The following is a 72,089-nucleotide window of genomic DNA, read 5'->3' as shown; positions in this document are numbered from 1 at the left end:
TTTTGCGCCAGTAACTGAAAAAGTTAGTAGCGCAAGTGCCACCAGTGGAAAAGGTTAGTGTACAGCCCTGTGTGAAAAGGTCAAATCTTTGAAGCCTTAGAGCTATCAAGGTAAATCAACATTCAGATATGCGTATCTTCAACTATTTTCAGATTTCAATGTATGACACATTTTGAAAGCTAGTTACAATCTGTACTTTCACAATATGCAAAAGACGGTCGGAGATGTTGACTGACAACCGACCATTTTCACCTGAGCGTGTCACATATTTTACACAAGATGAGCAAACTATAACATCAAACAAATATGTAAAAAATATAATAATGGCTAAAAGCAATACTGTTGCTGTTGCCAAAGCTGGGCAACTGTGTGAATGCATAAGTTAAAATGTCTATACTGTAGATATCACTGCCCCATAATTAAGGCATGACTAGACCTGACTAAATAACAATAGTGTATTCCATTAAGTGAATGTGTTCCTTAGTCAGTCTGTATTTTTATGGTGTGCAAGACTGTTTAGCCTGTTTAGCCAATACTCTGTCTTACCCCTACACCTTACCCCTAGCCCTTAGTTTACCCCTAGCCCTTGTGTCTCGAAACTGAGGGGTAAGGGCTACACAACCCTATGAAATGAGACACAACTTGGTTACGGTTACGTATGTCGACGTCTCCAAAGCAAGTAGTGTTATGCACTGATATAAAAAAAAAAAAAAAAAATCAGAGAAATGTGGGACTGTTGTGCAAATCAGCAATGAAACGTTAGCGTAGCAAACTAGCGATTTTTAAAAACTTCTGTTTCAATTAAAAACATGGTTGCAAATACATATGTACGTGACTGTGTATAGCACAAAACAAGACTGTAATAATTTTTTTATCAATTATTCAAGCCGAAAATATTACATTTATGGGACTCTGGATTATCTGTCCGCCATTGTTGCAGGTAGCGCTGTATTAACATACCCCTAGGTTTCAAGTAAGCTCCCGAGCTCACTTGGTTTTTCGTCTTAGCCCTACCCCTAGCTCAAAAAGAGTATTGGGACACCACTTACTCTCACGGGAACGCACAAAACTATGGACTAGGGGTAGGGGTAAGACAGAGTATTGGGATTTGGCCTTAGTCTATTCTTTCAGCTGCACAATGGTGTTACAGCTATCTTGGGAGCAAATTAACACACGGGCTATAGGCCTAAACATGATTCAAACCAATAAATAGGCTTACTTGCAAATCTTATAAGGTGTTGGTGGTTTAATCAGACTCAGTTTTAGGATGATATCAGTTGGCTGTATAAGCTACAAGGGTACTTGGGGAAAGACTAAATGTTTTGTTGGACAATTCCTGCTTCAGAGTATACACACGAGAGAAACCATATCAGTGTCAATACTAATACGGTTTGCTCTTCAGGTATTTTGGTTGTTCATATGAGGACAAACAGCAGAGAAACTATATCAATGTCGACCATGTTGGTCACAAGTTTTGATGTTCTGTCATGTTTGAGATGTCTTGGTTTGATTAGATTTTGTTGCAACAGTATCTCCTATGGACAATACATTGAATGCTGTTATTAAATGGTCGACTGATGATTAACAGGCTTGTCTGTAAGGCAGTAATAAAGTAGTGTCTAGAAAATGTACTTCCTGACTTGCACGCTTTTACTGAATGAAGTTTGACTTGCTGTCTAACTTTGCCTTGTATCATGGGAATTGACCAGCCAATGAGCCATGCTATCTTCATTTTTTCACGTCCTTATTTAGTTCTTCAGTCAGTTTGACAGTATAACCTTCAAATGCACAATGCAACCCTTCTGTCTGCTTCTTTCTCAAGTAGCTTTTTCGTTTTTTCCATTAATACTCCAATTGATAATTATTAGTATAAGAGTATAGGGCTTCAAATTTATTTTGCAGTAATTAAGGTTACAGCTTCAGTACGAAAAAAGATTCAATGTGCAATGCATAATAGATTTTCCTAGACATGAATAATTAGAATGAGATGGATCAAAATAATTTAACCTGTAATGTAGTTAAAAATTATTTTGACTGTTTTTGCTGTATAATAATAGAAAACGTACATCCTACTCCAGAAGAAATTTATAAAATGTTCTGTTTCGAAGCATACTTCTTAAAAGTATCAAAAGTGAACTAAAAGTGTACTATCCATATTTTAGTATACTTTAATATACTTCTTTTTTGTAAGGGGCCTCTTGTTTTAACTGACTAATTAGATCTAGTTAGAACACAAACACAATATCCCATGAAAAAAGCCAATAAACCACAGACATACACATCTTTACAGATATCTAAAATCTTCCAGCAGCTTATTTTGGATGTCTCTCCCAGCCTTTTAGATAGTTACACTATATTTTAACCCTTGTGTTATCTTCGGGTCATTCTGACCCATCAGTCATTGTGACCCACCTTCGTATTGCGACAAATTTACCTCATACAAAAACAGCCACCGTGCTGTCCTAGCGTACAAACCAGAAACTAGTGTTAGAAGTCACAGAACTATCCATATTCTTCCAACAGATGTGTCTATGTTTTATCTGTTAATACCCCACAGATGAAACTGGCCCTTCTAAATGTTAAATCACTAAATAACAAAACATTTCTAGTTAATCATCTGGTCAAAGAAAACAACTTAGACTGCATCTGTCTAACAGAAACCTGGTTAAACAATGACACGGCAACAGCAACTTTGATAGAAGCGTGTCCGCCCGATTACAGCTTTCACCAAGTTTCTAGGACATCAAAAAAAGGTGGAGGAGTCGCAGCTATTTTCTCCTCTAAACTGTTGTTCAAAATCACTGAGCTCGGTGAATTCACATCATTTGAATATCTTGCTATAGAGCTCAAAACCGAATCAATACTTTTTGTTATTATATATCGGCCACCCAAGCACTCGCCAATATTCATACAAGAATTCTCTGAACTATTATCACTATGTGTCACTAGATATGACAAAGTAGTTTTAAACGGAGACTTAAATATCCAAGTAAATAAAAAAGCAGACCCAAGAACTATTGAGCTCTTAAATCTCCTTGACAGTTTCAATCTAACTCAACACATAACAGACCCAACACACCGGCACGGAAACACACTAGATCTAGTGATAACAACTGGACTAAATATCAATAATATTTCAATAACTGATCTACCCCTCTCAGACCATCGTTATATACTTTTTAATGTGGAAATGATCCTAACAAAAACCAAAAAAGAATTCCTAGTCCATAGAAGATATTTAGACGATACAGCTATGATGACATTTTCTGAACAATTTGCTCTATATGAGCCGACTAACCATGATTGCTCTCTGAATGAAATGGTAGAGAACCTCAATGATGCACTATTATCTGTGTTAGACTCTGTTGCACCACTGAAAACCAAAAAGAAGTGCACAAGCAGAACCTCCCCATGGCTGAGAAATTAAAATGTTAGTGAAACGAAAAGAAAATGCCGTGCAGCAGAGAGAAAATGGAGGAAAACAAGGATCACTATCCACTACAATATCTACAAAGATACACTAACCACCTATAACAAAACCATCCGTCTAGCAAGGAGAGAATATTTCTCCAACATTATTACAGAAAATGCCAGAAATTCCAGAGTTCTTTTCTCCACCATTGACCAGCTGCTAAACACTGTCCCTGCTCCACCTCCATCCTCAGCAGTTAAATGTGAAGAGCTTGCTTTGTTCTTCAAGAACAAAATAACTTTGATCAGAGCTAGTATTATTAATAGTGAGGTCGAAACTGACATCAGTAAATTCTGCAACATAACCATGAGCACATTTACCTGTATCACACTTAGTGAACTTTCCAAAATTGTCAGCGAATCTAACTCCACAACCTCAGATATTGATCCTATACCCACAACATTCTTTAAGCGAGTGTTTGATAGTGTCTCAGGTCCGGTGCTAGAGATTATAAACACATCCCTTAGAACTGGCATCTTCCCAGATGCCTTCAAAACAGCTGTTGTAAAGCCCCTATTAAAGAAATCCAAATTGGATAACAGTCTACTTGCAAATTACAGACCAATATCAAACCTTCCATTTATTAGTAAAGTACTGGAAAAGATAGTTTTAGTCCAATTAAATTATTTTCTTGAAGAAAATAACATCCTGGAAGTCTCGCAGTCAGGTTTCAGGAAATATCACAGTACTGAAACTGCTCTCACCAAAATAATTAGCGACCTCAGACTAAAGTCTCTATCCTTATCCTGTTAGATCTCAGTGCAGCATTTGATACAATTTATCACGACATCCTAATCAATAGACTGGAAAAGCTTATTGGGTTCACGGATAGTGTATTGAACTGGATGAAATCATATATCACAGGAAGGAAGTTTTATGTTAGTTTAGGTGATCATAGGTCCAAGAAACATGACAACTGCTACGGGGTTGCTCAAGGAAGCTGCTTAGGTTCATTACTTTTTTCTCTTTATATGTTACCACTCTGCGACATAATCAGAGAACATAGATTTCCATAGCTATGCGGATGACACACAACTATATATATCCACTGAACCCAACGATGCAACGGCCATCAATTCCATTACCAACTGCCTGTTGGCAATAAACAAATGGATGAATGATAACTTTCTTAAATTAAATGAAGACAAAACCGAAGTCCTACTATGTGGCCCCAAATCCAAAAGAGAGATGCTTATTAAGAATCTTGGAGGCTTAACCCCCTGTCTTAAACCAGAGGTGACGAGTCTCGGTGTAATCCTGGACTCAGATTTGAATTTCAACTCTCACATTAATAAAGTGACCAAAACAGCTTTCTTTCACCTGAGGAATATAGCAAAGGTACGACCATTCATAAACCAAAATGATGCAGAGAAGTTAATTCATGCTTTTATATCCAGCCGGCTGGACTACTGTAACGCACTTTTCACTGGTCTTCCCAAGAAAACCACTGAAGGACTACAGCTCATTCAAAATTCTGCAGCTAGATTATTAACCAAAACTAAAAGGAGAGAACACATTAGTCCTGTCTTAGCTACTTTACACTGGCTCCCTGTTACCTTCAGAATTGACTTTAAGGTCCTTTTCCTCACATACAAAGCTCTACACGGACAAAGACCTAGCTACATTGCTAACTCCTTTATAAACTACACACCAGCTAGAACACTGCGATCATCAAATGCAGGCCTATTAGAGGTCACCAGAAGCAGTCATAAGAAGATTGGTGATTCGGACTTTGTCAATTACGCCCCAAAACTATGGAACAAATTACCCATAAATATTAGGGAAGCAAACACTCTAGACATTTTTAAAAGACAGCTTAAAACCTACCTTTTTACCGAAGCATTTAAGTAATTTTATCTCAAAAGGGTTTTCCTACTTTTAAAGTTGTTTTCTCTCTTGAACAGAGATCTTATTGGGATTTTTATTTTTGTTTGAATTGTTTATCACTTGTATTATTGTTTTTATTGATTTTATGTAAAGCACCTTGAGCTACAATTCTTGTATGAAATGTGCTATATAAATAAAGTCTTACTTACTCACCAGCCTCCTCAGCACCACTAACACCTGTGAGGAGAGAGAAGACAGGAATGGTCAGGGCTGCACTGTCTCATCCTGTCAGGTTTTACACTCTTTGGAACTGTGGGGGACATGTAAGGAGCATGTCCTGTATCTGAGCTGGGTTTTCTGTCCTGCGTGGACTGGGCCACCTATGGTCTTCTTCTGACAACCATCTGGTGGTCCCACCTCTCAAGAGCGCCTGCTACCAACCCAAGCCCTTCTCCTGTTTGGCCCCCCAATGGTGGAATCATCTCCCCACCTCCATCAGAGATACTCTCTCCACCTTCAAGAGAAGGCTAAATACGTACTTGTTCCGGGAGTAAGACGGTACTTATGAAAGATTTATTGGATCAGATTTTATTTCTTCTGGGAACACAATGACATTTATTGAGGGCCTTGTTGCACTTGTTGGTTGGTTGTAACTGATTTAACTACTTGCACTCGCTGTGAATTATATTATTGTTGCTTGCCTTCCTCCAGGTACAATCTAGCACTTTCGAGGATCATGCTTTATTGTTTAATTTTACTTTGTTTAACTACATTTGTTTAACTACATGCTATTCTGGTTCTACCCTTTGGAACTTATTTGCCTTTCACAATGTATGCTTCATGTTTTGGATACCCGCAATGTTTTGAGGCTATCTCGTTGTTTATGATCATTGACCTATGCACTTTTGTAAAGCTCTCTCTTGTAAGTCGCTTTGGATAAAAGCATCTGCTAAATGAATAAATGTAAAATGTAAATGCAGTCCTAAGTGATAGATACACATGTAGAATAACACTGCAGACACAGAAAGGATGACATCTCTACACTCAGGCAGTGGCAGTAAATACAACATATTTCTGGATATGATTCCATAACACGAGATTGCAGCATAAACAATTAGAAAACACATTTTAATACCTTTGTATACCATTTAATACCATGGGACACTTACTCATCAGAACCATAAGCCAGATCATTCGGCTTCATCTTTCTCAGAATCTCCACAGTGATCTTCAGAGCACCTTCAGAGCTCCTTCAGGTGTGTATGTCTCCACCATCTTATCCACTGTGTCTGTTTCGTCAGCTTCCTCCAAATTGTTGTTTTGCGATGGGATCAAACCCATCCAGAAGTTCCTTCTGCAAAAACCACTTGAACTTCTTCAGCCCCTTTTCCCGTAGCTGTTCCAGAGTTTCCAAAATACGTTCTTCATTTGTGGCCATTGTAGATCACTGGAGAGAGTAGATTGTGTGTTGCTTTGTAAATTAAAGTTTCAGTTACAATAGATGTTCCTAAAGGAGTATGGTAAAATATCCTAGCTATATCCATCTGGCCATAGCCATCACACAAGTAATATCACAAATGTTACATAAGTTATGTATTGTGTGTTTGTAAGTCTTTCTTATTATTGATCAGGTTGGTATACAATTGAAATAATGAAACTCATATGCTACTGTTCTAACAATAAAACACATACGCTATTGTTCAAACTATAATATAATGTGCAAAACTGTATCTTCAAAATAGTAATAATAACAATACAATATCAAATATCAATATGTACAGTTAGGTCCATAAGTATTTGGACATTGACAATTTTCATCATTTTGGCTCTGTATATATTTTTTAATACCATACATATACAAATCATAACTCTAAGAATTAATTAATTATTTAAGTGTAAGATCAACAGATAAGTCTTGAGACCGTTCTGGAAGGATCCAAAACTATGACATGAACGCAGAACACTAGGCAACTCATATTATAGAATGCACCCATATTTTAAGGACTGTCTGCAGGGAATGTGTCTGACCAGTCATGGTGGGCGTGGGCCGCCTGGGCCAAAAATGCCAGGGCCGATTTTTTGTCCCAGTCCAGCCCTGTCAACCACCACAACGATCCCAGAAGCGTCGACAATCTGAGTCCTGCTACTGCTGTGGAGAACCAGGGCACATCGCACGACAATGTCCTGCTCCAGCACCACGCCAACTCAACGTTCCCCACCCGGGAAACTAGAGTGGGGTGGCACTGCGGTGAGAATGCCACCCACAGGATTAATTCTAGTCTCCAAGAACTGCACTACACAAATTGGCAGATTGGGCCATGCTCATGGACTTTACCTTCCCTGTTCCCTTGATGGTTTTCCCTGCCGGGCTCTGGTGGACACCGGGGTCACCATCTCCCTTGTGCGCTGGGGTGCTGCCGGAGACGAATGGCCAACAGTTGCCAGGGTGGACCCCTACTGACTGTAAAATCCGGACAGTGACTGGGGGACTCGCAGGGATGCGGGGTAAACGACTTTTGAGGGTGCAGACTGGGACCGCTACCACTGTGAACCATGAGTTTTGGTTGGCTGACATCCAAGAACCCTGTATCATTGGGTTAAACATCCTGATTCGTTTGAAGGCCCGGGTGGATGTGCTGAAGAATGTCATCCACCTTGACACAGAGACTGTGGCGCTTCAACATTGCCAGGGAGAAGAGGATGTGCATGACCAAGCTCAGCCGGCGGCCTTGGTTGTCATGCCACCCTGGGAACCTACAGCGGAAGCTACACGCCGCCACTCAGATCAGTCATCCAATTCAATCAGACCACATGCTCGGGCGGTCACTAACCAGCTGCCAGCAATGACTTTGACAGCGACATCAGCCCAGTCGGTGGCTCTGGGGCCTTCTGCCGTCACGATCCAGGCAGTACAGGACCTGTGGCAACGCAGCAGTGAAGGACTGTATCCGCAGCAGAGTCAACAGCTGGGAGACCTGCTCCGGGACTTCTCAGATATCTTTGCAGCACGGGATGAAGAATGCACAAGAACAGGGTTGGTACAGCATTCGATAGACACTAAAAATCAGAGAGATGGCGGCAGCAGGTCTGATCGAACCCTCCAGCAGCCCTTGGGCCGCCCCAGCCGTCCTAGTCCGGAAGAAGGACGACACATGGCGGTTCTGCGTCGACTATCGGAGGTTGAACGCCGTGATTCGCAAAGACTCCTACCCTCTGCCCCGTATTGACGAGGCCCTAGACTGCATCGCTGGATCACGGTGGTTCAGCTCACTGGATCTCTGGAGTGGCTATTGGCAGATAGAGTTGGCACCCGAGGACAAGCCTAAGATGGCATTCACCATTGGCCAGGGGCTCTGGCAGTTCCGGGTCATGCCCTTTGGCCTCTGCAATGCCCCTGCCACTTTTGAGAGGTTAATGGAGTGGGTCCTGACAGATGTTCCCCGGAGCCAGTGTGTGGTCTACCTCGACGACTTGCTGGTCGAGGCCACTGACTTTGGGGGGGCCTTGGAGAATCTCTACCGGGTCTTCAAAGAGATCCGGGGAGCCGGACTGCGCCTCAGCCCAAAGAAGTGTGACCTCCTGCGGCGGGAGGTCAAGTTTTTGGGCCATGTAGTCAGGGAGGAGGATTTGGCCACCGACCCAGCAAAGGTGGAAGCAGTGAGAAACTGGCCGGACACGTCAGAGAGGTGCGCAGCTTCCTGGGGCTCTCCTCGTACTACAGGCGTTTTGTCCAGGGGTTCGGATCCATCTCCTGTTCCCTCCACCGCCTCACTGGCAAGGGGCAGGAATTCATCTGGGACGATGATTATGCGCTGGCTTTTGCCCAACTTCGGGCCACCTTGAAGGATGCCCCCGTCTTAGCGCTGCCAGATCCCAAACGTCGATTCATCGTTGATACCAACGCATGTGACGTGGGGATTGGGGCAGTGCTGTCCCAGGAAGGGGAAGATGGAGAGAGAGCCGTGGCTTACTACAGTCGGGCTTTGAGCTGCCCTGAACGTAACTACTGTGTTACCCAGAGAGAACTGCTGGCGGTGGTCTCGGCACTTCATCACTTTCGACCCTACCTCTACCATCAGTCCTTTCTGGCAAGCAGCGATAGAACAATAGAACAATGAAATTGATTGCAGCCAACAGGAAGAAAAATTAGGCAAAGAAAACTGGAGGGGGATCTCCTCCACAGGACTTCACTCCTGCTGAGCAGCTGGCCCTCTCCAGCTATCAGGGTCGCCCCATGATGGAAGGAGTGGAAGGGGGCATTTCTTCAGACCCTGGTGGCAGCAGCTGGGAAACCCAGGCATATTATGTTTCAAGTAATCTATGTGACCATGTTCATTCAACAATTATTGATGAATATTGTAGGAGTGAAATGTATTACTGTTCTCTGCAGTGACAGGAAATACAGTGGTGTTGCTGCCACCACCCACTGTCGTCCCACTGTGCCATACAGAGGTAACAGTGAAACTAATAGTCATACGCCAGTATGTTTGCCATATGTGGTTGCTGAATATTGATCAAATATGCCATTTACTTTCACAAGTGGAGGTCCTAGATGATCAGGAAACTGTGTCTGCCTATTCAGAGAGCATTTTGGGGGTACACTTTTGAGTTTTTTTACCACTTGCAACACAGATGGTGAGAGTGTGTGAACGTGTGGCTGTGATTGAAGTGTCTGTAATGACTTACTAATGGTGGTGGTCTGAACATGAGACACAAGTCCTTAAAGTACTCATTTCAAATATGACTCAATTGATTAAATTGCTATGGTGTTAAACTCAGCAGGAAGAGGAACTTCTTCCTCCCCCTGAGCCTAGGGCCTCCACTTCAAGGCTAAGACAAAGGCACAAGCAATGAACCTTGAAACACAGTAGTCAAATGGACACCTTCCACTTTCTCCAAGTGTGCCTTGCAAAGGGACAATGTTCTTTATTTGTTTCAGGTTGGAGCAGACAATGTGAGGGCCCTACATAAAAGAACCCTGGAGCTCGATATAGGAGTATAAGAGGCTCGATATAGAGTATAAGAGGCTTTTAATTAAAAAAACAAGGCTGGAGATGAGATGGAATATGAGAAGAGATAGTACATGACTGAATGAATGACACTAAACTTAGTTACACTGACATTCTTCTTCTGTGTTCCTAGGAAAGGGAGAACACATGAGGATGTATTTGTTAAACTTTTCTACGTTTTGGTCTTTTAAAACCTTTTTGTGGCTTTTTTGTTGTGCCTTTAGTATTTTGTGGGGGTGTTTACCATTTCTTTCAATGTCCTATTTATTCTTTTTGAAAAATGCTATAAAAGTGAATGAAAAATCAAAATTCAATGAAAGTAGTGAAATTATCATTTATTTAACTTGTGAAGAGTATTGTACGGTACCATACACATTGTTATTTTTGGTTTGAAATGTTTTGGTTGAAGAAAACCCAAATTTCTGATATGGAAATAATTAGAAAATGGGTCAAAGCAACCCAAGGACAACAGAATGAAGTGAATAGGAATAACATATCAACATGACACTACATAAAAGTACCCGTAGCGAAATAACGCAACGCTATGCATACAGTCTGTGGGACTGTGAGCGCACAAGAAGCTGGCAAAGTTACGTAGCCTAATTCCCTCAGCTGAGAATCTATATCTTTCATAAAGATACTCATCAGAGAATGCCATAGGGATTTGTCGGTCTCTAAATGTTATGGCTCTTCTGAGCGCACCTCTCACTATCCGCGCACCAAGCTCCATAGGATCTTCTATGAACCGTGACGGCATTATCCTCAAGAATGAGTTAGTGGGCGGGGCTTTTCTACCGGTTGATCTCTGATCTCCAACTTAACCTGCTCCTGGCCAGGTTAGGCGTTCAACATGTGTTACCATGGCGATCTACCCCGGTAACAAGTGATCCACCGTCGTGATACAGAAAACCCTGGGTTGAACCTGAAGTTGCCTCGCTAACGCCAAATCTTGATTCGTTGTACAGGCCCCTGTTTTCAGTGAAGACACAGAAAGTCAGTGTGAAAAGGATGGTTTACCAGAAATAACCAAGAAGCAATGGATCGGCATTTAACCCTTGTGTTACCTTCGGGTCATTCTGACCCATCAGTCATTGTGACCCACCGTCGTATTGCGACAACTTTACTGCATACAAAAACAAAGTGAAGCATTTTCTTTTAACCGTCGGTCTGTCTCAGACCCCCCCTCAGACCCCCACATTGCAAAAGTTAAAAGAAAATTATTTTTATTTGTTTTTCTATTGGGTAAAATTGGGTAAACACAACGATGGTTCGTTATGAACCTTTGGGTCATGTGACCCGAAGGCAGCACAAGGGTTAAAGCATAATTTCTTCAGGGCAAGTCAATCATTTATTCGACACAACTTTATCTTTGATGTGAAAATAGGACAAAAGCCTACTCACAATGATACATTGCATGTCTTTCAGAATCAACAACAATGACACAACAGTGCATATATTCTTCGATTCACACATTCACTGAATAGTCTTAACACAGTTTTAGTGACTCTTTCTTTCTGGACATTGGATTGGCTCGAGCCGAGACTGCAGACATGATATCAAGTTGAAACATTAAATGAAAAGAAAGTGAGTTGGGTAGTCCTCAGTCGCTTTCCTTATCTGGTGCTACTGTCAACTAAAGAACACAGAGCAGACCCTCATCTTACAGCATAGTAACAAAATGTATGCAGGCTACGTTACCCGCACTTGGCAACAACTAAAAGATGCAAGACAATTATAACATGGTGGATGAGAGGCCAGCCATGGCTTGTTTGTTTGAGGGTGTTCATCGCAGCCATTTGGAAACATGTAATGGCACAAAACAAATTTCGGACCAGCGATCCCTTGATGTAGCCTACATTTACATTTTACATTTACATGTATTCATTTTGCAGACGATTTTATCCTAAGTGACTTCCAAGAGAGAGCTTTACAAAAGTGCATAGGTCACTGATCATAACAACGAGATAGCCCCAAACATTGCAGGTAGCCAAAACATGAAGCATACATTGTGAACAACCAAATAAGTGCCAAAGGTAAGAACATTTACATTTAGTCATTTAGCAGATGCTCTTATCCAGAGCGACTTACAGTAAGTACAGGGACATTCCCCCAAGGCAAGTAGGGTGAAGTGCCTTGCCCAAGGACACAACGTCAGTTGGCATGACCGGGAATCGAACTGGCAACCTTCGGATTACTAGCCCAATTCCCTCACCGCTTAGCCACCTGACTCCAAGAACCATTAGAACATGTATTTAAACAAGTTACAATTAAACAACGTGAACCTCAAAAGTGCGTGAGTGTACCTGTAGAAAAGCAAGCCACAATAATATATTTCACAGCGAGTACAATAATTTTAAATCAGTTACAACTAACCAACAAGAGCAACAAGTCCCTCAATAAGAGTCATTGTGATCCTGGAGAAAACTAACATCAGGTCCAGCAAATCATTCCTAAAAGCCGTTGTACTCCCGGAACAAGTGCGTCTTGAGCCTTTTCTTGAAGGTGGGGAGACAGTCAGTGTCTCTGATGGAGGTGGGGAGTTGATTCCACCATTGGGGGGCCAGACAGGAGAAGAGCTTGGGTTGGGACCGGGCGCTCTTGAACAGTGGGACCACCAGACGGTTGTCAGAAGAACGTAGGTGGCGGATGGGGGTGTAAGGCTGGAGGAGAGACTTGATGTACCACACACACCCTCCGCCACTCCCAATCCTACAGAAGCTCAGTGTGGAGAAGGTGGTTCTGTGTAGAGACGCTTTCTCCAGCTCTAGAGGGCCAGCATGACTCATCCCAGTGTCTTTCTCTCTACTCTGGCTCACAGGTACTGAAGGGTAAGTGGCCACAGAGGAAACATCAATAAAAGACTAGAAGACTAACAGTGTAGAAGTTTACAAGAGCACACATCACTTCCACTCTGCTTTGATCATAATCTCCATCCCACAGGTCACTGCCAGAAAATGTATGTGACCGCAGCCAGGGATACTCAATCTTTTTGATGAGGATGGTGGAGAGGATATTCAGGATGAAGTAAACATATAGCCATGTGCTTGAAGGCCAAAAGGAGGTTTTAGTCCTTTGTGGCCAAATGGTAAGTGCATATAAGGGTTCATTTACATCCATTTTGGCCGGTTCAGTGAAGACACAGAAAGTCTGTGAGAGGAATTGTATCCAAGAACCAATAGATCATTTTTAAAAGCATCATTTATTCAACACAACTATCTTTGATGTGAAAACAGGAGAAAAGTAATCATTGTGACTTTTCTCCTGTTTTCACATCAAAGAGTTGTGCTGCATATGTCTTGCAGAAACAACAATGACAACTTCATTTTTCATGCAATTCACACTCACTGAACAGTCTGAATACAGTCAAAGGGACATTTAGTGACTCTTGCTGGACATTTTATTGGCTTGAGCCGAAACCGGTAGCAGCATTTTTCACAACCACAGTGACATTGTCAAAGCAGGAATCCCCTCCACACGATGAAAACAAACTAAACGAGCACCTACACGACAGTATAATCAATCAAATCAAATGACTTTAAAGCTTCCAAATTTGTTACAAAGCAAACATTCACACCCCACAGGATGCTGGGAATTAAAGAGACTGTATACAAACACTCATTCAACAGTTATAGCTTGATTTTGAAACGGCACGACTGCCATTACAATACTATACAGAAAACCCTTCACATCAAGAAAATTTGACTTTCTGTGTATTATACATATTTGGAAACTACAAACTGTCATGAATACAAACGTTTAAATCACTCAGATATCTTTATCACAACTCAAGTTACCAGTTATTTTAAAATGGACCTGTGTCAAAGTGATAAGGGAGAAAACTGCATTCAAAGATTTCACTACGTTTCATAATTCGATTTGACATGGCTTAATCTTCCTAGCTAACATGTCCAAACATTTTAAGAATTAAAGAGACAGTATAACCCTCTGTCTCCCTTTTCAGGTTGTCCAGACGCCTTCTTCGCTTGTCGGCCGTTTCTCTGGATGCCTGTTCGCTTATGGGCATTCAAGCTGACATGCCCCCAGCCACCCTGCACAAGGCTGGGGTGTACACAAAGACCATCCGGAAGGTCTTAGACATCGATGCCTGGTACCTCATGGCCACCGAGTACCTGGCATGCTCTGGGTCACCAACGTGGCCAACGAGCATGGCCAGGTCCTCATCAGCGTTCTGACCAGCGCTGAGGGTGAGGGCCTGGTCCCCATGGCGGCCGGGCTAACGCGGCGGTACCAACTCGCCGGGGTACCTCCACCCCAGCTGATCTACGTGGACAGACTGCTGCTCCGGCGTCGGCGGATCGAAGACAGCTGCCCTGTTCAACACCTGGAACCGGCTGGTGGTTCGCCTGGACATATGGCACCTGATGCGACGCTTCGCATCAGGTGTCTCCACGGAGCCACTATCTGTACAGTCCCTTCATGGGGCAGCTGCCTTAATGCATCTTCGAGTGGGATGCAGAGGACGTCCGTCGACTGCTGGAGGCCAAGCAGAGTCAGCTGGCGGTGGAGCAGGGGCTAGTCGAACTGACGGACGGAGAGGTCTCCAGTCGGGTGTCACGGAGGGAGATGGGCCGCCACTGCCGTCGCGGCAGAGACGGAACTGCGGCTCATCGGCCTGCTGGAGACCTTCGACGGCGACGGAGGGCGCGACAGCCTGGGCATCCCCCTTTTGGACAGCGCCCGCATCCAGGCGAGACGAGAGGCGTCACCTCCACTGCATCCAGGATCCACCCGGTGTACAGCTGTACACCGAGACCGTCAGGCTGACCAAGGGCGGCAGATAATTGAGAAAAGACCCCTGATCTGTGTGTTTTTGGGTCTCAGGCTGATCTCGTCTTTTTTTCTCTTCCTCCTTTAGGAACGAGGGCAAACGCCCTGCACTTTCAGGCGTTCCTCCTGGATGGACTGGTGAGGTGGAACGAGAACCGCGCCGCAGCAGCAGAGGGATGGGAGCAACCTCTGCTCTCCTACAGTGGCCACCTGCAGCAGCACTCCCTTAACCAGCTCAGTCAGGGTGTGAGCACTTTCTGGCCTTGGGCCCTTGGCCCTGGTATCTGGCCCACACCCAAATGGTTGCTGACAGTGTACACCTTCGATGTCCTGTCTCCGGTACCGCTGCCAACACGGCCGCCTGGGTCACAAACGTGGCCAACGAGCACAAAGGCAGACGTACCTCAGGACTACGTGCCCATTCGAAAGGCAGTGCTGGAATGCCCGGGGCATCCTCTGCTGTTGCTCTCAGCATGCTCTGTGGCACTTGTTGAGCAGGCCTCTGCATGAAGCCATCTTGTTACACATGGGGTCAGGGCTGAAGAGAAGCTGTCCAGCTAAAGAGAGGGGTAGTCCAGCAAGGGCTCTGTGTTGCTCTCAGCATCCTCTGTGGCAAACTGCATCCTCTGTTGTTGCTCTCAGCATCCTCTGTGGCACTCTGCATGACCCTCCAGACCTGTAAAAGTGAAGAAAGGGTCAATGTCACTTGTGAAATGAAACTTTTTCCATCTACACTTGATACAAACTACAGTTTGGACTGTGAAATGCAGTAGCAATACTTTAACTTGAATCCAAATGTGTTGTCATAGAGCCTCATGCAAAATCACTCAAAACGGTGTGAGACGGAGGTCGTGTTGCACTTTAACCACAACATGGACCATCAATAGATCACCTGGTGCTGCTGCAGGCTTGATGACCCTGAGCATGTTGGCCTGCAGCGCCTGGGGACTCACAGTGGTCGGCTGCCCCAGGTACTGAGACACGAACGAGCCCAGGAGCCTGTCAAAACACACAAAAAGGGAAGACACAGTTTAACTCCCATGCGGAGGAAGAGGCACACGTCAGAACCCCGTTTGTGTAGACGACAACACGTCCTACCCCTTTTTCCTGGGCTGGCACGGGGGCCGGACGGCAGAGTAGGTGGGGTCGCTGCTGGTGCTGGCCACGGCCGATGACGTGGCCGACCCCAGCCTGGCCGCCCGCGCCCGGTCGTCTCCTTGTTGGACATCAGGGCGGACTGGGAGCTGGTCCTCTCCCGCTCCCTCAGATGGGAGTTGAGGAGCGGGAGGGTGTAGCCCACGTCGTTCTCCAGCAGCCACTTGAAGGAACAACCCCGGTACTTCCCGAACTGCAGCCGGTGCTGTCTCAGCACCGGGGTCTCCCCCCTGGGAGACGACGTGGGCGTGCGCCTCGGCCTCCATCTCCTCTGCCATCAGGACTCGGGCTCCTGGCAGGGGTTTGGGGACGCTCTGGGCCTTGGGGGTGGCCCTGAGCACCAGGTCCCCTTTGCGGGCTCTGCGAAAGCTTGGTATTTCCATCTAGAAAAGAAAAAAATGCAGTGAACCTTTTTCAGCTGTCAATCAAAATGTCATCTTTTGCCCTTGTCGATAACAAGGTCGCCGGTTCGATTCCCGCTCCTAGGTTAGTGTTTGGCTTCAGAAGGTTGAATTGGATAATGTAGCAAACCAGCATCGCTACAATGGCAAGTAAACAGGTTTCTCTGTGCACCCACGCTTGTTGGGGACTGAGTGACGCGAGTCTGCACTAGAAGAAAAAAAGGTAATGGGGCGCTCGCTTTGCACACAAATGACGAGTTTGACAGCAACATAGATTAAAATCAGACCCTCTGGTTGTCTTCACAATCGTCCTATCTTTAAAACACTGCCCTCCTTTTGATTTTTGGTGCAGATTTGACCCAAGCACGAAATTAGCAAAATACTAATAAAATTTCACCATCTGGTTGTCTTCACAGTTGTCATATCTTCTCAAAATTGCCATCCCCCTGTTTTTGGGTGTAGAATTGACCGAACTGTGAAATTATGAAAATACTACAGGTACGGTGTTCATTTTAGGACATCCTCAGATCTCAGACTCAAACGAAAAGGCGTCAAGTCTCAGACCAAAAGTCGTCAGACTCAGGCGAAACGGCTTCAGTCTCAGAAAAACCTGTCATTCTTAGACAAAAACGCTCTCAAACTAAACGGCGTCATTCTCAGTTAAAACGCTCTCAAACTAAACGGCGTCATGACAGAGCGTTGTCTGAGAATGACAGGTTTTTCTGAGACTGAAGCCGTAAACAGTATGACGCGTCCGAACATGGCTGCCGCCCAAAGACTATGTGGGTTCACTGGCGACCCGCGCTCGCTAAAATTACAACCCACATTAAAATTCCGAGACGACAGTTCAACTCCAAATCGCTTTCTCAACAAAGCATATTGGTTGTGAGTTTTTTGGGGGGGGCATTTTTCACTCAGAATCCAAGCTCCAACTTGCGGGCTGCAACGTATCTATGGTAGACTACCAGTAGACGGCTAGCGACTACAAACCTTTCACGGAAAACTTTCAGTCGCTTCAAACTAAAGATCCGAACATCTTTAACGGCTCAAACTCAAGCCACAGCTCAAGACGACTGTTTCGTTAAACATCATGACTTTTTTTTTTTTTTTTTTAACAAAGTATTGAAGTATAGGACTCACGGTAATCGGTATGTCTGGCAGTCTGTTTGCATCCCAGTAGATGTTTTTGCAATGGCTGCCGCACTAGTATGACGCTTTCTCTACAAAACAGGGTTTAGGTGGTGGGCCGAAGCTCAAAATAGTGCATTTGAACGATCCCTCGCAAATTCAGGTAATCTCTAAAGAAACATTGCAACATTCCACTTAAACGAGAATATTTGTTATATTATTGCGCTGCTATTAGTCAGAGCAAGTTAACAGTTAGGTGATAATGAAATGTACAGAACATTGTTCAAATAAATGTACAGTATTGTTTTGTGTGTGTGTTGCCTAAACATAGAATAATGACAAGAATAATGACATGAATCAATGTCATACGTAATTATAATTGGTCAAGAGTAGGTATACCACATCAGTAACACTTCTCAATACATATTGACATCTTTGCACACTTGGAAAACGAACCTCATTAGCATAATACATGCGCACAATTAATTGTATTGCTAGCAGTGTATTCAAGGCCACAAGTAGTTGCAATCATGCTGTATGCATGTAGGTAGCAAACCAAAATATTTAATCTACCCATTTACTGAACCTAGTTGGTCCAAGTTTGTTCAGAGTCCATTGCAATTGCAAAATTGACAGCACGGAAAGCATTCTTGCTGAAAAAGCAGTGGAAAGATTCAACTTAAATTCAGCACCTCAGAACCATTATGCTAGGTCAGTGGTTCCCAACCCTGGTCCTCGGGGCTCCCATGTTCTGCATGTTTTAGATGTTTCCCTGCGCCAAAACCTGATTCAAATGAATGGTCATAAGCAGGCTTCTGCAGAGCTGGATAACGACCCATTCATTTGAATCAGGTGTGTTGGAGCAGGGAAACATCTAAAACATGCAGGACAGGGTTGGGAACCACTGTGCTAGGTAATGCTGGATTTCACAGGGGTGTTACAGTAACTTCACCAACAACAAATATAGCTAAAGCACGCAAGAGTGAAAATGCAGCTCTGGAGAAGGTTTTCTGTATGGCAAGATGTACAGTGGGGTCAGTGTATACAAATAACCTACTGCAAAATCAATTTGGCTGTTACAATCTTAAGTGCACCACATTTTATTTGAAAATTAGTTAAGACATTGCATGCTTATTAAAAGCACAGACAGGACGGGCAGGGCAGAGGAGAGGATAGGCAGGACGAAGACCTATAATCTGATGTGGAATACCATGCCCTTCTAGTCGTCAGTGTCTGCTCCCATGTTTTTTGTACAATAAAGGCTATAGAGTGAAGAGATTAAAAAACATAATATTTAGATGTTTAAGGACAGTGCAAGAAAGACAATGACGAAGGTTAAAGGTCGGGAAATAACTTTTAGAGCAGACCGAGACCTATCGCTCGTTTGATTATGTTGACACAGCTCAGTCTCCCATCACCAGCAAGCTCAGTCTACCATCTCCAGTCAGCTCAGTCTACCATCTCCAGTCAGCTCAGTCTACCATCTCAAGTCAGCTCAGGGTCCCATCACCAGCCAGCTCAGGGTCCCATCACCAGCCAGCTCAGTCTACCATCTCCAGCCAGCTCAGTCTACCATCTCCAGTCAGCTCAGTCTACCATCTCCAGTCAGCTCAGTCTACCATCACCAGCCAGCTCAGGGTCCCATCACCAGCCAGCTCAGGGTCCCATCACCAGCCAGCTCAGTCTACCATCTCCAGTCAGCTCAGGGTCCCATCTCCAGTCAGCTCAGGGTCCCATCTCCAGTCAGCTCAGTCTACCATCTCCAGTCAGCTCAGTCTACCATCTCCAGTCAGCTCAGTCTACCATCTCCAGTCAGCTCAGTCTACCATCTCCAGTCAGCTCAGTCTACCATCTCCAGTCAGCTCAGTCTACCATCTCCAGTCAGCTCAGGGTCCCATCACCAGCCAGCTCAGTCTACCATCTCCAGTCAGCTCAGGGTCCCTTCACCAGCCAGCTCAGTCTACAGTATACTCAACAAGAGATAGACACAAGACAGTTTACACCCTCTACCTGGAACACATAGCATCGATGAGATGTTTAAAAACAGTCCAACTCGGATGTTCTGTATTACTTTTTACAGGGTTTTTGGGGATCACTTGCAAGGGCTGCCCCATTCAGGGTCAGCCAGTGTCGATTTTAAGTCTCCACTAAACACAAGAGGAAGAGCCAAGACTACATAAACACTTTCAACATGCTACATATTATGCTATTCTTTGTAGAAAAACGTCTCAATAACGTTCTCATATTTCTGTTTTTTGGCTATCCTGAGCTCAGCCATCTAAATCTCCAGGTCAGTGAGTGCCCAACAGTTTTAATCACCGCCACTGATTTAAAAAAAAATGAAGAAAATAAGGTAAATTAAAGAGACAGTGACACGGAAAGCAAGTATTTAATTAAAGCTCACCGAGCTACCATTGTGGTTCCGAGACTTGTATGCTTACTAGGCTAGCTACTTGACGCATGGTCACATAGGTTGTTTTTAATATCAGCTGATCCTGCTATGAACCATTCGATTAGCTAACAAGATGATACACGAGTTCTGGTTGGTTGGAGAGTTAGGTAGTTGAGACGATTGCCTGATAATGTGCAAGAATTGGATGTGCCAACAAACGAAAATGTTTTAAGAAAAAAACGACGTTGATAATATCAAAAATCCAGCTCCTCCATCGACGGGGACAGGTCATTTCAAAAACTAAAGCAGATACGCTGGCTCGGCCCCCACCTAGTTGAGAATTTTTTGGTTTGATATTTTTCACTCAAAGCCCAAAGTTGCCGACTACAATGTCTATGCTAGACTATACGACTACCGAAGCATTGCACAGAGAATTTTCGATCGCTTCAAACTAGTGATCCGAGCATCTTTAACGGCTCAAACTCAGGCTACAGCTACAAAAGACAACGGATTCGCTAACCATAATTTAAAAAAAAATTAAACAAAGTATTGAATTACGTAGGACTCACGTTATCTCGTAGTCTCTTTCGTGAAGGTATCGAAGTGAAGTCTATAAGAAATTATGGCCGATATGGCCGCCGCTCTTAACATTCGTAGCTAACGGTGAGCTGTGATTGGCCGCTCAATTTAAAGTCCCAAACCTGACTTGAATTTGTTTAATTAGTCAAGCGGGGCTAAAGCGGTTCCATAAAGGCCAGTTTCAGCTCACGCACTCACACATCATCATTTGAAATCACAAACTAGCCCTACCTAGGGATGGGCGAACGATGCCTTGTGAAGCTTTGGTGGTTTCTTCCGGATTGTGCCGGCCCAAAGAGCCAAACTATCGGCGCATTGAAAATGAACAGCGTCATATAGCAGCCGTTTAAACTGGCTGAATGAGGCGTAGTGGTTGTCTCCGACGGTAGACTACCCTAGGTTATTTAATATTTTAATTAAGGCTACATGTGTTCATTTTTATCTGATATTAGTGCTCACACATTAAAATGTTGTGATACATCTGTAGGCCGTTAGAATGATGTCATTTTCTCACAGTAAAAGTTAAAGAATATCTTCCGAGATTCCCTGCACTGGGGCGCGAACTCGCTCTATCTAGAGCAGGGGTGGGCAAGCTTTTTGACTTGCGGGCCACAATGGGTTTTCAAATTTGACAGAGGGGCCGGGCCAGGTGCATTTGGAGGGAGTGTTTGGGCCGGATATACTAAAGCATTAAATGTAGTGTGTGCAAACCTCATAGCACAGTAAGAACACTACAACCCAATTTATTAACTGTCTTTCAAATGTGAAAAATAGCCCTTATCAATTAATAAATTTGTCTCAAGGAATATGCAAGATATGACATTTACATACTATTTCGCAGATACTGGGATGAGGAAATGTAAATATATTCAAATAACACACGCACTGTGATTTATCAAGATTGCGTCTGTTTTTAATAAGTTTCAATTTAAGGTGCAAAGTTAAAGAAATCAACATTTATTGAAAAATGGAATCACTTTCAACATTCAAAACATATTATTACACAACGAAATACTCAAGCTCAATAATATCTACTTGTGTTAAACTCCGCAAAATCATAAATGGATTGTCTTGACCGCGCGCTCTACAAACTCGCCACGGAAGACCTCGCCTTCACGCGCAAACAGTACACGTGTATTGTTGCCAAGCACACAGACATGGGCTGTATTAAATATCCTACCTGTAGCTGAAAATTTAAATTAAGAGCAATGTGCGGCGTGTTAATTGAGCTACTGTACCGCTGCTGTGCGTAAATACGCATTGCTCTTAATTAAAAGACGCACTTCGAAACTTTTCAAATGCATTTTTTCAAAACACAGCAGAAAAACTCACAATTTCAGTGGGAACAGTGTTGTTGGTCTCCCTTTTTTGCCAGTGCATCAAAGTCTGGAGTTAGTTTTGTTGTGGCAATTCTCAGGAAAGATCTGAGGTGTTGGTCAGTTAACTTGGATCTGTGATGGGCTTTGTTGATTTTCATGACGCTAAACGTCTGTTCACACACGTAAGTCGAGCCAAACAACACCAGCATCTTCTGCGCCGTCCTCCGGAGGTTTGGAAACGCGGTCTCGTTAAGTGAAGCGTAAAAGTCATTCAGTTTAAGAGACTTGAACTTCTCCTTTGAGACGGAGTCAGACTGAAGATCGATCAGTTCTAATTGCAGCTCCTGCGGTGCTAATTCGGGGTCTTGCGACAGGGGACAGGACACCAGTTGAAGTGACTTGTCAATTTTTTCAAAATCACAGAACCGACGGCAAAATTCTCTGTGCAGATCGTCCAGTGATTTGCAGTATTTCTTCGCATTTCGGGCGGCCTCTTTCTGCACGGCTAGTGTGGGGAAATGTGCGAAAGATTTGTTTGACATTTGCCCTCTCCGGACACAAGAGACCTGCTGTCTCTACCATGCACTCTTTCAAAAACTCGCCTTCGGAGAAAGGCTTGCTAGCCTTTGCTAATTTGAATGCCAGCAAATAACTTGCCTTGGTACTTGACTCTTGAATTGCAGTTTGTCGGTGAAAAAAGTTCTGTTGATTCTGTAAATTAGCTGCCAACCTCTGAGCAGTAGCCGCCCGTTCTTGTGTTGACTGCTTGCTAGCATAGTTTGCATGTTTCGTGGCAAAGTGCCGGCTGATATTGTACTCTTTGAAAACCGCAACAGCTTCTTGGCATATCAGACATACAGCCTTTGATCGGACTTCAGTGAAGAAGTATTTTGTTGTCCACTCCTTATTAAACCCTCGGCATTCGCTGTCCACTTTCCTTCTCTTTGGTCCGCTCATTTTTACAGAAGGGCTTAATGGTGACGTGAAACGAAGTGAAAATTAAAGTGAAATAAAGAGAAATACGCGCCACTCCAACAACGGTCAATGTGTTTTGAGTGCGCCATCTATTGGGGAAAGGTGGGCATTGCAGGGAAAGGGGAAAAAATAAGGTTTTTACTATAATTTGGACAAGTTCGGCGGGCCGGATTAAAAAGCCTAACGGGCCGTACATGGCCCGCGGGCCGTAGTTTGCCCATGTCTGATCTAGAGTCTCATTATCAATACGTTGTTGTACAACGCTTTAACCAGCTACACCACCAAAAATGCCGTTACTTGTCAATGCGGGTGGACTGACTTTATACGATACGGTTTTTATATAAATTAAACTAGATTACACAGATTTTTTCTTATTCTTAACATTTGTGATATGTAGGCCTATTGTGAACTGGGGGGACTTTATTTTTACTAATTATTATTACTGTTGACAATGTTGACGAATCATCAACATTTGTTTTCTGGGCACTGTATAGACCTACCTAGTCCTATCATGTTACGTTTCATTTCAATAAAATAACACAACACTCAAGTGCACGGATTTATAATAATTACAATACGGATTTGGCTAAATAATAATGACTGATGGAAGAAACTCGAGAGATGCCTGGTGCTGCTTCTCTGGCAATGTGAGATTTGTCTTTAACAAGAAGCGGTGGCTTCGTTCCTTCTGTGGCTCTGGTTCAGAAGAGCGGCAACACTTCGAACTAGTTCGTGACGTTTGAAGCATTGAAATTAATCTATCACGTGGTTTCGTAATTTGATACAAGCTCCAAAACACTTTTTAGAAACTTTTGCGACACAAGCATCGATGCGTCAGTGCCATACGTCCCATCCCTAGCCCTACCTTTCATTTGTTGGCCAACGAACATTGCGCTAAGTGTGATAAGATTAACAAGATGGTTAACAAGATATGCAACGACGGTTGCTGGGTAATTTATGCTGTTGTCCAATATAAGTCTCTATTTGGAACTCTAAATATCTGAAATTCAGAGCTAATATACATAAGCACATTGTATTCACTACTTTTGATACGATCTCTGGAGGAGGGGATCACTCACCGAATTAACCGAATTGTGTACTTTTATTTTGAAACTACACTCAGTCTTCCGGGGGTACTTCCGTGTTGTAGACTAGGATGAAAATATTGTAGTAGATTTTATCTACATAAATCGACCTACTGGAGGCGGGAGTGGAACACAAAAATTCAGTTTAACAATGTCAGAACTAGAGATGTTTAGAGAATTTATCAAAGAGCGACTATCAATTGAAGCTTTACAGATTTTCGGAGCCGTTGAAAATACATTTTCCGAGTACCAGGAGGAGGGCGCGCGACTGCCGCTGTTGGACGTTAAACCTGAGATCAATCTACACCTAACAGGTTTTATATTCAATAAATACATAATTTTATTGTTAAGTTGTTGTTATTGTCAGTGAGGAGTACAATATATGTTGCCCAATTTCACACTATGAACCAGCAAACGGTGTGAGGCTGCAACTCTAGCTTGGTGCAGAGGTGCAAGCAGTCGCAAACGATATGCTGGAGATGGGAGCCGGTTGCATTAGGGTAGGGTGTACAATTGAAATGATCAGTTTTGGCCAAGGCTAACCAACCGCCAAATAGTTCTAGACTGGAATCGTGTATTTCATTGACTTAAACAGTAATTAAAACGACTTAAACAGTAATTTTTCCTGTCTTAAAAACCTGTCTTCTGTACAACAATACAACTAAAATCGTGTAGCTTGTAAGTGGACGGCGTAGTCTAGGAAAATGGCTTTTGACTTTTGAGATATTTAAGTCAGTTTATATCTGATGAGTGCCCACTCATTCACTGCAATGAAATAGCTTCATGGAACTCTGACTCGGAATCTGAGCTTCAGGGACGCTTGACAAAAAAATACATTTTAAAACATAAAAAAATTGTTGGTGATGTGTTCCTATCATATTTAAGATGAAATAATTTACCAACCAAAGGTTTGATACTGTATATAGTGACGTTTTTATATGTAAAAAAAATGGTGGGGCAAGAACTATTTCAAAATATAGGATACATACCAGTAAAGCTACAAAACTCCCTCTTGCTACTGATGTGTTTATTTAACACATCAACAAACAGCGTGGCTCCAGAAAACACTTTTAACGACAGAGCGGCTTGCTTCTACCAGGTGTTGTAGTACACAAACTGGAGAGAGAGAGACCTTCTTGTGTAATTGCTCTCCTTCTCTCTCACACACATGTAAAATTACCACTGTCATATTTACAAACCTAAATTAGAAATGCAACCAAGCTCAACCAATGTGCCTACAGAGCCATACGCAAACAGCAATGTGTTCAACACCACTTGAGGCCACAACGAAGTGGAAAGACAACTTTTCAGGGATACAGATCCATTCTATGACAACAACCTAATAGATAAGCATGGACAAACTGACACTCGTCATTATCTATCTATTGATCCAGCTCAGAAATGACCAATGCATGGACCAGCACCACAAAGGCAGGATGATAAAACATGCTTTCACTCACCAGAGAGCTCACTTGAAGAGAAAGGTGCTTTATTTTGTATGCTAACCGTTCTTCACTTTATTCATTTTCTCAACTTATCTGGAGTTTGTGTTTGAAGTAATCTTCGAGAAATAAAAAAGAACATCATTTTGTTGCAGTTCTTTTCTGTTGACAACAGGTGGGGCATCTGCCCCTAATGACCAGTCGCCACTGACTGTATATCACTCATACTCAGGGGCGCCGTGTTGAATTGATTCACATGACGTCACTGTAGCTTTGCGCCGCCATCTTACCTACCTACTCGGCCTTAGAAATTCCTGCAATATTCCTGCTTTTTTCCTCTGTTTCGGTGAAGTTCATCTCGGTGAATTCTGCTCAGGTCGAGGAGGACAGCCTTTAACCCTTGTGTTATCTTCGGGTCGTTCTGACCCATCAGTCATTGTGACCCACCGTCGTATTGCGACAAATTTACCTCATACAAAAACAAAGTGAAGCATTTTCTTTTAACTGTCGGGCTGTCTCAGACCCCCCACATTGGAATGGTTAAAAGAAAATTATTTTTATTTGTTTTTGTATTGGGTAAAATTGGGTAAACACAACGATGGTTCGTTATGAACCTTTCGGTCATGTGACCCGAAGGCAGCACGAGGGTTAAGAGAGAACTCGATTCCCCATTGATCTGTCGCATCAGAATTTTGATTTGGGTCACGAAAGTCTTGCAATTTGAGTGAGAATGCGTTGCCCGCATAGTAGTAGACCGCAGCCATGCCTTGGTCCCCCGGTTTTGACGTTAGCCTCAGAGTCAGACTCGGGCGCTCAATGTTGTATTTCACTCCATTCTCATTGCCTGAGAAAGCGACCTCCGTTAGCCAGGCTAGTTTTGCCCGTTTCACTAGGTCAGGCTAAAGGTTTCGGACAAATGACTTTTGTGCATAGAACGTAAGTGCCTCAAAAGATTAATGTCAAGCCCTGCATCTGACATTAAAGAACATTGTCAAGATTAATGACAGCTAGCCGTGAACTAAGTGGCACTAAGATGAGTGCTAGCTAGCTGTTAGCCACTTAGCTAACAACTCGCTACCTAGTCAGAGTAAACTACCACCAAAAACATACATTTGATTTCTTTCAAATAATAAATAACTTTCCCATGATTAAATATAAGTCCTTGGTGGCCATGTGCCTCACTTTCACGTCATTCACCCATCCAGCCACAGCATATTGATAAACATCCGTACTCTTGAAAGCCTTCAAGCTATCCCCACTGTATGGGGAGGGTTATGTACAAGATAAATGTTTATAGATAGCTCTGTCATGGAAAGCCAAGCCTGGGGCAGATAATAAGGAACCAAAGAAAACTGGGGGTAACAAATAGGCTAAGGATCGGAGCTTAAAATGATTTTTTTTCCGACATATCTCTGTCTCACTTTCTCATTGAAATCGGCAGTGTGGGCGGCCATACTGGGCGAGATCGGTAGTGCATATGGCGGCGGTCTGTTTGGAAGTGACGTAGGTGGCATCTATGAATAGGGGGGAAAAGTTAAGACGATTCTAACAGTGCATGTCCACTGCAGCGACGCGAATCGCTTGCCATCGCTCGCCTTCCCACAGTTCACCACGCTCGGGGGCGTTTCAAACAGATTAATGTAAAATGTAGTTCTCTATAGTCACTGTTGTAGTTGTCATGGCCAAGTGTGCAGACTTGGGTTTACGTACTCGCAACATCGATCAAAATACAACTTGTATACAAAATACAAAACAGTTTAATAGACATACACGTTGACATGTGTAAAAAACTTTATTATATTACTCAAAGTCTCTGCTAATCTGTCGATACGATAGGGAGTTCCAGCCGGGCTAGCTAGTTAGTAACCACAGAACGAAGTTACGTAATGTGACTAGACTGAATTTGAAAGTACAAGCACCAACAACTTCGGCAACCTTGCGCCATGCATCGTTTTTTATTATCATCTCTGTACGAATATAGCTATGTATCGTACAGGACTGCGTAAGCAGCCACACAAACGATTAGTTTATCCTCCACCTAGAAAGCTAGAAATTTTCACCATGGTTGCTACGTTACGAGAAACAAGAAAACACTCCGATTGGCCATCGCTAGCGAAAATCGCTCCTCATTTGCATAAAGTTGAGAAAATCTCAACTCGGTCGCGTCGCATCTCTACCCACAATGCACCACGCAAGCGATTCGCCTGGCTCCATAGAAAATGAATGGAAAACATGTTGTCGCTCGCATCGCGTCGCTGCAGTAGACACGCACTGTAAGGGCCCCTGACTGACAGGGGCCCCAAAAAATAGGTAAAAACTAATATGAAATTACATTATATTATATATCATATAAACCATCATCATTGAGTATATATATATTTCAAATACAATAATACAATTAATGATCTCTTTGTTTTTGCTTGTGTTTGGCAATAAAAGTTAAATATCCCCATTGACCAAAAAGTAAACATCCATATTGACTGACCACCCCCCCTGTATGGGCATGAAATGGTTTGTTCCTGCCTTAGCGCACTTATCACTGAAGGTGTTTAGTTGCAGTCAGTAGACTATGGTAGACACGCTAGTCGCCAGAAATAGTGATCACAATGTTGCCTAGTAAACATAAATTAGGTTTTCAAAGGTCAGAGAAAAAAGAGAGATAGGAAAGACAAAGGAGAGGTTTTCAATCTGTAACCCAGTTTTTCACCCAAAAAGGTGGGTAGCCAGTAGTCTGTGGTATTAACCTGTTGGCTTAATGTCCATAGTGAAATAAGCTAACTAGCTACAGACCAGTGTTAGCCTACATTTCATCAACATTTAATCAGTACAGGGAAACGTTTAGCAAGATATTCCTATTAAATCATTGTCCCGTCTCCCCATAACTGTACTCCTCCCTGTCCCAGTGAAAAAGGTGAGCAACATTGTGTTAACGACATGCCAGTTAGCATCATTCCAGGGAGTCTGTGTGGATTTCTCTGTCTCTCTTGCTATTTTTACCATAACAAAAAAGAAAAAGAAAAATGTATTAATGACAGAAATTCAAACTAATTATTTTCTCACATAATGATCATTATGAAAAAATGAACTACTGTCTGTACTGGATGATGGACAGTTGGAAACAGTGAGTAGTTTACTTCAGCCTGCATGTAAGTTACAGACATTTAAAATAATCCAGTTTGATACGTTCATTTAGATTGAATTATGGCTGTTAAATGACATCTATAGATACAGATACAGATTATTCCCATCATGAAGGGCAATTCATTTGAGAAGCTTGCACACACACACACACCAAAAAACTATTGGATCTAATGTATGTAATCAAGTGGTGGTGATACAGAACTGTACGTAATTTGGGTCAATGTTCTGTAGTGTCAGTGTCATTTATTGGTATATGGCATATTTTTATATATACTGTATATATGTATATATCACATGCATTGTGTACATCCAACAGAGCCAGGGCCCTCTCATGTAGAGCTAGAAAGAGGAAGAAGTGTGGAAGCACAGGAAGAAGGGAAATAAAGTTACAGTGATGATGAGGGTGAGAGATAGCCTGGCTCTGCCCTCCTACGTACTTCCGCTCAATTTTATTTTTGCTTCTGTACATAGGTCTGGCCATGAGGTACGTAAGTCAGATTTTTCAGGTTGATTTTCTACCGGCGAATCAGCGAACAGAGGGAGTGGCTGAGAACGATGACGTTGATGTTGTGCGCTAATTTGTGTTGTAGTTCCGTAATGGCGGCGGAGAAAGATGCGAGCAAAGCCATTCGGTCCGTTGTGGCAACGTTGCCGAATATCCAACAGCTAAAGCCGGACCAAGAACAAGTTTTGCTGAGTTTTGTTGGTGGCCATGATGTTGTGGCCCTCCTCCCCACGGGGTTCGGGAACAGTTTGATTTTCCAGCTACGGCAGCTAGCTCTGTTACAGTATCAGCAGGGGATCAAATATGTTTTCCCTCACTGTATATGACATATGTTTGTTAGAAAAATAATGAGTAAAGGATTACGGTAGGAAAATGGTTTGGGGGGTTTCTTACGGTGGCCCTGAAGTGCAAATCACACCCACTAACATGAGTGCATCCCCCAAATAAAAACACTCCCCCCAAATACCCCCCAAAGAGTCAGATGGCTGAGCGGTTAGGGTATTGGGATATTAATCAGAAGGTTGTCAGTTCCATTCCAGACGTGCAAAATGAAGTTGTGTCCTTGGGCAAGGCACTTCAACCTACTTGCCTCGGGGGAATGTCCCTGTACTTACTGTAAGTCGCTCTGGATAAGAGCGTCTGCTAAATGACTAAATGTAAATGTAATGTAAATACGAGTCAACTCCCCCCAAATAGGATGACTTGCTCACCTCCCCCCAATACAAAGACACGCTCCCTCAAATGGGAAACGACATTACATTAACTCAAAACGGAAAGGGTAGGTACAACACTTCGTCGCTGAATGGATGCAGTAACTAACAAGAAATTGATCGACAGAAGTACAAAATGCAATAGCCTGACAGAGTTACGTGCACCAGGACATTTGTTTGGCTATCGAAGCATGTAGCAAATAGTAGGCTACTTATGCAAAAGTATATATTGCGTGTTAAACGTAAAAATCGATAGCCAAACAATTATCCTAGTCCACGTAACTCTGTCATTGTGGCATTTTGTTCTTCTGTTGTGGACTATTAGTTTTTTCTTCTGAAAATTCCCTGCTTCCTTCAACTGTGTTTTTAGCGTGCGCATAGGCTACTTATTTTAATGTTGTGAAACGTTAACAGCATATCTTTAAGATTATTTCATAGGAATGTCCCTGATTAAAATAAAGAGTAGTGCAAGTCATGACTCTGAATTGTTAACACAAATTTTTCTTCCAACCAAAACGATCAACTTCATGGTAATGACAGAGTTACGTGGACCAGGATGGTTGTTTCATTATCGATTTTGACGTTTAAAATGCAATTTATACTTTTGCATAAGTAGCCTACTACTTGCTACATGCTTCGATAGCCAAACAAATGTCCTGGTGCACGTAACTGTCAGGCTATTGCATTTTGTACTTCTGTCAATCAATTTCTTGTTAGTTACTGCGTCCATTCAGAAATGAAGTGTAGTACCAACCCTTTCCGTTTTGAGTTAATGTAATGGGTTTTTGAGTTAATGTAATGTTGTTTCCCATTTGGGGGAGCGTGTCCTTGTATTGGGGGGAGGTGAGCAAGTCATCCTATTTGGGGGGAGTGTTTTCATTTGGTGGATGCAGTCATGTTAGTGGCTGTGATTTGCACTTCAGGGCCACCGTAGTTTCTTCATGTAGATTATTTAATCTGCAATTTTTGCCCTCTTTTTACGGAATACTAAGTAAACCTAAATTGCTTAATCTCTCATCTGACAGCATGGACCAAAGATAGGTTTCAGGGTTCCCGCAGGGTCTTAAAAAGTCTAAAATTCGGAACTTGAAATTTAAGGCCTTAAAATGTCTTAAAAACTGCCATATTTTCATCCGAGGTCTTACATTTCATTAAGTCAGGTCTAAAAAAGGTTTTACCCTCATTCATTTCCAGAACCGCTGGCCGCAGAAAGTTATGACAAAGTAGCAAAAAAGTATTGAGTCGCAGCCTACAAAGCGGAGCTCTACAAACGAAACCAGCAGAACGCTGCCCTCAGAACGTTGGTTCGGTGTGTTGTAGTTCTTTCTGGGGGATATTGGTGTTGGTATGTACACGGTGATAAAACTACAAATCCAGTTATAAATGCAATACCTGCCCGCGAAATACGTCTGCGCTTCCTCAGAGTTTGTTAAAGTTCGGCTACGTGTGGAAAATGGGAAAGTGTACTTTCAACGAGACATGGCTAGATCACAGCGATTTCCGCTGTTGGTTACAAGCGGTATACCCAGCTCCAGGTACAAGGCTCGCTGCAAACTTTGCCTAAAAAATATTCAAAAATTACTAATGTGATTGTTTTATCTGTAAATTACATTTATGCTTTTTTCATTGAAATAAAAAGTTTTTTTTTTCAGAATTTCTTTGATTTGAATATTTTTTGGGGTAATGCGTCGTGTAGGTCTTAAATTTCAATCTTTATGGTCTTAAAATGTCTTAAAAAGGTCTTAAATTTGACTTGCTGAAACCTGCAAGAACCCTGGGTTTGCACCGTCTTTAGTGCAGAAAAGTTAACATGAGTGCTACTAACATGGATTGACTAGCTATTTTGGACAGTTTACAGAGTAAGGAAAAGGTAGTTATAAAGTTCAATGATTAAAGCCAGATGCATTACATTGGAGCACTACTACATCAGGGTTCTTGTGTTTGTGTTCAGAGAAGAAAATGTGACAGAAAAAGAAAATAATAATCAAAACGTATCAATTTGGGTATTGCCTCTTCTTCCCCCCAGATGTGCAGCAGCTCTCTTTCCCGGAGCCCCCACAGATTAAAGAGGAACAGGAGCTGTGGACCAGTCAGGAGGAAGAGCAGCTCCAAGGACTGCAGTCTGAAACTACAGACTCCATACTCACCCAGGAGTCAGAGTTTTATAACGTCAGAATGTCAAAATTACAATTGTTTCTCAGTGACAAACTAACAACAGCAGCTTTCGAAATTTTTGTCAAAGTGGAAAAGAAGTTTGCTGAATACGAAGAAGACATTATGCGACTGCAACGCTTGTTGGACATCGTTACTCAACCCAAGATCAAGCTACACAGGATAGGTCTGCTGTTTCTAACTTTTTAATAATCTTCTCTGTAGCTCAGAAAGCTAACATAGTTTACAGTGCACCCATAAAATATTCAAAGCGCTTCACTTTTTCCACATTTTGTTATGGTACAGCCTTATTCCAAATGGATTCAATTAATTTTTTTCCTCAGAATTCGACACACAATACCCCATAATGATAAAAGAAAAAATGTTTGTTACGTATTTTTTATAGGTTTGCACAAATTCAGATAGAAAATAAAATATGTTCATAAGTATTCACAGCTTTTGCTCAATACTTTGCTGAAGAACCTTTGACAGCAATTACAACCTCAAGTCTTTTTGAGTATTATGCTACAAGCTTGCCGCACCTATTTTTGGGTATTTCTCCCATTCCTCTCTGCAGAAGCTCCTTCAGGTTGGATGGGGAGCGTCGGTGCACAGCCATTTTCAGATCTCTCCAGAGATGTTCAATTGGGTTCAAGTCTGGGCCAACCAAGGACATTCACAGAGTTGTCCCAAAGCCACTCCTTTGTTATCTTGGCTGTGTGCTTAGGGTTGTTGTCCTGTTGGAAGATGAACCTTCACCCCAGTCTGAAGTCCAGAGCGCTCTGGAGCAGGTTTTCCTCAAGAATCTCTCTGTACATTACTGGATTCATCTTTCCTAGTCTCCCAGTTCCTGCTGCTGAAAAACATCTGCACAGCATGAGGCTGTTGCCACCACCATGTTTCACTGGAGGGATGGTATTGGCCAGGTGGTGAGTGGTGCCTGGTTTCCTCCAATCTTTGTTTCATCAGACCAGAGAATTTTGTTTCTCATGGTCTGAGAGTCCTTCATGTGCCTTTTGGTAAACTCCAGGTGGGCTGTCATGTGCCTTTTACTGATGAGTTGCTTCTGTCTGGCCACTCTACCATACAGGCCTGATTGGCGGAGTGCTGCAGAGATGGGTGTCCTTCTGGAAGGGTCTCCTCTCTTCACAGAGCAACGCTGAAGCTCTGTCAGAGTGACCATCATGTTCTTGATCACCTCCCTGACTAAGGCCCTTCTTCCCCGATCGCTCAGTTTGGCCGGGGTGCCAAATCTAGTCCTGATGGTTCCAAACTTTTCCCATTCACGGATGATGGAGGCCACCTGCTCCTTGGGACCTTCAATGCTGCAGACATCTTTCTGTACTCTTCCCCAGATCTGTGCCTTGGTACAATCCTGTCTCGGAGGTTACAATTCCTTGAACTTCATGGCTTGGTTTGTGCTCTGACATGCACTGTCAACTGTGGGACCTTATATAGACAGGTGTGTGCTTTTCCAAACCATGTCCATTCCACCGAATTTACCACAAGTGGACTCCAATCAAGTTGTAGAAATATCTCAAGGATGGTCTGTAAGGCTGGGCGGTATGGCCTCAAATGTATGTCACAGTATAATTTTGAAGTACGGAAGGTAACGGTATATATATCACGATATATTCGTTTTTCTTAAAATTTCTAGTTGGCTAGTCTGCCGAACTCGGATTTGGCTGGGGTACGGCAGGTGTGTCGCATGAGTTGAATTTTTCCAACTTTTGTAGTGCTTTGCCACATTAAAATAGCTAATATAGCTTTCAACAGTATGTTTATGAGATAACAACAACACTTCAATATTTGTATTGAGCTAGATACAAAATTGCTGAATACTCGACTCTGTTGGCCTACAATAAACATTTCACAATTCTAACTAAAAAACACATTCTGGTAGATTGTTCATATTTGCGCACATGCATGGCTTTCATTTGGTGATAAAGATTGCTAGTGTTTCCACCTTTGGCTAGCAGAATTCGACAACACAACTTACAGAGTACTGTTTGTTGGTCGATGTTGGATAACTTGAAACCAAACCATTTCCAAACAACAGAAGAAGCCCCCTTTTTTTTAAACAATTCTTTTTCGTCCGTCAAATCAACCCCACTGCCGTTATTTTCAGACATCCATAACGCTTGCTTACAGTTACACTCCAATGAATGTTTGCGTCCTCTGGAGTTGCGCATGCTTGTTTGTTGACTTTCATTGGCTGATGATATGGCTAAATCCATATCATGGCACAACGCCATAACGATATTCGCGTTCATACCAGTATAGCGCCCACCCCTAATGGTCAGTGAAAGCAGGATGCACCTGAACTAATTTTTGAGTGTCATGGCCAAAGTTGTGAATACCTATGTACATGGGATTTTGTAGTTTTTTATTGTTAATAGATTTGCAAAGATTTCAATAAAACGTTTTCCACTTTATCATTATGGGGTATTGTGTGTAGAACTTGAATTCAATCCATTTAGGAATACGGCTGTAACATAATGTGGAAAAAGTGAAGCCCTGTGAATAGTTTCCGGATGCACTGTATGTAATTAGTCACTAAGGAAATATCCATGCCTACATGCAGAAAGCTTGCCCTTGACTGTTGGTTGAGTAAAATACAGACAGACAGACTCCGTCACGCTGTCTTTGTCACAGGATAAATAATCGGCACAGCATCACACTTTAACGGACATTTCTTGACAAAACCCCTTTGACTTTTGCATGTTATTTTAGAAACACTTCACTGAAATTAACGCTGCAGATTTTGTTGCCGTGAGAAGTCGATGTCTATAAATAAAATACAGCCATTTTATTTAGTGCACATTAGACTTCCAACTTCAGTACAGGATTGTTAAAAAAAACTATCTTATGACAAAAGTTGTCAGATACCATTCAGTTTAGTCTAGGTCAGACATTTTAGGGCACATATATATACATATACATATATAAGAAAAACTCATTTATCATTAGAGGCTCTTTCACATTTGCAGCCTGGTGTTTTTATTATTGGACAGTTTATAGAGGTTAGGAAAAGACATTTGTAAGTTTCAATGATTAAAGCCAGATCCATTACATTGGAGCACTACTACATCAGGGTTCTCTGGTTTGTGTTCATGACAGGCTGCACTTGTGGTTCCTCCTGGGACCTGTGGAAGAAAGGAAAAACAATAATTAAAACGTATCTATTTGGGTCTTGCCTCTTCTCCCCCCCAGCTGTGCAGCATCTCTCTATCCCGGAGCCCCCACAGATTAAAGAGGAACAGGAGCTGTGGACCAGTCAGGAGGAAGAGCAGCTCCAAGGACTGCAGTCTGAAACTACAGACTCCATATTCACTTCTCTCAGTGTGAAACATGACTCTGATCAGGAAGGCTCCTCTGAATGTTCACATCTTGACCAAACTGTTAAAGTGGAGAACAGAGAAGGAGACTCTCTACCCACCAACACAACTGAGGAGCAAATCAAAGCAGAGGCCGATGGACAAGACTATGCAGCACCAGAACCAGGCAGTGAATCTCAGCCCCTTTCTGCTCCAGACCATCCTACAGCTCAGAGTTTGGAGGAGGAACATGCAGGAGTGCTGTTTTTTCGGAACCGAACACAAAACAATGAGGCTCTGCCAAGGGAAAATAGGCCTCAGGCAAATCACAGAGGAATAGTAATACATCAGTGTCAGGAATGTAACAAAAACTTCAGTCAAAAGGGTACTTTGGTTCTTCATATGAGGACTCACACAGGAGAGAAACCTTATCAATGTCAGGTATGTAACAAAACTTTTAGTCAAAAATGTACTTTGGGTCTTCATATGAGGATACACACAGGAGAGAAATCTTATCAGTGTCAACAATGTAACAAATGGTTTGCTCAGAAGGGTTATCTGGTTAGACACATGAGGACACACACAGGAGAGAAACCTTATCAGTGTCAGGAATGTAGCAAACCATTTGCTCAATTTGGTAGTCTGTTTAAACACATGATGACGCACACAAGAGAGAAACCTTATCAGTGTCAAAATTGTAACAAACAGTTTGCTCAGAAGTGTACTCTGGTTGGACATATGAGGACACACACAAAAGAGAAACCTTATCAATGTAAGGAATGTAACAAATGGTTTGCTCAGAAGTGTATTCTGGATCAACACATGAGAACACACACAGGAGAGAAACCATATCAGTGTCAGGAATGTAACAAAAGATTCAGCCTCAAGTGTCATTTGGTTGTGCACATGAGGACACACACAGGAGAGAAACCTTATCAATGTCAAGAATGTAGCAAACTCTTTGCTCAAAGTGGTAGTCTAGTTGAACACATGATGACCCACACAGGAGGGAAACCACATCAGTGTCAACAATGTAACAGATCATTTTGTCGACAGGCTAGTTTGGTGGATCACATGAGGATACACACTGGAGAGAAACCATTTCAGTGTCAACAATGTAACAAACGGTTTGCTCAGAAAGGTAATCTTGTTGGACACATGCGGACACACACAGGAGAGAAACCTTATAAATGTCAGGAATGTAGCAAAACCTTTTCTCAAAGCGGTGGTCTGAATAAACACATGAGGACACACAAGTGAGTCAGTGTCAACAATGTAACAAATCATTTTGTCGGTAGGTGGAGGCCTATACTACGAAGTAAGGTCAACATACGTGGGATTTATTTGAGTTAGCTGGCTTCACTAAGCTTTACAACCGCAATCATGCAAATTGGATGGGGGTTGCTCCTATGACCAGTCGCAAACATGGACAAGTCTCCCAGAGCCACATCTGTGACACGGACCAGTCAAAAGGGGCTCTTGTCGGCATTCTGTCATGTTCGCTAGAAGCCGAAAACGTTTTCTTATTTTGTAACGTTTTCATTCTCTTGCATATTATAAAAGTTAAAGTGTTGAAGAAGCCACTCACTATAATAAACAACAAGTTTAGGATCACTAAACACTCATAATTTGTTCTTGTTTACCTAAGCTTCCAGTTGAGTTGTGGCCGCCTCATGCATGATGTGATTTGATTTGCATCATGGTGCAGTCAGTTTTGTCCTAGGCTACTTATGCTAGTGCGGTGGTACTAGCTGTAATGTTGGTCTCGAGTCAAGTACCATTAAATATCATGTTTCACAAGTAGTTGTGTCAACTTTCAAGCAGGTGTTCTGTGTGTTCGGCATACATTTTTGTCATCCGTTTCATTTTAGCCTACATCCAGGGACTAAATTGAATGAATAGGCTAATCTCAGGCATTGCATTGTGCACAGAATAAAAAATGTTGACCTCGTAAACCGTGATTAGGCTACATCTTTCAGGCTGTTTTTGGAAGATACGATTTGCATCAACTTAACACATAACTTGAACCATAATCGGGCCAGGTACAATGCATGTAATCATTACCAAAATACTGGGTGTTAAAACACATATCTAGGTCAAGAGGTCAAGAAAGCAAGATCCTGGAATTTGATTGAGTGCAAATATTGTTTTCTATTTATTTTTTACTGTGGTGAAATAACTGGCGCTCAACGTTCAAATGATTAACACAAAACAATCTCACCTCTCTTCAGGTGTGGAAAGGTTTAATGTCTTTGAAGCCGAATATCTGGGATAGAGCTATCCAGATTAATCAACATTCAGATCTTCTTCAACTATTTTAAGATTTCAATGTATGACACATTTTGAAAGCTTTGAAATCAATCAATTTCACAATATGTAAAAAACTGAAAAATAACCTTGACCGACAACCGCCCCTTTTCACCAGAGCGTGTCACATATCTTAGACGAGATGAGCAAACTATAAGATCAAACAAATATGTAAGAAATAGAATAATGGCTAAAAGCAACACTGTTGCTGTTTCCAAAGGTTGCCAACTGTTTGAATGCATCCGTTAAAATGCCTAGACTGTAGTTATCACTGCCCCATCATTACGGCATGACCAGAGCAGACTAAATAACAATAGTGTATTCCATTAAGTCTTGAGCAAATAAACACACAGGCTATAGGCCTGAAACATGATTCAAACCAATAAATAGGCTTACTTGCAAATCTTATAAGGTGTTGGTGGTTTAGTCAGACTCAGTTTTAGGATGATATCGGTTGACTGTATAAGCTACAAAGATACTCGGAGAAAAAAATGTTTTGTTGGACCCCAATTCCTGCTTCAGAGTATACACAGGAGGGAAACCATATCAGTGTCAATACAGTTTGCTCTAAGGGTATTATGGTTGTTCATATGAGGACAAACATGTCATTTTTTGTCATGTTCTGTCCTATTTAAGATGTCTTGTTTTGATTTTATTTTGTTGCAATCTGTAGCATCTCCTATGGACAATACCTCGACTGTTGTTATTAAATGATCGACTGATGATCAACAGGCTTGTCTGTAAGGCAGTAATAAAGTAGTGTCTAGAAAATGTACTTCCTGACTTGCATGTCTTTAATGAATGAAGTTTGACTTGCTGTCTAACTTTGGACAACTACATTAAACACGCAGGGAGAACAGTATACAACATATACATGGGAGACAGTAAAGGATATACCATTTGCATGTTTATCCTAATCAGTAGATAAATATGTTATAATAAATAAGATATGATATTCATTGTGTTGTTACATCCACTTTATATTACTGTATTGATTAATATTGATTACTGATTTACAGACTTGTAAACATGTCACTTTTGACCCTGTATGTTCCCCATGTTGCAGCGACAATGGAGAGTGGTTTCTGCCTCTTGTTTTAACTGACTAATTAGATCTTGTTAGAACACAAACACAATATCCCATGAAAAAAGCCAATAAACCACAGACATACACATCTTTACAGATATCTTTCAGCAGCTTATTTTGGATGTCTTTCCCAGCCCAGGAAGGGAAATATATGGAACACAGAATGATATTTCCCAGAAACGACCTACCTAAACGGTCTGACAAGAGTTTTTGTGAGAAGGCAGATGCTGATCACCACCATGGGGTATCACCTCTGGAGAGGACTGGAATGGGGATGGTGTCCGGATTCCCACTGGATTACATGCATTGAGTATGCCTCGGTGTGGTTAGACGCCTTCTGCTCCTGTGGCTTTGTTTAGGTTCGGTAATGTGTCGGTTGTCCGGATCACAAGTCACAGACCTGTCAGTGAGGTTGGTAGAAATACTGAAAAATATCCCGTCAGAATTTGCAAGAAAACCAAGGCCTCTAAAGAAATAGACAAATGGAAAGCCACAGAGTTTAGGAAATTTCTCCTGTACACCGGTCCAGCACTATTGAATCAAGATGGCGCCGATGATGGCTGCCTCGGTCGGTTGGTGCGCTCTGTTTAGTTTAGTCTGTTAAATCAGTGTTCTGCCAAGATTTTTTCTATAACAAGAGATGAACTCCTAAACATCAGAGAAACAACCCCTGAGAATTTATTTCCCACTTTTCTGCTCCAGCGGCAGAATTAGTGGGCATTCTAGTCTAGGCTTTGCTCAAGCAGTGAAATGCCTTAGAAGGGGAAAGCGAGCGGAAGCGCTAGTTCGGCTACGCAGGCGTGGGATCCGAACAGTGATTTTTTCCTCTTCAACGTACGTTCACTGTGCAACAAAATGGACGAACTTCAGCTACTGATGGTGAAAAACAGAGACTTTCTTTCATCTTTGGTTTTGTGCTTCACGGAGACATGGCTGTGTGATTTGATCCCGGACGCCGCTTTACAACTGCCAGGCTTTCAAATCGTGAGAGCTGATCGAGACACAGCACTCTCCGGCAAAACGAAAGGAGGTGGTATTTCAATCAGGAGAGACCTGGATGAGTGAAAGATGTTTATTACAGACTAATAAATGTACTATGGTGTTTGGAGCTTGAACCCCACGGGGAACTATATAGATCAACGGGCGCCTGCCCAACGCCCGAAGAAGAATCCCCCACGGAGTCCAGACACTGGTGGCGGTGGCGGCAGCCGACGACCAATTGAGCCGAAGACTGAGACAGGAACCAGGTGGCGACAGGGTGGTGGAGGGTCGCGCACTTGATAGCATGGACAAACTACACAGGGAGAGAATAATATTTAAAGGCACGGATCATGTGACACCATTAATTGATAGAGGGAGCGCTAATCGACCTGAACCCAAGTGACCGCCCGACCAGGGAACGGGGGAAGGTAGGGCTTTTTTAGCGGGGGGAGTGAGTAGTGTACACTACGATTAAGCCCGAGTGCAGAGATCGGTCTTGCCTGACTGAACTTGTGCAAGCTTCATTTGTTTCTACATTAACAGTGGCTGGTGTGTAGAGGTGACAGTGATTCTGCAACATTGTTCCCCGGATCTGGAATAATTTTTTATAAACTGTAAACTTTCTACTCGCCTCGCGAGTTCGCCTCGCTCATTCTGGTAGGAGTGTACTTGCGGCCGGGTCCTCAGGTTAAAGAGGCCCAACGCATGCTCGCCGACCAGATTCTGAGTGTGGAGCGAGCAAATCCTGATTCCCAAGTTATCGTACTCGGCGACTTTAACAAGGGTAATCTCAGCCACAAACTCCCCAAATACAGACAATTCATCAAATGCCCAACCAGAGAAGGGAACACTCTGGATCACTGCTACACTACAGTCAGTAGAGCCTACCACGCCATCCCTGGCGTGGTCCATCTGATTCCTGCATACAGGCAGAAATTGAAGCTCTGTAAACCTGTTGTGAGGACATCAAAACAGTGGACCAGTGAGGCTATCGAGGATCTGCGGGCGTGCTTGGACTGTACTGACTGGGATATGTTCACGACTGCCACCAATAGTCTGGATGAACTCACAGAGGCTGTGACGTCGTACATCAGCTTCTGTGAGGACTGCTGTATTCCAACACACACCAGGGTGCATTTCAACAACAACAAGACCTGGTTCTCTGCAAAGCTTAGAAGGTTGCGGCTGGAGAAGGAGGAAGCGTTTAGGAGTGGGGATAGAGACAGATTCAAGGAGTCGAAGAAATGGTTTAGCAAAGCGGCGAGAGAGGGTAAACGACTGTACTCGGAGAGACTACAACTACAGTTCTCTGCTAACGACTCTGCTTCTGTCTAGAGAGGGCTCATGCAGATTACCAACTACAAGCCCAGAGCCCCCCACACCACTAACGACTCCCGCCTGGCCAACGACCTGAACAAGTTCTACTGCAGATTTGAAAGACAATTGGACTGTCCTGAACTACCCCTCCCCACCCAAGTGGACTCCCCCTCCCCTCTCACCACAGTGATGACTCATTCAGGAGAGAGAAGTCAACAGACTGTTCAAGAAGCAGAACCCCCGCAAAGCAGCAGGGCCAGACTCTGTCTCTCCTGCCACCCTCAAGCAGTGCGCTGACCAGCTATCTCCGTTGTTCACCAACATCTTCAACGCCTCCCTGGAGACATGCCATGTGCCAGCCTGTCTCAAGTCCTCCACCATCATGCCTGTGCCCAAAAAGCCACGGCCAACAGGACTTAATGACTACAGACCCATTGCCCTGACCTCTGTGGTAATGAAGTCTTTCGAGCCTTCAACACCATCATCCCCACCCTGCTACAGCACAAGCTCTCCCAGCTGAACGTGCCCGACTCCACCTGCAGGTGGATCACAGACTTCCTGTCTGACAGGAAGCAGTGCGTTCAGCTGGGAACACAAATCTCTGACTCCCGGTCCATCAGCACCGGATCTCCTCAGGGCTGCGTCCTTTCTCCTCTGCTCTTCTCCCTGTACACCAACAGCTGCACCTTCAGTCATCCGTCTGTCAAACTCCTGAGGAACTCCTGGGAACTGAACATCAGCTCCCTCACCAAGAAAGCACAACAGAGGATGTACTTCCTACGGCAGCTGAAGAAATTCTACCTGCTAAGGACAATGATGGTGCACTTCTACACAGCCATCATTGAGTCCATCCTCACCTCCTCCATCACCATCTGGTACGCTGCTGCCACTGCCAAGGACAAGAGCAGACTGCAGCATATCATCCGCACTGCTGAGAAGGTGATCGGCTGCAATCTGCCTACCCTCGAGGACCTGCACACCTCGAGGACCCTGAGGCGTGTGAGGAAGATTGTGGCCGACCCCTCCCACCCTGGTCACTCCCTGTTCCAGCTACTCCCCTCTGGCAGAAGGCTGCGGTCCATCAGACATTCATTCACTTATTTAACTATTATAAGTCCATCTAATGGCAATTCAGTATGCATAAGCCACTTTATCTCAGTATCCGATTGCACTATGTTGACCATTCACGCTGCTCATTATTCTTATTTTTATATATATTTAATTTTATATTTAAATTGTTGTATTCTTAGATTGTTTAGTTCTTAGAAATAGTTAAACTTTTGTACTTTTACTTAATTTAAGATCTGTATATGTTTAGTGTTTTGTACCTCCCTGCCACAGTAAATTCCGTGTTTGTATAACATACATACCGAATTCTGATTCTGATACACTGGATTACAGCAACATGCTAGTGGTCTTAGTTGTGCCGCCTTGTAGTAGTCTGTTAAACATGGTAATGCTCTACCCCCTCTGTCTTTAGGAAGTTGCAGTGTTTTGAATTGAATTCTTGGTCGTCGACCTCCCCATATGAATCTTGATGTTCACTTATCCCATTCATTAAATTGTTGCAGTGGTACTACAGCTGGTAGGGATTGAAAAAAATACAGGAGCCGGGGGAGTACATTCATTTTTATAGTTTCTATTCTATCATGCATATCTAAGGGCAGTTGGGACCACCTGTCAATATCTGCCTTGATATTTTTACTTATGGGGCCATAATTGCTATCATATATTTTGGAAATGTCCTTAGGTATTTTAATTCCCAGATACTTAATGTCTGATGAGGTCCATTTGAAATGAAATATATTTAGTATGTCTGTCTGAGGAGTGTAGTTATAACTTAGAGTTTGTGTTTTTTGTACATTTATTTTATATCCGGAGTAAGTTCCAAAGTCCTTAAGCGAGGACATCAGTCTAGGAATGCTGACCTCTGGTGTCGTAATGAAGAGCAATACATCATCTGCGTACAGACAAATATTCTGCTCTAAACCTCTAACCATGACTCCTTTTATCACCTCGTCATCCCTGATTAACTGTGCCAGGGGCTCTATAAACAGAGCAAAGAGGGCGGGGCTGAGGGGGCAGCCTTGCCGGCAGCCTCTCTCCAAGTTGACAACCTGAGAGAGGTGTCCATTAATCTTTATTCTGGCGTTTGGTGAGGAGTACAGAGTTCTGATACAGTTAATAAAATCATCCTCAAAGCCAAATCTTACCAACGTCAAGTACAGATATTCCCAGCGAACCGAATCAAACGCCTTTTCCGCATCTAAACTAATCACAGTGGCTCCAATATTCCCCTCAATCACATGATCGATAACGTGTAGCACCCATCTAATACTATCTTGTGTCTGTCTTTCATGCACAAAGCCAGTTTACATGTTACATTTACATTACATTTACATTTAGCAGACGCTCTTATCCAGAGTTTAGTCTGGGTCCACTAGTTCTATTATTATATGTTCTAACCTTTTTACTAATATTGACGCATATAGCTTGTAGTCAATATTGAGTACAGAGATTGGCCTATACGCGCTACATTCTTTTCTGTCCTTCCCCTCTTTAGGAATGACCGAAATGATCGCCTCCCTCCATGTGCCTGGTGGTTCACCGTTTTTAAGTGTATAGTTAACGCAATCAAAAAGCATAGGTATTATATCATCCTTAAAGGCCTTGTACCACTCGGCTGGGAAGCCGTCCGTACCCGGTGTTTTATTAGCTTTTAATCTAGAAATTGCTTTCCCTATTTCCTCCATTGTAATCTCTGTCATCAGGGCTTTATTCAGTTTTTCACCTATAGAGGGTAGATCTAATGACTCCAGAATTGAACTTATTTCCTGCAGGCTAGTTGTATTTGGTTCTTTATATAAGTCTCTATAGTAATTCTCAAAAATGCGTTCAATATCCTCTAACTTATGGCACACTTTTTTAGTTCCAGGGTCCCTAATTGGGTGTGCTCAAGCCTTCGGCGAGAGCACAACCTTTGTTCTCTCACATATATATTATTATTATTATTTCTTTTTGCCCCCCTAAAACTCAGTCAATATTTGGCCTACATAGACAACGTAGGTGTCAAAAGTTTCGTCTTGGTAGCGATTGAGTTGCTTCTATTGGAATTTACGTTCTGTTGCATGGTTTAGGCTTAAATTAAGTTTTTGTGGCGAAAAGTGAAGCTAACGGTGGCTAATTTGCTAGCCACAGTCACTGACGTTACTAGCGTCACTAACGTCACGAAAACACGCGTGACTACCTTTGCCAGAACATTCGTTTCGCATCTGTTAACTTGGGGGATAGCTAGGCTAACTATAGCTTTACTGCAAGGCAGCTGAAGGAACGCCACAAGAAAAGAGGCCAGGGTGATAACTATTTACTCATTTTACTTTGTGATGTGTAATGTACAATATAAGCTGATATTATTAAGGAAGTACATCTACTTTCGGAAACAGTAGTCTACTATTTCACTGAAGTATTAGCATCATGACATTAGCCTGTGTTGCCCGGGCAACACATACTACAGTGGTCTATAATGTAGCGTTATCTGTTTTCAATCGTTAAAATAAACATTCCTCACATATACATTTTCGTTGTAGGATTTATTCTGACATTAGTAAACGATTTGTTGGTGAAATTACCATTACCTGTGGTTTCAAACCAGTGTAGCTCACTGCAACGCTGTAGCTTACGCGAGACACACTACAAAAACATCTACACTACACAGCTGTTTAGGAAGTCAAACGGCGACAGAACATGTTCGGCACTTACTATCTACTAACCTGAACTTCATTGCCACAGCCTAAACGTTGTCAATCTGTTCATGAAAATAATAAATTTCAGCTTAAACCGTACAACGGAACGTTAAATCCAATTCAACCAACGCAATCGCTACCAAGACGAACACAGCAGTAGTCTAGTACTGTACCGTAGTAGTACAATTTACCGGGGCAACTTCTCCACACAGGGCTATATCGCATTTTGCGTTGTTACTGACAATGATCGCTACCAGTGAGCTTTTTATGAATGAACGATTTTCCACTAAATAAATGTCAAGCTTATTTACGTTTTTGGGGGCATATTTTCAGTTAGCAGATGGTACTGTTTGAATCGCGATTCCATCTTCTACTGCCGGGTAACGTCGTAGAATAATCTTCAAAGGGGGTTCTTTATTATGAATGAATGCAATGAGTAGGCTAAATGCCTGAAAATATCACGAGAATGGAAAACTTAAAAGGACGTTTAAATCATAGAGATTAGGTCAATTTTTACACCGGTCTGCCAAATGTATTCGTTTTGATTCAGCTATGAGGCTGCCTCTTGCAGGGGAAATGAGAAGACATCTATTTCATTCTACACTTCACTCGTATTTTGAGTTGTAAATGAGCAGCAAAAAAATATGCTTTTAAATCTATGTAATGTTTATAAATAATAAGTATGCATTTTTATATAAAATATACAGAAATATCAGTTGTAAACATTTCATAAAAAACGGACCCCCCCTGTGCAACCGACGCAAGCAAGCACACCCTACAATTTCCCCAGAAATTGTACCCTCTCTAGTTTCATATATGTAGCTGTCTGATTGTTGTTTCCTCAACCTCCATCCCAGAAGCTTCAGGGCCCTTGGTCCATTCTCATAATATCTCTGCTTTGCAAATTTGGCTTTTTTCTCTAATTCTCCTTCACATAGTTTGTTTATCTCCTTTCTGACATTTCTTATTTGATCTAGAGTACAAGGTTTCTTACTCTCGATGTGTTCCCTCTCTAAAACTTTAAGATTCTATTCTAAACCAGACAGCTTTTTATATCTTTCCTTTTTTCTGTGTGAGGTCAATGCTATAAGCTTTCCTCTGATCACTGCTTTTGCAGCGTCCCACAAAACACTTGGCGATACTTCTCCATTATTGTTATATTCCATGTAATGTTTAAGTTCCTTCTGCACATATTCCTTACACGTCCTGTCATTCAGGATGCTTGTATTAAGTCGCCATAGCATGTTTTTCTTTTTGTTATCCAGGTGCACAGTTAAATAAACAGCTGAGTGGTCAGATATGTCTCTGACTCCTATCCTACAATCCTTAAGTCTGTGTCTGTCTGAGTTGTAAGTAAAAAAATAGTAAATTCTCGAGTATACACCTTTACTTGCTGAATAGAATGTGAATTGTTTTTCTTTAGGGTGGAAGTCCCTCCATACATCGATCAGTCCTAGCTCCATCAAAAACATTTTTGTTATCCTGGCATTAGGAGTTAACCTCTTAAGTGCATTAGAGGAGTCATGCTTTGGTTGTAACTGAGTGTTCCAATCTCCTCCACATATTAAGACACCAGAGGCCTCAGAGGCTATCAAATAAAAAATGTCCTTAATACAGGAATTGTCCTGCCCTGGTGGAATATACACATTGACTAATGTGACTTCTTTCTGGTCAAGGTATCCCTTAACAAAGACATATCGACCCTCACTATCACAGAATTTGGAAACCAGTTGGAAATTCACTCTGTTAGTATTAGTATTGCTACTCCCCTCCTTTTCCCTTTCTTATAAGACGAATGAAAAGTATTTTTAAAACCTAGTTTTTTTAACTTTTCATGTTCCATGTAGTTAAGATGGGTCTCCTGCCAGAACATTACATGCAACTTTTCCTTTTTCATCTTTGCAATTACCTTACCCCACAAGAACAGTTTCTTTCTTTCCGCTGCTAGCCTTTTTAACAAGGCCCCAAACTGACACTGACACTCTGTCACTTTACCTCATACACGCTGTCACTTTAACATATTCAGTATTATTTTTATTCTATATTATTTTATTTGTTATATTATATTGTATTTAAATGTTATATTATATTGTATTTTAATTTGATATTATATTGTATAGCTCTGCCAGTAGTTAATTTTATTTTTTTGTACATTTTCTACATTTTCCTTTTGTTCATTATGTTAAAATGTTCACTGTATGCACCTTCCCACCAAAGTAAATTCCTTGATTGTGACCACTTACTTGGCGATTAAACACAATTCTGATTCTGAAGACATTTACATTTATGCATTTAGCAGACGCTTTTATCCAAAGCGACTTCCAAGAGAGAGCTTTACAAAAGAGCATAGGTCACTGATCATAACAACGAGATAGCCCCAAACATTGCGAGCAGCCAAAACATGAAACATACATGGTGGAAAACCAAATAAGTGCCAAAGGGAAGAACCATAAGAGCATGCAGTTAAACAAGTTACAATTGAACAACATGAAACTCCCCACAAGAGTGCAAGAGTGTACCTGTAGAAAAAACAATCAACAGTAAAATATTTCACAGGGAGTACAAGAATTTGAAACCGTTACAACTAACCAACAAGAGCAACAAGTCTCTCAATACGAGTCATTGTGATCCTGGAGGAAACTAACATCAGGTCCAGCCAAGCATTCCTAAGTGCCGTTGTACTCCCGGAACAAGTGCGTCTTGAGCCTTTTCTTGAAGGTGGGGAGACAGTCAGTGTCCCTTATGGAGGTGGGGAGTTGATTCCACCATTGGGGGGCCAGACAGGAGAAGAGCTTGTGTTGGAACCGGGCGCTCTTGAGCGGTGGGACCACCAGACGGTTGTCAGAAGAAGACCGTAGGTGGCAGGTGGGGGTGTAAGGCTGGAGGAGAGACTTGATGTAGTCGGGTGCAGTCCCGTTCACCGCTCGGAAGGTCAGTACCAGAGTCTTGAATCTGATACGGGCCGTGATGGGAAGCCAGTGGAGGGAGATTGTCACCCCTGCAGTTTAAAACAACTTTCTTTTATTGTTTGTTGGCATCTATATTTTAAGCAATGCAAATCTGGCTGGAGACTATTTAAATTGCCAATGACATTTTGTGTATTTTTGTCACTCATTTTAATGAGCTCTATGGTCAGAAATTTCGGACATTTATGTCCACAACCTAATTCACCTGGCGGAAGATGTAAAGAACCATGGCACCCTCGACAACTTTAGCGCTTTTCAATATGAAATTCCTTTGGGAAATATCAAGAGATTGATAAGAAAACCTGGCAGGCCTGTCAGACAAATTGTAAGGAGACTGTTAGAGAGGTCCTTTCCTGCCAGCACCACATCTACCAAAGTTCACCTGGGAAAAGAACACCTCTTCCACCAGATTTTGGAAATGCGACACAGCACAAAAAAATGTAATCCCCAAAATCAACCCTGAAGGCGGATGAGGCCAACTGCTATTTTTATATGGGTGGAAAGGTCAAGAGGGTCAGAAACATTTTAAACATGGACAATGCTGTGTTTGTGGTGTACACCGAATTTGAGGAGCACAAACCCTTTTTCGAATATCCACTCTCATCATCACTACTCAATATCTGGACCAAAACCTCACGCCATAAGAACAGTTTCTTTCCATCTGCTACTGGCCTCTTCAACAAGGCCAGGGACTCCCACTGACATTTAACTATTATCTATTATGAGTCCATCCGACACCGATTGCACTACGCACAAGCCACCTTGATCTCAATTGCACTATGCCGCCCATTCATATTCTTATTCTTATTTTTATATATATTTTAAATTGTTTTAATTTTAGATTGTTTGGTTCTTAGAATTAGTTAGGCTATTGTACTTTTTTACTTTTAATTTAAGATCCGTATATGTTGATTGTTTGCACCTTCCTGCCACAGTAAATTTCATGTTTGTGTAAACCTACATGGCGAATACACCAAATTCTGATTCTGATCTATGTCGTTAGCAAACTATCTACAACTCTGAAAATATGCAGACTCCCGTCATATTGAGAGAAAGGCCTTTTCCATTCACCTGTCACCAACGAAAGATGAATACTTTTCTTTTAACCTCTTAAGAATCCTGTTAAATTTGCCTGAAAACGCCTAAACAGCATACCCAAAGTAAATTGGAAGCTGTTCTTGAACCATTTGGAGTACATGCATGTAAATGATCTCTTTTGAAAGCTGACACTCTGATGTTATGTCCCCTGTTGTCAGGACCCCTGTCAGTCCTACTAGTGTTGATTAATAGAAGCTTGAACACAAGGAAAGTGAAAATTCCTATTTCCGTCTAGATTTTGTTTTGAAAACAGAGGCCTGAAGAGGCCTAGAGGTGGTAGGTATTAGCTGGAAGACTAAATTGGACCACAGGTTGAAGCCTTACCCAATTCAAATCAAAAGTCAAACATAATACCACAATATATTCATATTTGACACATGTTTTTATAAGAGTACATCCATTCATTTTCTAAAAGGGCCTTTTGGAGACTCCAAAATGACCCTTTGTAACCAAGGTCAAATACTCAGGATAAAAGGTATTATTTTTCATAATTGTTATCTCTAATGAAAGGTGGTACTTAGAACTATCATATATAATAGCTAAATCCCTAATTAGTATTACTGAAACACAAAAATTGAAGCATGAACACATTGGAGTGCTTTATCTGATTCCCAGGATTGGCGCACAAAGAAAACTGATTGCGCAATACCATATTGCGCAATCGACTTTTATTTTGACGGCTCCACAGACACATACAAATGAGGTATTGGCATTTTCAGCTAGCTTTCAGCTACAAGGCTAACGAGCTCATTTCAGAGCCAGTCGAAGCCAGTTCGAGAAATTTGTTTAGAAAGAGTGTGGGGGGGGGGGGGGGGGGGGGGCAGGACGCACAGACCTAATTGGCTTTAGAGGGCTGTCAACGGGGCATGGAAGCTCCTATTGGGTCAAACAAGGTGTCAATCAAAAGGGGAGGGTTCAACGGACATTTTGATCCCTCCATATCGTAAATTTTCTAGAAAAAAAATAGAGAAAAGAACACTTTAATGTGAACAAGTTGTTTCTTCCGTCGGCTAACTTGCATAATGAAACAAAGGATAATGGCTATTCATGAACGTAAAACATTGTATTTGTCGAATTACTTTACATGGTTAGATACTTTGAACCCTTGGGAATGTACGCAGATCAAGTTTTGATGTGTGGTTTGCATACCTGGACGACACAGAACCTTTGAGGGTAAGTAGAGATGTTTGGCTTTGTAAACAACACCAAAGTGGTGACTGGACAAAGACGTTGACTAAACTTGTTGTTGTGACTCGATCTTGAAATGGTTTACATATCTACAAGCACAAGAATCGTAGCTTTCCAATGATGTATAACATGTGTAGCGTCTAAAAAATATATTTGTTAGAATTTAGTGCGTCGTAACTGAGGAAGGGGGGGCAGCATTTTTGTAACGCGGGCGATACAGGAACGTAAACAGTGGAAAGAATTTACTTTTTTGTTTGTTATTTAGACAACCCAATGCATTTTACCTCTTTAAAATCCAGTAATCAAAATTTTGGTCTGGCCCACGGGTGGTGCAGGCAGGGGACAAAATGTTCCTCATTGTGGAGTTTGTGGAGGAGAAGAACACTGGACCAGTTGCCAAGTCCTGGTACACAAATGGCTTGGCATGGTGGCCTCCATATCAGGACCAGACCAGGATCCTGAAAAGTATCAGAAAAGCTGAGGTTCCACAGCCAGAAAAAGGATGGACAAGGCATCAAGCAAGGGTCCTATATGAAACAGGTATACATTAGACACACTGACGGGTGATACACAACTGTATTTGTGCCCAGAGATATTGAAGCAACACTAATCCACATCAATTTTTATTTTTATTGTTTAGATTCCTTTGAAAACATTGTATGCAGATGGAAGCAGTCCTGTTATACGTCTGACATCCAGTCAGATTATGAGAATGCAAAGAAAGAGAGAAAGTGAGTATGAAATGAATGTAAATATTTGTGTATTCTAAAGAAATGTAATCTTTATGTCTTCTAATCTTGTAGAAGAAAAAGCTATTCCTCTTCAGAAGAGGAGGCCCCAGACTCCTGTCCAGCCCCCCCAAAAAAGCTGCCCAATGCTCCAACACCCCCCTTACCACCACAACTAGAGCGAAATGGTGGGAACAAAATCAGTATTGTTTGTAATCATGGTGTCCTTATGTGACAGCACCTATATTTAAGCAATTAGGACACAAACTGTCTTACTATTTAAGTATTTTCTTAACAGCTTCTCTGTCATTTCAAAAACCAATAGACTTAGCTACACTGCAAGACTGGGCAGCCAACCCATCAAACACCCGTGAGTATATACTTAAACTTTATCTTCATATTCTGAGCGTGATAATACCATCACTTATTTTTCCAAGCAGTACATCACACTCATCCCAATGCAACCCACCCATTGAAGCTTGTTGAGTAACAAATATAAACCATGCATAAAAAACAACAATCCACATCACACACTAAATTCTTCATTTTTCTGCTCTTCTTGTTTCTGTTCTACAGAATATAACCCTGAGCCAGGCAGATGGGGACAAACACCTACTACCCATGGTAAGATAGACCTATGCTCCTCCTCACAATCATCATAGGATACTCAGTTTTGTCAGCAAACATGTATCTTTTTGGATAAGAGACTACGTTCTTTGGTTTCAGTTGTCGAAGAATTCTCTATGAGGGAAAACACACTGCAGGGATGGCAGCGTTATCCCACCACACAGTGCACACGTAAGTGTAACACACTGAAAATGTGGGGTCCCATGTTTGTTGTCGTTATTGTGAATCCTTGTGTATCAAAATGTTATCATATTGTGATATATTTCATCCCTTCTTCCTGAACCTAAAATATTATAGTTATAAATAAGTGACTTGGCTGGTGAGCCTAAATATAAACCACAAGAAAAAGTACTTCAATACTCACATCTTGTTTATGCAGCCTTCGAAAGAGTCCTACAAGAGGCTATCCGGGAGATGGACATTCGAATAGGCCATCTAACGTCCATGGTGGAGAGCCTGGTGCAGGGTGGACACAGAGGTCAGCCACAGCAAGAGGATGACTGCCTCCAAATTCCCCTCATGGACACAGAGGCCCTTGACAGATTTGAGGAGCATCTCCAAAGCTCCGAAAATAGGAAAAAGATGGTAAGATTGTAGACTTGAATATTCTTCAATAAATAATACATTTTTACAAATTGTTACAGTAACTAATATTATAGCTACTTTGTGTCTAAGGGCATCACTACTCTAAACTGTCTTTAAAGCTTTTGCTTTGTTTGGAACATTATTTTTCTCAGATCAATGTACTGTCCCAGAGTGGAGGGCAGACCATCAAAAAGACTGTCTGGAGAATTGCCCCAAAAATGTTTGCCAATGGCTTGGCTAAACAACTTAACTGGTGTGGCCGAGGAGACAAGAGGGGCCTGAAAGCCTCAAGGTGTGCGGCAGTAGTTATTGGTAAGTACATAAGAATGTAGGCTATGTCTATGTGTCTTATTATGTTTCTGCGTGATTTCCTTTGCCGCCATTACTCACTTTCCCAGAACCTACATTTATCTTCCTAAACACCTGACCTGTTATCGAGCCTCAGAGCAAACAGACTAGCAAACCCAGCTACACAGCAGCTAGCTCTATGACTTATCTTTTGCTGTCTAGCTAAATTAAGCAGTATGTGGCTAAGTCATTGGGATAAGTCTAGCATCTTCATATAATTGGCTGAACTATGTGCATAAAGCTAACCGTAGCGCATAGTTCAGCTAATATACAAACTATATTATAGGGAAATAATTAAGGATACATGGGCTAAATAAGAATACTTTAAATGTAGCGTAGCTCGTTTAAGATAAAAATACTTAATTTATAATAAAGTCTTGGGGCACCACCTTAATATTGGTTTAGGACATTAAGGGATCCTATGTTTAATATATAATAATAATCAGTCTCATCTTTAGGAATGAATTTGTTCTAAGTGTAGAGCCAATCGTAACATTAGTGAACACGCACACGTCAAAATATCTTTACAATGAATTTATTCAAGTAAGGTAAACATGGATAATATGTAATATTTCACAACACAACACTAAAACAAACATTACACAAATATCCCTCTCATAATTATCCACCTTCTACTCTTGTGGTAAAGGTGAAGTCTGAAGAACTTTCCTCAAAAGTTCTGATCATGGTATATTCTGTGTTCAAAAACGGAGAGCAAATGGTTGCTGGAGATGTGTTGTCTCAAGCAGGTCCTTTGAAGCTTGAAAGCTAGCAGGAGGGCCTCACATGCAGATTGGGAAGGTCCCCCCCCAACTCTATGTTTCTTTTGCATCGGCGTTTGGTGGGTAATCAGCATACTGAGGGTGTCAAGAGGGCTGATTAGGTTTGTCTGATGTGGTCGCATCAGACTCTTCAGGTGTGACAAGATGCTGGCTCCTTGTGGTTTGGCTGACCTCCCTACATAACCGTCAGAGGATTTACCATTAGCCTACCTGGAAAGCTCTTGAACGGTTTGCGCGTCTCCTGCTGCTGACTGTCCACCAGCTGTTCTCACTTTTTGGCGCCCTCTGAATTATAACCAGAGTAGCCTAGAAGTACGTGCTTTGTTATAACTACCAAATAATCCTGTTTCTCTCCTCTATCATTCGCAGGGGCTGCCATGAGAAACCCCATGGTGCATGCCACTGAGGCCGAGGCTGAGAAGTGTCTCCAAGATTTTTTAAGATTGGCATCCGGACGGAAATAGCCTAATCCTCCAATTTCCAACGATGAGCCTATATTTAATAAACATTTGATATTTAATTTATTGTACATGCTGTGTCTTATTTACCGCTCACTACAGGCTAATTATATCCTGTATAGGCTGATATAAGTCTTTTATACTGTATGTGGGAGTCAGAGTCAGATGGCTGAGTGGTTAGGTAATCGGGCTAGTAATCAGAAGGTTGCTAGTTCGATTCCCGGCTATGCAAACCAAATGACGATGTGTCCTTGGGCAAGGCACTTCACCCTACTTGCCTCGGGGAGAATGTCCCTGTACTTACTGTAAGTCGCTCTGGATAAGAGCGTCTGGATAAGAGCGTCTGCTAAAGAATCACACACGTTGAGGGTTGGCTGCTTGGTCTATAAATGCGTAATCCAACATTATCAACATTCTAGTGTCGGCTGACAATAATCACATAGTTGTCCCGAATCAAACGAATAAACACACAGGAACATCATAAACATTCATTATCCTGGTAAAACATTTATTGTTCATCACTTATTGTCAAATCAAATCAAATTTATTTGTATAGCCCTTTTTTACACGCAAGCATGTCACAGAGGGCTTCACATACGCCCATAGAACTGCCCCTCAACCAACCTAAACCCTCAAGGAAGACAAGGAAAAACTCCCAAAAACTCTCAACAGGAGAAAAGAATGGAAGAAACCTTGGGAGGAGCAATTCAGAGAGGGATCCCCTCCTCCAGAGACGGTTGGTGAGAGAGAGGAGCAGGGCACGGTCAGGGCACGGTCCAAGTAGGCCTAATGCAAATATGAGATGCAAGTGTCACTTGTTCTCACATTTCTTCAGAAATTCCTCCTTTTATTTATTACTGTAACAATGGGAAAGTGGATCTTAGGTTCCGCATGAGCAGTAGCGCATTATGTGTGCAAACTAAATTAGCATTTGATAAATCAAGCCTAACTACAACAACTAGAAGGACAGATAATCGACACTTAACATTATGTCATAACAGAAGCAAACTCTACCACTATTTCCCAACTCCATTCAGTAGGCTATCTTTCTAGCACAGTTCCCATAGAAGTCGATCAGCCTATAATAGCTGCAATGTTTCGTATGTAGGCTGTTAGTCTGTACAAAGTGTGATATCCCCCTCCGTAATGAATCGGCAGATTTTGTCCTTTTTTTCATACGATTTTGTCATACGTTCGCTGCCCTGAAAGACAGAGAAAAAAATGGCCGAATGTGCAGCCGGCAGCGATTGAAAGAGGAAAATAGCTTTAGACTAACTTTTCCTGGTGTGATTTTGAAAACAAAAACAAAAAAATACTGGGGGATAAAACACAAATGACTGGTGCTCGGCACTTTTAATTATTAAGAAAAGGCGTGAAAACGTCTAGAATCTTTGAAGGGGGATTTCTCTGCTAGAGCATCCCAGGTGTACCAACATTCAGATATGTGTATCTTCAAATATTTTCTGATTTCAATGTATGAAACATTATTCGAAAGCTTACAATCTGCAAAAAATGTAAAAATGACCGTGACTGACAACGGCTCCTTTTCACAAGAGCGTGTCACATATGTGGCCATGGTGTGTGAGTGTGTGTGGGCTATTCAACCTTACAGAGGGACACTGAAGACCCACTGTACACAGTAAACCCTGGATAGAGGGGCTCAGTGAATGTGGTGTGGAATGTGTACAGGTGGGTCAGTGTGTCAGAGGAGACTGTGTAGAAGGACAGAGTACCGGCTGGCCAGTCCAGATACACTCCTACTCTGTGGGAGTTGGAGGAGGGGACAGGTATGACAGTGAACTTCTTATTGTGCCTGGCAGAGTAACTGTAGTCATCACAGTATAGTCTCCAGGACTTGTTATTGAATCCAAGCCAACAGCCATCACCCCTTCCTCTCCTGCTGATTCCTTTATAGGTCACTGCTATATGAACCGTTCCTCCACTCCATTCTGCCTCCCAGTAACAGCGCCCAGACAGACCCTCTCTACACAGCACCTGTAGACGGTAGTCAAATCTCTCTGGGTGATCAGGATACGACTGCTTCTCTATCCTGCATGTCACCTTTCTGTTCTCCTCAGACAGAGAGAGGTATCTGTGTGCTGTGTTTGGGTCCAGTGTGAGCTCACAGGCATCTGATGGGGGAGACCAAGACACAATATATTACTGTCTTACTGTGTATATTACTCATCAATATTCATATTAGAATATTTCCCTCTTCCTGCCCTCCCCTTTTCATCCTCTTCATGGTATCTGACTACCACTATCTCTCCACCCTTCCTACTACTGGTATCTGACTACCACACTCTCTCCACCCTTCCTCTATCTCTCTCTCTCATTCTGTTCTCACTCCCTCACCTGCTACCTCTCTCCCTCCACATCCCTCTCTCCATCATTACTCAATCTTTCTATTCTCCTTCTGTTCTTTCCACATTTTCTTTCATTCCCCCTTTTCTTTCTCTCGCTATCCCACTCCTCTCCTCATCCAGAGGGGAGGAGAGGGGTGGAGAACAGAGGGGAGGAGGAGAGGGGATGAAGGGAGGAGAGAATGGAGGGGTGGAGGGGGGGGGAGGGAGGGGGCAGCGGGGAGGAGAGTAGGGGATGAGAGGAGAGGAGGAGAGAAGAGGAGAGGGGATTGAGGGGTGGAGGAGAGAGGGGAGGGGAGAGGGGAAGGGAGGGGAAGAAGGGAGGGGACATAACACACACAGACGTACACACAGTATTCAGATAATAGTGTTAAATTACTGCTTCTAAATGTAGTGTTTACAGTGTGTGTGTGTCCCTTTTTGACATTCACTAATGGTATTTTCTCTTGTATGTCCCTGTCTAGTAGAACCAAGTAGCAGTCAACACTCACATTTCCTAAGGCCAGGTTTGATCCAGCACTCTCCACCATGATCGACACTGTAGGGATAAGCAGAGGAATGATGAAAATACACTTCACCTGTTGATAAGTGACTTAGCAACTGACTTTCTAAGGAAACATGTTGTTTCTCTCTTATCATCAGAGGTGTATTCCAGAAAGCAGGTTTTACAAACTCTGAGCCTAACCCTGAACTCTGACTTGCTGAACCCTGAGATGGGAAGCTCAGAGTTATCGGTTCCAGGACAGCTGATGTGAGTTAATTCAAACACTGAGTACAGTGTATGTACAAATTTTTTTTTGGCAGTACAGTGCTAGTTCGGCTTGCATAGATTAAAGCAATCTAGCATAGGAGTCAGGACAGTTTTGATTATCGTAACACGTAAGTTATGAGGGAAAACATTTCCCTCATACCTTTTGTTTTGTTTCATATTCATATGACATACAAAAGGACAGGGCGGGGGTTGAAAGTTCTCAATACTCCAGATAATTTGCAGAACATAGTTTAAAGTACAGTATAACATAATGCTCTTCATCACAGAATGATAGAGATATGTTGTTTACTGCCACAGACTACACTGTTCTGTCCCCATGTACATTGTTTTGATATTCTTGTGTAGAATAATGAGTATGACATGTACATTGAACTGATGAGAAAAAATTATGAATAGTAAAGCAACTGGCACATTCTTGTCCTTTATAACAGAGCATGACTGGGCATTACGAGGAGGTCAACCTCGACAGCACAGATTGATTTGATTACAGCTATACAATCATAACTGCACTATATTGTAGATTATAAAGTGTTTACCTGTTACTAACCCAGTGTTCTAAATAAACATGCAGTTTTTAATTGTATCCTCATGAAATGCAAGGCCTATTAACATAATTAGATGTATATTCAGTGTTAAGCAACATTACATTAGGAGGTATACAGTATAAAACAAACATCTCCTTACTTGAGTTTCTCCAGTCTGCATTGTGGATCCTCCAGTCCAGCAGAGAGCTGCTTCAATCCTTTTTCTCCTGGATGATTGTAGCTCAGGTCCAGTTCCCTCAGGTGGAAGGGGTTGGACCTCAGAGCTGAGCCCAGAGAAGCACAGCCTTCCTCTGTGACCAGACAGCCTGACAGCCTGTAGAAAGAGGATCAATATTATGACGGAATCAATCTGGGTGACTCACTCTCCAGAGTGAGTCAGCACAGAGGGGTTCATTTGGCAGGTGCTGTCATAGCTGCATTCCCTCATTAGACAGAGTGACCTTTTCCCCCCAGTTCAGGAAGGTTTTGTTTGTGTTCAGTTTAATGGTAGTAGTTCTATGGAACCTCAGGACCAGAGGCCTGTTCCCCCAAAATAATGAGATTAAAGTCCCAAACCTGACTTGAATGAACCAAAAAAATCAGTCAGGTCTATAGCAGTTCCATAAAAATCTATTTTAGTTCACATCATCACTCCCTCAAGTTCCCTTCAATATATAGGCTATAGTTATAACGTTGGGTAACTGGATTTGAGACATTGAAAGGAACTGTTGAGACCAAATCCAATGGTTCACTATGCAATCGATCATTAGAAGGGGGGGATGGGATATCGCACCTTCCAATCAGCCTGAAAGATGACAGAAATGTAAGCTAAACACGCAGAAGGTGTGCTTGAAAGTTGACAAGACTACTTGTGAAACATTAAGTTTAAGGTTAAGGGTACTTGACTCTAGACCAAATCTGCCAATTCATTACTTGGTGATTAGGATGGGATATTGCACTTTCTACACAGACAAACACAGCGTACATACAAAACAATTACAGCAATTAAAGGCTAATGTTCACTGTCTATTATCTGTCCCTTTAGTTGTTGTAGAAGGGCTGCCAACTTGGTTTATAAAATTAAAATTGTGTGTGCACACAATATGCTCTGCTGCTAATGCAAGATCCACACTGGGACCTGGGATGCCAAGGTTACAGTAATAAATAAAAGGACAAATTTCAGTTATTTTTAGTTAGGGTTCAAACAAGTTAGTGTGCAACCCAAGATCCACACTGGGACCTCTCATATTGCAATACTTATACCGTGCCCTGACTATAAATGAAGAACAATAAATGTTTTGCCAGGATGACTGAATTTATCTGACCACTGAATGTTGATGATGTTCCTGTGTGTTTATACTTTTGATTGGTAAAACCATGTGATCATTGTCAGCCGACAATAGAATGTTGATAATGTCGGATTACACATTTATAGACCAACTACAGTCAAACCTGCAATGTGTGACATCCTTTATAATAAATGTAATTTTGCTGATTGAAGGGCTAGACAACAAACGTTCTAAGAAAATAGTCACCGACTATCAACACGGAAATTAGTGCGATTGACGAAGGCCAGTTCAGTTTCCGAACCTGCCTTGGCTGTGATAAAGAAGTGCCATCTAGCGATTATTAGATGTCAATAACAACGTCCCTGTGTGAAGACTATGGGGTTATTTGACTATCTGCACTATAAGTGTGGCTGTGCCACAACTCAACTGGAAGCTTTGCTAAACAAGCAACAACAAAAGAGTAAAAAAAAGAGTATTTAGTGATACTAAACATGTTGTTTATTATATTGAGTGACTTCTTCAACACTTTAACTTTTTCAATATGCAAGAAAAGTAGAACAGTAAAAAGGCACCTTTTCACCAGACCCTGTCGCCAATACTTCAACCAATGCATTTGTAAACATGGTTTTTGCATCAGGATAGATTGGATTTAGGTACATAAATTCTGGTCAATTCATATGTTTTTGCACAATGGTACTGTTAACTAATTGAGCTATGACAATTCTATTGGGTTAATTTAGAGCAGTGGTTCTTAACCCTGTCCTCTGGGAACCCCTGTCCTGCATGTTTTAGAAGTTTCCCTGCTCCAACACATCTGATTCAAATAAATGGGTCGTTATCTAGCTCTGTAGAAGCCTTGTAACGAACATGCATCTGAATCAGGTGTGTTAGAGCCAAGAAATATTAGGTGCGTTCGACATCGACTGTGGCTGCATGAAATGACCGGCGAGAGTTGCCGCTTGCAGTCGAGGAGGAGTTAAAAACGCCTCCTTAAAGTCGGACATTCCTGCTTCCTGTGGTTTGCTGCATTGACGTCAGTCATGGCCAATCAAGCGCTGTTTGCTTACTTTATCGCTGACGAACTGCATGGTTAAGAATTTAATTGTTTTTGCATTAGAACTTGCACAAACCAGTGCACTGAAATTTTTCATTTTATGTATTGGGCTATGTTAAACTCTTTCTCCAATCTGCAGATTGATAATACAACCAGAACTCAATTAAACGTAATATTTCCGTTAGTGAAGAGGCGGACTAAAACCCTTCAACAAATATTTAATTCAATTAAACAGTTTGGTCCGAAACTGAAGGTGTCAGAATAAACAAAGAGTATAGAAGCACAATATAGTCAATATAAGTTCTTTGGAATAAATACAAAACACGCGTCAAAGTTGTCGTGTTTGAGTCTGGCCAATCATGAAATAGCTGTGTCGTCATTAGAACCCGTGCAGTTGCTCTTGAGAAAATGCGCTCGGCTGCACAGCCGGCTGTTCTCGAATCGATCTCACGGTACTTTGATGGATACGTAACAGTTACCTAGCCTTGGCGCCGTCTCAAGTCGGACAAAAAGTCTAACCAGAATTCACTGTTTCAAGTCAGCAGACTGCAGCCGGCTGCAGCGCTGCATGAAGTCAAACGTACTTATGGTCTACAAATTGTGCTGGTTTATACACTGAACATTTCCTGTGGTAATCCTGAGGTAAGATGCTTCTCAATTACTGTAAAACACCTCAGTAAACTTATTTTGTTCTGAACTGGCTGGTAATATTATTTTGACTTTAACTTTAAGATATTCAATTATTTTGAGGCTTTGAATTTTCTGACCATATAGCTTCAAGTCAGCCGGCTGCAGCCGGCTGTCGACGCCGCCGGCGCTGCATGAAGTCGAACACAGCTATTGTTAACAAGCAACATGGCCAACCAGAGATAACATGGACAGAGCATGCCAACAAACAGTTCATGCTATTGAACAATATTTGCATAGTAAAATAACGGCAAGTTCTTCTCAAAAATGTAAAGGAAATTAAATGGAAGTGAAATCAACTAAAAGTATGCAGAAAATGTAATAATGCATATTAGTATTTATGTTTATATTAGTATTTAGGTTATGTTTGACCTATGGTAGGTCAAACATAACCAGTGCAGCCTCTGCACTCCATCCTGACCCACCTGGAGAATATGAACTGCTATATTCAGATGCTGTTCATGGAATACAGTTAATATTTTAACACCATCATGCCTATGTCTTTATATATTATACATACACTTAAGGCCGAACGCTAAGTATGTGTGCGCATACGCTGAATGGCTACCGCATGTATCCTGCGTTTGTTTCGTGCGTATTTTGTGCACATCTCCCTGGCCCATACGCACACTGCAATACCAACAAAAAGCGTGGGGCAGTATACCAATGATCCTCAGATGTGCTGCAGTGGCGGCTGCTGGTCTTTCAAAGAGGGGAAGCTCATTTTCGGCCTACATCCTAAAAATGTTTTATTTATTTGGCTTTTCACTGGCTAGTTCACCCCTACGACACTAGCCTAGCCTACTGAATGAACGAACGATCTAACAAAACAATATTAATCAAGGAGGAAATGTGGAAATTAGGTTCAACTGAAACAAGGAACGTGGTGTATAATTGTATGAAATGTATGATGAAAATTGGTTAGTAATTTCGCCAAGCAAATACCAAGAAATAGGTTGCTGCAGCTTCGGTGACTTTTTGTAGTACAAAATTACTGTCAATCAAAAGGGGATGCAGTCTTTCGACAGACCCTCCAATCATCACGCGGAAGCTCAGCATCCATTTCTCCATTCACCCCCAGAGACGCTGAGCGTCCGAGGCGGGACATAATCTCAGCATTCATCCAATGACCGTAGTTTCGAAGCACTGAAAAAAACTGTTAAAAGCTGCCCAATTGAAGTCCATGGAAGCTGAGCTTCAACAGGGAAATGCACTGTGACGCTACCGGAATGTATGAGAAGGAAATCAGTCAGTCAACCTGCTAATTTATGTAGCTGATTCTGAAAGAACTCGTCTTCGATATGAACGTGTTCTAACGCATTTAAAATGTTAACACAACAGTAAATATTTGACCATTAATTTTTTTACATTTTAGGGGACGCTGAGTTTCCCTTGCAGTCTTAAAGAAATCGCCACTGATGTGCTGAGAGATAAAAACAGGAAATAGAAAAGAAGTAGTAGTATACAAAGGCAATATATTTTAAAGAGCAAATATGTGTTCGAGATCTTACTTGGCACTATGACACCTTGTTGACTATCCTTGCATTTCAAATGTAATACTACCATCCTAAGAAGTAAAGTATGTCAGAAGAAATGTAAATATCCAGTTGCATTGTAGTATAATACACCAAGCACACTTTTCTTGATATTTCTAATCCAAAACCCTTCATGCAGTGGAAGAGGCATCAAGCAGCTGCCAGATGCAAAACTCAATGCTCATGTAAATGTACAATAATATGATGAAGAGTATATTTTAACCCTTGTGTTGTCTAAGCGGTCAAACATGGCTGCTTTTCCGAGTAACCTAACCATTCGTAAAAGGTATCAGAAAAATTAAACATCACAACAACCACAGACACACAGGTACACAATGGAAAATTGAGATAATGTGTGCCACTAATTTCATTTACAAAGTCTATAAAGGTGCTGCAAATGACAGTACCTCCAGTTCCATCTCTGCTGAAGCCATGACTTCACATTTCAGTGTTTTATGTTGTCTAATTCAACCTTATAAATAAATTGTGTGATTATACTATTTTTGTCTTAACTATTGTCTCATGTTGAACATAAATACAGACCTCAGTGTCTCCAGTTTGCAGAGTGGATTCCCCAGTCCAAAAGAGAGCAGCTTCATCCCAGTGTCCTTCAGATCATTGTTACTTAGGTCTAATTGTCTCAGGAAGGAGGTTGAATTCAGTGCTGAGCTCAGAGAAGCACAGCCTTCCTCTGTGATGTGACAACTTGACAGCCTGTAGAAGGTTATCATAAGAAGGATTTAAAAACACTGCTACCCTCTCTGGAGGTAGAAATAAAGAATATGAGTCTTATTACATTCCTTTCAAACACCAAGAAGGTTTGATCAGTCAGAGGACTGTCTGTCCAGGTTGGTAGACTTTCCCCCCTTAAAACAAAATCTAAAATGGAATTCTACCTTCCTATAGTTGCTCAGAAATTGTACATCCAGGTACAAAGTAGTACAATACACCTATAATGTATTACATACTACATCCAAAAGCAGGTCTGTCAGTAAGGTAGCACACCTTTCTGGCTATTTCAGACCGACAACCCGTGATGCAAGTATGGAGGACAAATGGACAACAGCTCTCTAGCACTGTGGTTCCCATCCCTGGGGGGTGTTCCATCAACGTCGCTAACGCAAGTCGCGCTAACACGAATAAGTCTCACTTGGGTAAACGTCAACTTAGACTTAAGCCTCAAGCCGTTAACGAGTTATGTCGCAAAAAGTATAGTGTAAAGCAGCAGAGGGGTGTTGTTTCAGCAGCGTAAACTGACTTTTTGAGTTTTTTTGGAGTTGTCCCCAAAAAGGGCAATGTTGCCGCAATTAACATGGCAAGGGAGACAACTTGTCAAACTATTACGACCGTTAAAATGCGTAAATTGTAGACCTACCAAATCTACTTAACATATATATATGCATTTAGGCCTACTGATAATTAGCGTAATTTGATGAGCTGTCTGAAACCGTTCTGACAGTAGGCTAGCCTATGGCCGATATTCTCAACAGGAGATTGAGAATAATAGCCCAAAAAAGAACGTGGCAGCAATTGAAAATTGTAGGATAAAATTCAAAACACTGAAGAAGGCCATGGTTAATTGCACTTGATGTGGGCTAATAATGTTTTTGTCTTCACATCTTGAACAAAATGTAAAATTACTTCAAAATAACTTTGCCACACACATTTATTAACTGATAGGCTAAATGCTGAGCTTTAAGATAAAAGGGAAAGATAACCATGACTTAAATGGGGATTCACTGAAATGACTAGTATTGCACAGATCTAGCAATGACTTTTTAGATCAGAAGGTGACCCAAACTGCACACTTTGTTTAGCAGAACAGTCATTTAAAATTGCTCAGCATGGCTATCATTATTATATTACGAGTATTTCCAATTAACATAGTCTGCCTCCACAGATCCAGAGGGGGCTTGGACAGTGACAGACTGTGGCTGTGCCAAGTGTTGTCACAGCCTCACTTTGGGAAAGCATGCCCTACTGGGAACATTAGGGGAGACTGTTGGGCACAGAATCTAATTGTCTTTTTTGGAAAGGGCAACATTTGGGACACTGTCATGTAGGGGCAGCATAAAGGGCACTTCATAACAGCACCTTTTTCATATATATATTTATGTATTTTTTTTTTAAGAATGACAATTAAATCTAGATAAACTATGCTGGGCCTGCTGAACCTATACTTCTTCCACAGATACTGGTCAGGGAAGCATTACTTCTGTCTCTGAAGACCCTTGGGGCTGGTGGGATAAACACTCTTTGTATAATCTGAGCACCTTCAACCACCACAGAGTTGTCAAAGAACAGATACGCCATAATTCATTGTAACTTGTCTAGACGCTCTGCTTAGTTTTTAAAAGTCCTTATTTTATGTCAACTTAACTTGTTTATTTAAATTAATATATTTTTTGGAGATGAAGTAAACATGTAGCTAAATCATTAATGTCTGCACTTCAAAAAGTCTGAATTTATGTTTCTGAACACGGACTAAAGTGGTTTGCGCGCAGGAATTTACTCGACGGAACTGTCTTTTGAGATTCTGTTTCCGCCTGTTTGAAACTATTTGCAACACATTTTAGTTTAGCTTGACTTTTAGCCTGACACGGATCAGGCTAGTTCCGAAGTATAAGTTACCTTGGTTATGTAGCTAGAACTAAAATAAGCGACCTTAATGGAACGGAACTCTCGCTAAAGTAAGTGAGACTTGGCGAAATAAGTCTCGCTTTTCCTTAATCGACGTTGATGGAACACCCCCCAGGTCCTTATGGAACCCATGTCCTGGATGTTTTTCATGTTTTCCTTCTCCAAAACAGCTGATTCAAATGAATAGGTTGTTATCCAGCTCTGCAGAAGCCTGCTTATGACCATTCATTTGAATCAGGTGGGTTAGGAACCACTGCTCTAGCAGACAGATACAAAACACACTGCCCAAGTCAATCTACATTAATATAATGAAGTAGTATGTTAATAGTTCTTGTTTGTCAAGGCTACAGTACCAGCGTGTTTTTCTCTTCCTCTTTTTGTCTTTTCTGCATCTTAGTTCCCCTGGTCCTGACCTCATGCCTGCCTTGACGTCGAGCCTGCCTGCTGCCCTGTACTTGAATGACTCTGCCTTGAGGATTATTGTGGAAAATCATTTGGCTGACCCCCTTGTACCTTGACTAAACCACAAAGTTACAACCAGTGTGTGGTTTAAAATAGATATTGGTGTGTCATGTAGCATAGGAATGCAGACCTCAGTGTCTCCAGTTTGCAGTGTGGATTCCCCAGTCCAACAGAGAGCAGCTTCATGCCTGAATCTGCCAGGTGATTGTTACTCAGGATCAGCTCTCTAAGATCTGAGGAGGGGAGAGCTGAGGCCAACACTTCACAGCACCGTTCTGAGAGGTTACAGTCATTCAGCCTAAATGACATTAGGAGAACATAAGATATCATCAGAGTCATAGTACATATGACAGGATTATATGATCATTAAAAATTACTGTTGTATTATTATTAATTATAGTTGATTTTATTATTATAAAAATTGTTCAAAATGCCTACATACAGAGCAGTGTTGGAGTGTTTGACCACTGGCAGCAGCCTCAGAAGACCTTCCTCTGATCTGGAATATTTCGTCAGGTCAAACACATCCTTCTTCTCTTCTGAAGTCAGCAACACAAAGACCATAGCTGACCACTGTGTAGATGAGAGCTTCTTCTTTTTCACACTGGAGAGACTTCCTGAGCTCAGGTAGTGTTGGATCTCCTCCACCAGAGAGTGGTCATTGAGTTCATTCAGGCAGTGGAACAGATTCATGCATCTCTCTGCAGAGGGATCCTCTCTGATCTTCGACTTTAGATACTTGACTGTTTCCTCATGGCTCTGTGTGTTGCTTCTTGTCTGAGTCAGTAGGCCTCGTAAGTGAGTCTGATTGGACTCCATTGAGAGGCCCACTAGGAAGCGGAGGAAAAGGTCCAGGTGTCCATTCTTACTCTGCAAGGCCTTGTCCACAGCTCTCTTGTAGAGGTGGATGTCAGATGTGTCTGAGGTGGACAGAGACATCAGATTCTCATTGTTGTTGATGAATGAGAGAAACACAAACACAGCAGCCAGAAACTCCTGAAAGCTCAGATGGACAAAGCAGAACACCTTTTCCTGGAAGACTTTACCATCCTCTCTGAAGATCTGTGTGAACACTCCTGAATACACTGAGGCATCACAGACATCAATGCCACACTCGGTCAGATCTTTCTCATAGAAAATCAGGTTGCCTTTGTCCAACTGGTGAAAGGCCAGTTTTCCCAGTGACAGAATGATCTGAATGCTCTCTTTATCCCAGTGTGGATCAGTCTCAGTTTTCCCAGCATACTTCACCTTCTTCTGTTTGGTCTGTAACACCAGGAAGGTTGCGTACATCTCAGTCAGGGTCTTGGGCATCTTCTCTTTCTTCTCTGTTCTCAGCATGTCTTCAAGGACTGTAACAGTAATCCAAGAGAAGACTGGTATGTGGCACATGATGTAGAGCATTCTTGATGTCTTGATGTGTGAGAGAATTCTCTTGGCCAGGATCTCATCACTGCATTTCTTCATGATGTACTCATCCTTCTGTGGGTCATTGAACCCTCGTACCTCTGTCACCAGGTCAACACGCTCAGAAATCTCATTGGCTGCTGCGGGTCGGCACGTTATCCAGAGAAGAGCAGAAGGAAGCAGATCTTTCATGATCAGGTTTGTCAGCAGCACATCTATAGTATTTGGCTCTGTGATATCTTCACAGCTCTCATAGTTCTCGTAGTCGAGGGGCATCTGGAACTCATCAAGACCATCCAAGATAAACAAAACTTTCAATTGTTTCCTGTTTTTTTGTCCCTTTGTGAAAATGACAACAAGAAACTCTTTCTCAATTTCTTTGAAGCACTTTTTTATCACATCAATCAAGGTGTGCTTCGTTTCCTTAAACAAATTCAGCTGTCGAAACGGGAGTGGAAAAATGAAGTCGATGTCTTGGTTTTCTTTTCCGTTTGCCCAGTCCAGAGTAAACTTCTGTGAAGAAAACGTTTTGCCAATGCCAGCAATTCCCTTGGTTAGAACCGTTCTGATAAGTTTGTTTTGTTCATGTTGGGATTTAAAGGTGTTGTTGAATTTGATTGTTTTCTCTGACCCTCTAATCTTCCTGTATTCTCCCTCAATCTGTCGCACTTCATGTTGGTCATTGACCTCTCCACCTCCAGCCTCTGTGATGTAGAGCTCTGTGTAGATACTGTCAAGAAAGATTTTCTTGCCATGCTGTTTCATTCCATCAACAATTTCTTCATACTTAGATTTTAATAGTAATTGATGTTTGCGTTTGTTGTCTTTGATGTTTTCTGCATATTCATCTACAGAAAGAACATATACATGTGAACTCCATTGTTTAATACGTTTGAACAAATTCACATCATTAAAAGAAAATAAAGGTATTTCTAAAAAAGCAAATTAGCAGCCTAATATCATAGTCTCTTCAATATAGGCCCAGTTTCCGGGATATGGATTAAGACTCGTCCTAATGTCAGAGAAAAATTGATTGAAGATCTCCATTGAGCTTAATCCATGTCCCGAAAACTGGGCCAAAATGTTTTAAATCGATTGTGAAAAAGTAATTTATATTTTGTATGGTGTCTTTATGATTGTAATTATTGCCAAATGTAATTTACTTCATCTATCTAACTATCCGTCATTCAGCTTTTTATCTTTTAAATTACAAGTTGATATCATCAGATAATAATCAGTCAGATTATTTACCATGCTCTGAGGGGTTTTCCTCAGGAAGAGCAGCATAGCCTCCAGTCTCAGTCTTCAGCGACTCAGCAAGCTCAATTAACCTCATCTTCCTCAGGATCTCCGCAGTGATCTTCAGAGCTCCTTCAAGTCTGTATGTCTCCACCATCCTATCCACTGTGTCTGTTCTGGCAGCTTCCTCCAACTTGCTTTTTAGGATGGGATCAAACCCATCCAGAATTGTATTTTGCAGGTGCCAGTGAAACGTCTTCAGATCCTTTCTCCCTAGCTTCTCAAGAGTTTCCAGGAGGTGTTCTATATCACTTGTGGCCATTGTAGATTACTGGAGAGAGTTCAAGTTCAAGTATTTTATTGTCATATGCACAGAACAACACAGGGTCAGACTGGGCACTGTAATCTTTAGGACAAGACAACGCAAAGCAACCAGGTATCACATAACATGTAAGTACACAGAACATATAGTACATCTATGATAAGCAAAAATATAGTAAACCTCCTAATATACAACAATATACCATATTCAATACAGTATACTAAACCTCTAAATACACATAATATACATAATAATAATAATAATAAACATAATAACCTATACTAACCTTATAAACCTATACTAACCTAAGACAAGTGAAGTACAATAGTGCAATATTACCGATAGTGCAACCAGTAGCTGAACTAACCTATACTAACCGTATAAACCTATGCTAACCTAAGACAAGTGGATTGTGTCTTGCTTAGTAAACTAAAGTATATTACTTGACAAATAGAGTTTTAGTGACAAAAGATGTTGCTAAATGAGTATGTTGAATTGTTGTAGCTATATACATCTGGCCATAATAATAATAATAATATTGAAACTAATATGCCACTGTTCTAACTATAAAATGTATATGCTATAGTTCTCAGCAGTACCGGTCCTAGCACATTTTGCGCCCTAGGCAAGATTTATCACCAGCACGCCGTATTATAGCTTAAATGTCTTACGCTTTTCACCGTACCTCAGCATAATGAAAGTAGTATTTTTGTTTTAAACATATTTGTTTCACAATAGGCTTGTTCGATAATGTTTTGCTATCAGATTATTATTATTATTATACAGGTGAAAGTAGCCAGGTGGAGGAGAGCTGGAGGGGGATACAGGTGGAGGTAGTCAGGTGGAGGAGAGCTGGAAGGAGATACAGGTCAAGGTAGTCAGGTGGAGGAGAGCTGGAGGGAGATACAGGTGGAGGTAGTCAGGTGGAGGAGAGCTGGAGGGAGATACAGGTGGAGGTAGTCAGGTGGAGGAGAGCTGGAGGGAGATACAGGTGTAGGTAGTCAGGTGGAGGAGAGCTGGAGGGAGATACAGGTGTAGGTAGTCAGGTGGAGGAGAGCTGGAGGGAGATACAGGTGGAGGTAGTCAGGAAGTGTGAGTCTGCAGATCAAACAAAGATCCACACAGGACTGTATAAAATCAAACTGAATGGGTGTAAATGGAGTGTGGGCTTTTCTATTGGTCCTCATATGCTGTTCCATTTTTTATATTATCTGCTTCACTGCCCCTCTGAGTTTTCTCTATTTTTCTATTTCTCCTCCATCAAGGGTGACGTAGTCAGTCGCATGGATTCTGATTTGACTGTTCAGACTAAGGTCGTATTGCCAAACATCAGACCTGTATCCGATTTAAAATCACATGTGAAACTGTCCCAAATCGGATACAAGGGACTGTGGGCTGTTCACAGTATTATCCAATTAACAGACCTATGTCCACACATGAGAAATTAAATCGGATTTGGGCCACAATCAGCCGTGGTGTGAACGCAGCCTGACAAAGACTCAAAATATTGCTCAACACCAATTTATCAACCGATGGAATACATTGACACATAGGTTGTCTCCCCCCCTGTATTCTAATCCACCACACCTGTAGAGGTCTCTATGTATTCTAATCCACCACACCTGTAGAGGTCTCTATGTAGTCTAATCCACCACACCTGTAGAGGTCTCTATGTAGTCTAATCCACCACACCTGTAGAGGTCTCTATGTAGTCTAATCCACCACACCTGTAGAGGTCTCTATGTAGTCTAATCCACCACACCTGTAGAGGTCTCTATGTAGTGTAATCCACCACACCTGTAGAGGTCTCTATGTAGTGTAATCCACCACACCTGTAGAGGTCTCTATGTAGTCTAATCCACCACACCTGTAGAGGTCTCTATGTAGTCTAATCCACCACACCTGTAGAGGTCTCTATGTAGTCTAATACACCACAACTGTAGAGGTCTCTATGTAGTCTAATCCACACCTGTACAGGTCTCTATGTAGTCTAATCCACCACAACTGTACAGGTCTCTATGTAGTCTAATCCACACCTGTACAGGTCTCTATGTAATCTAATCCACCACAACTGTAGAGGTCTCTATGTAGTCTAATCCACCACACCTGTACAGGTATCTATGTAGTTGTCAGAAAAGTTAAAGATGTAACTCTTATCCTGTATAAGAATGATACTGTATTCAGCATTCCTTGTGTGCAAAGAGAGGCCTACCCCCAAATCTGAACTCTGGGTACACATACAAGACCTTTATCTTGGGGCTGAGGACTAAGGCTGAGAGGATGTTTGGGGGGTTGAGCTTTTATGACACCAGAACCAGAGATTCAACTAGGGTTGATGTCGTAAATGTCCATTGCAAGGGATGCACACACGCACGCACACACGCGCGCCAGGTCTATGCAAGGGAGCCAATGAAAGAAGAGCCATGGGACATTTGCATGCCTTTGTTTTAGCCAATAACTGTCATGAGCGGTTCTGTTTAAATAGGTTGCTAGCACAACATGCTAGCAGACAAACTTTGTAGCACAATGGCGTGTGATGTTTTGTCTCCTTGCGGCCGCAAGCAATAAAGCTTTCTTAAACTTGTTCACCGACTGACTGACTGCAATGCTTGATAGATTAATATTTCTGACAGTAGTCTAATCCACCACACATGTACAGACCTCTATGTAGTTTAATCCACCACACCTGTACAGGTCTCTATGTAGTCTAATCCACCACACCTGTACAGGTCTCTATGTAGTCTAATCCACCACACCTGTTCAGGTCTTTATGTAGTCTAATCCACCACACATGTACAGGTCTCTATGTAGTCTAATCCACCACACCTGTACAGGTCTCTATGTAGTCTAATCCACCACACATGTACAGGTCTCTATGTAGTCTAATCCACCACACATGTACAGGTCTCTGGGTATTCTAATCCACCACAACTGTACAGGTCTCTATGTAGTCTAATCCAGCACACCTGTGCAGACTTTTGTGTAGTCTAATCCACCAAGCCTTTACACACCTCTATATGTAGCCTGCCTACCTGTTGAAGAGCAGGCTCTTCTCTCACCCTGCCTTCACCATCACCACTCCGCTTTGCTGCCAGCACTTTGTTTTGTGGCATAACACTTCCAATACTCCTATACGTATTCTGATGCCTCGCACATTAATTAATTGTATTCATGTGTATAGCTCTTTTCAAAAGCACATTTTTAATGAGCAATGTCGCAGAGGGCTTCACAGATGCCCACAGATCAGCACCTATAACCAACCTAACCCAAACTCACACTCCCTTCACTGTTGTTTAACTAACCACGTATCAGAAGTGTATAGTTGTACAGTATTTCAGTGGTCAGATTCAAGGAACATTCTGCAGTTAGCCAGATCACAGAGTAACGAGTGATCGTTACTCTGTGATCTGTGATAGACGATCGTCTATCACTGCTTTCATAAGATAAATATAAAAAACACATTGTAGGTTTTTTTTGCAAACTTAATGTAAATATTTCACACACACCATAGTCTGGAGTCTGGTAACTTCAGTCTTTTGGTCTGTTGACCCACCAGAACGTGCGTTTTAACTAGATCTATGTTGATTGAAGGTCTGAACGTCTACAGCAGGTAACTTCCCATCATAGTGAATCATCACAGTAAACAACAAGCACCCAACAGTGTTTTTCACCAAGTCAATTGATTGAGGTGCATGGAATTCTGTAAATCATTTCATAAAATCTCCTCTGTTGCTGTCAATAAAATAACGTACATTACACTTACTGTATTGCGTCTTCTCTTTATGAGTGCAGGTTGGGAGTGCACATGTTGAGAAATGGCTCTCTCATTGAGCTGTGTTACCCAAACTGACGAGTAACATAAAGAGGAAGAGGGAAACCAACTGAAACAGAGCAGTAACATAAAGAGGAAAAGGGAAAGCAACACAAAGAACACCCTGGTCACACAAGAAGTGACCAGGGTTAAACACTGAGGGATTCGTCCAGTTAGAAAGGTCTACTCTTTTATTGACATTGGTTTTGGACTAGTGACTGTGCAATACTGCCCATTGTATTTATTTTACACTTATACTTTGTCCATTTGAGAGGAAACCTTAGGCTTTCCAATTATGTCACAAATGTGAATAACATCAGGAATAGCAGTTAGCTAAATAAGTTATAGATGCATAACTATAACAGATTAGAAG

The 72,089-nt window shown here is 42.0% G+C and overlaps 3 protein-coding genes across 4 annotated transcripts; 2 read left to right on the top strand and 1 right to left on the bottom strand.

The window, feature by feature from the left end:
* Nucleotides 1–24,227: 24,227 nt before the first annotated feature.
* On the top strand, nucleotides 24,228–53,673 carry LOC136942585 (uncharacterized). 2 transcript variants are annotated; one of them, XM_067235576.1, is made up of 12 exons: nucleotides 24,228–24,444; nucleotides 31,955–32,266; nucleotides 35,293–35,837; nucleotides 50,419–50,623; nucleotides 50,724–50,814; nucleotides 50,887–50,999; nucleotides 51,137–51,181; nucleotides 51,388–51,435; nucleotides 51,538–51,609; nucleotides 51,818–52,023; nucleotides 52,176–52,335; nucleotides 53,523–53,673. In XM_067235576.1, the coding sequence occupies exons 1-12, from the start codon at nucleotides 24,282–24,284 to the stop codon at nucleotides 53,615–53,617; spliced, it is 2,055 nt and encodes a 684-aa protein (XP_067091677.1). In that variant the 5' UTR covers nucleotides 24,228–24,281; the 3' UTR covers nucleotides 53,618–53,673. The 2 variants fall into 2 exon arrangements, with proteins under 2 accessions (XP_067091677.1, XP_067091669.1); XM_067235568.1 differs by having other exon boundaries at nucleotides 51,110–51,181.
* On the top strand, nucleotides 35,850–38,454 carry LOC136942957 (gastrula zinc finger protein XlCGF57.1-like). Its single transcript, XM_067236029.1, has 2 exons — nucleotides 35,850–36,386; nucleotides 36,471–38,454. Exons 1-2 carry the CDS (start codon nucleotides 35,883–35,885, stop codon nucleotides 36,654–36,656), a joined length of 690 nt encoding a protein of 229 aa, XP_067092130.1. The 5' UTR covers nucleotides 35,850–35,882; the 3' UTR covers nucleotides 36,657–38,454.
* Nucleotides 53,674–54,114: 441 nt separating the features above from the next.
* On the bottom strand, nucleotides 54,115–71,777 carry LOC136943041 (NACHT, LRR and PYD domains-containing protein 3-like). Its single transcript, XM_067236189.1, has 8 exons — nucleotides 71,669–71,777; nucleotides 67,596–67,914; nucleotides 65,380–67,192; nucleotides 65,068–65,235; nucleotides 62,379–62,549; nucleotides 57,431–57,604; nucleotides 56,466–56,512; nucleotides 54,115–55,743 (listed from the first exon to the last, which is right to left on the bottom strand). Exons 2-8 carry the CDS (start codon nucleotides 67,903–67,905, stop codon nucleotides 55,208–55,210), a joined length of 3,219 nt encoding a protein of 1,072 aa, XP_067092290.1. The 5' UTR covers nucleotides 67,906–67,914; nucleotides 71,669–71,777; the 3' UTR covers nucleotides 54,115–55,207.
* Between the last annotated feature and the right edge of the window lie 312 nt (nucleotides 71,778–72,089).

Source organism: Osmerus mordax, chromosome 1 (genome assembly GCF_038355195.1).
Source record: "Osmerus mordax isolate fOsmMor3 chromosome 1, fOsmMor3.pri, whole genome shotgun sequence".
Taxonomy (NCBI): Eukaryota; Metazoa; Chordata; class Actinopteri; order Osmeriformes; family Osmeridae; genus Osmerus; species Osmerus mordax.
This window is presented reverse-complemented; position numbering and strand designations above follow the sequence as displayed.

Coding starts and splice junctions, on each gene's coding strand:
- LOC136942585 (XM_067235568.1), top strand. CDS start 24,282: ATGTCAGAACTAGAGATGTTTAGAGAATTTATCAAAGAGCGACTATCA. Junction 51,000..51,109: donor ACCACAACTAGAGCGAAATG/GTGGGAACAAAA, acceptor TTTTCTTAACAG/CTTCTCTGTCATTTCAAAAA. Junction 51,610..51,817: donor TCCCACCACACAGTGCACAC/GTAAGTGTAACA, acceptor TTGTTTATGCAG/CCTTCGAAAGAGTCCTACAA.
- LOC136942957 (XM_067236029.1), top strand. CDS start 35,883: ATGAGGATACACACAGGAGAGAAATCTTATCAGTGTCAACAATGTAAC. Junction 36,387..36,470: donor GTGGTAGTCTAGTTGAACAC/ATGATGACCCAC, acceptor TTGGTGGATCAC/ATGAGGATACACACTGGAGA.
- LOC136943041 (XM_067236189.1), bottom strand. CDS start 67,905: ATGGCCACAAGTGATATAGAACACCTCCTGGAAACTCTTGAGAAGCTA. Junction 67,193..67,595: donor GGAAAACCCCTCAGAGCATG/GTAAATAATCTG, acceptor TTCTTTCTGTAG/ATGAATATGCAGAAAACATC. Junction 55,744..56,465: donor CAAACCTGGCCTTAGGAAAT/GTGAGTGTTGAC, acceptor CTCCCCCATCAG/ATGCCTGTGAGCTCACACTG.